This window comes from Pseudophryne corroboree, chromosome 5 (assembly GCF_028390025.1).
Source record: "Pseudophryne corroboree isolate aPseCor3 chromosome 5, aPseCor3.hap2, whole genome shotgun sequence".
NCBI classification, from domain to species: Eukaryota; Metazoa; Chordata; class Amphibia; order Anura; family Myobatrachidae; genus Pseudophryne; species Pseudophryne corroboree.
Window position 1 is genome coordinate 529,563,263 of NC_086448.1, and position 72,089 is coordinate 529,635,351.

The following is a 72,089-nucleotide window of genomic DNA, read 5'->3' on the forward strand; positions in this document are numbered from 1 at the left end:
TCAATATGGAAAATACTTTAGAGATTATTCCTCAAATAAGCATTTCATATGTAAATTAAAATGGTGCCCTTTATACATTGATCAGTTAAAATATAACTAAAACATTGATGACATCCATTGTGCTCTGTGTGCATGGGTGATAAAAGACAGGTGGGGGGGTCTAATGGTCACCGGGGAATCTGTTGCCACTGGCGAGGTGGGATGTGGTAATAATACAATGGGAACCAATGGACATGGGGGAGGTGCTATAATATACCTCTAGGCATTTTTTGTTTTAAAAAAAAGTATTGAAAAATGTTTTCAAAACTATTTTTAGACTAATTTCCTTTTTTTTAAATGAACATTTTTAAGGTGACTGATAAAACCCCCCCCCATCAGTTAATGTATTTAGGGGTATATGCAATTAGCGGCGAATCGCGGCAAATTATCGGCCGTTTTTTAATTCGACACAATTCGACCGTCCAATTTCGGCAAGTGGGTGCCGAAATTGACCATATTCAATAAAAAACGGATTCGACAGTCCCGCGGCCAAAAAACGGCCGATTTGACGGATTTTGATCCGGTTTTTTAAAAACGGGAAAAACGGGAAAAACCCGGAAAAAATGGCGTGGGGTCCCCCCTCCAAAGCATAACCAGCCTCGGGCTCTTCGAGCTGGTCCTGGTTCTAAAAATCCGGGGGGAAAATTGACAGGGGATCCCCCGTATTTTTAAAACCAGCACCGGGCTCTGCGCCTGGTGCTGGTGCAAAAAATACGGGGGACAAAAAGAGTAGGGGTCCCCCGTATTTTATACACCAGCATCGGGCTCCACTAGCTGGACAGATAATGCCACAGCCGGGGGTCACTTTTATACAGTGCCCTGCGGCCGTGGCATTAAATATCCATCTAGTCACCACTGGCCGGGGTACCCTGTGGGAGTGGGGACCCCTTCAATCAAGGGGTCCCCCCCCAGCCACCCAAGGGCCAGGGGTGAAGCCCGAGGCTGTCCCCCCCATCCAAGGGCTGCGGATGGGAGGCTGATAGCCTTGAGAAATGTGAAAGAATATTGTTTTTTCCAGTAGTACTACAAGTCCCAGCAAGCCTCCCCCGCAAGCTGGTACTTGGAGAACCACAAGTACCAGCATGCGGGAGAAAAACGGGCCCGCTGGTACCTGTAGTACTACTGGAAAAAAAATACCCAAATAAAAACAGGAGACACACACCTTGATAGTAAAACTTTATTACACAACTGCCGACACACACATACTTACCTATGTTGACCCGCCGACTGCCACAGTCTCCGACGATCCGGGGTACCTGTGAAAAAAATTAGACTCACCTGATCCAGTATCCGGGAGATAATCCACGTACTTGGTAAAAAAAGAAAACGCATACCCGACCATGCCGGACTGAAAGGGGTCCCATGTTGACACATGGGACCCCTTTCCCCGAATGTGCCGGGACCCCACGTGACTCCTGTCACTGAGGTCCCTTCAGCCAATCAGGAAGCGCTACTTCCGTGGCGCTCACCTGATTGGCTGTGCGCGTCTGAGGTCAGACAGCGCATCGCACAGCTCCCTCCATTACTTTCAATGGTGGGAACTTTGCCGTCAGCGGTGGGGTTACCCGCGTCAGCCGCTGACCGCGGGTGACCCCACCACTAACCGCAAAGTTCCCACCATTGAATATAATGGAGAGGCTTTGCGATGCGCTGTCTGACAGCTCAGAAGCGCAGCCAATCAGCAGAGTGCCAGGACGTTGCGCTCGCTGATTGGCTTAAGAGACCTTTCAGTGACAGCAGTCACGAAGGGGTCTCTCTGCATTCGGGGAAAGGGGTCCCATGTGTCAACATGGGACCCCTTTCAGTCCGCTGGCACGGGTTTGTCGTTTTATTTTTTTGCCAAGTACGTGGATTATACTCTGGACCCTGGGTCAGGTGAGTCTAATTTTTTTCACAGGTACCCCGGATCGTCGTAGACGAGACGTGCCAGTCGGCGGGTCAACATAGGTAAGTATGTATGTGTGTCGACATGTGTGAAATAAAGTTTTACTGTCACGGTGTGTGTCTCCTGTTTTTATTTGGGTATTTTTTCCCCAGTAGAACTACAGGTACCAGCGGGCCCGTTTTTCTCCCGCATGCTGGTACTTGTGGTTCTCCAAGTACCAGCTTGCGGGGGAGGCTTGCTGGGACTTGTAGTACTACTGGAAAAAACAATATTCTGTCATTTTTCTCAAGGCTATCAGCCTCCCATCCGCAGCCCATGGATGGGGGGGACAGCCTCGGGCTTCACCCTGGCCCTTGGGTGGCTGGGGGGGGACCCCTTGATAGAAGGGGTCCCCACTCCCACAGGGTACCCCGGCCAGGGGTGACTAGTTGGATATTTAATGCCACGGCCGCAGGGCACTGTATAAAAGTGACCCCCGGCTGTGGCATTATCTGTCCAGCTAGTGGAGCCCGATGCTGGTGTATAAAATACGGGGGACCCCTACTCTTTTTGTCCCCCATATTTTTTGCACCAGCACCAGGCGCAGAGCCCGGTGCTGGTTTTAAAAATACGGGGGATCCCCTGTCATTCCCCCCCCCCGGATTTTTAGAACCAGTACCGGCTCGAAGAGCCCGAGGCTGGTTATGCCTTGGAGGGGGGACCCCACGCCATTTTTTTTCCGGGATTTTACCATTCCATCTAAACAAAATAAAAAAAATTAAAAAATATTATTTTTAAAAATATATAAAAAATACTTGTGCTTCCAAAAAAGACAAACCAAGTACCTAATCCCTTCTAATATAAATAGATATGCTATTACCAATAAAAAAAACACCAAAAAAAACATGTTTTAAATTTTTTTTATTAGTTTCACCCACCAAAGTGTGGCGGATTGAAAATGACGAATTTACTGTCTAAAAGCACTGTTGTCGAATTTCCAAACTTCAATTAAATATACTTTGGTCGAATTGCAGCACTTGTATCATTGCAGAAAAGTCGAATTTGACAAAAGTCGAATTTCAAAAAGTCGAATTTTGAAAGTCCGTTTTTTTGACGGAAAGTACTGAATTGCATTGACGATTTTTTTTTTTTTTTGGCGAAAAAGTCCCGTTTTTCGCCAATTTCGGGAATTCGACCGCAATTGCATATACCCCTTAATATTTTCAGTAAAAATTCCAACACTTCACTCTGATCCTTAATCAATAAGTTTCAAAGAGAAAAATGTTGCATTGCTATATGAACTGATAAATTTGGAACCGTGATTGGGTTAATAGGCCGCTGGGTCTCTTCATTTATTTATTACTATGGTACTATGTAATGTTTGGATGAGTTAAACAACTTGTTTGCACAGTTGCCATTTGTAGGAGCAAATTACTGTTTCTCTTCTTTTTTTTGTGATACAGTTACACTCATCTTCTCCACAAAGATTCCTAACACCTGATGCTTCTTCTATGGTAATTGGATTGAAATGGATGTGCGGTGTCCCATTGTAGTGTATGGTTGAACAGTTGCTGGAGTGCAATTCTGTATTTGTTACCTACTTACATTCTGATAATGCACAACACTGATATTCACAAGGGTTTTATTTTCCAGAATTTTCCTCAATGCAGGGAGAAGCGCAGAAGAGTGTCATATACTGGGAAACAAAAATACCTAAACCTAGTGATATAAAAACATTAAATAAATCACTGAAAAAGTCAAATAAAAGTTGTCTGAAGGTGTACAACCCTAAATTGCTACATTTACTGTAATTACTTTTAATACAATCAATATATCACATCTACCTATTCTCATAAGTACACATATTATTAAAATTTTTAAAAATGAAAATAAACAATAAAGCAAAAACCAGGTATTGCATGTTGGTAATAAATGTGTTTTCATTCCATCCTTTATCTTAGAGTATTTTACATTCAAGATGAAAAAATTCTTGAGATACAGATATGAATAACACGTAAGTGACTTATTTTGACTACGGCACTGCATTCATGTAATAGTTACGAAAATGCTTTTATCATTAGTAGAAATAATCTCAGCAGGGAAATATGTAGATAAGAGGAAGAGTCAAACATAGATACAGAACACAAGAAACCAAGCTGAAAGGTGAAAAATCGGGCACATCAGAAATACACCTGTGCAGACATATCAGAGACGCCAAGACAGAAGCCAGTTTATAAACATTTTCTGTACGCATCCTGTAACCTGCTAACCTGAAAGTATATTTAAATTGTGCTGACAGACTAATTGACTCCGTATCAAGTCAACCATGAAAATATTAGGCCAAGTTGTTTTTCCTCTGGAATTCAGTATTGTGGACTAGCTGTTCAAAGTCACCTATATGGCATTTCTTTGAAAAATACTTTAAACTGTGGTAACTGGAGAACATCCATCGCCCCTGGTTTTAACAGGTTCACAGCCTATATAAAAAGTGACAGTTATGTAAAAAGTTTTTTTTATGACTTTATTAATAGTTGTATTGATTTTTTATTTTCATTTACATATTTAATATTTTGATTTTTAATTTTTTTTAATCATTTTGATTGAAGTTATTTTCTGAATAAAGTTGATGGTGATTTAGGAAACATTTAAAAATGAGCAGTGTAAACTAGAGACGTGCGGTGGACACATTTCAGGTTTTGTGTTTTGGTTTTGGATCTGGATCTCCGTTCATGTTTTGGGTCTGGATTGGTTTTGCCAAAACCACCTTTTCGAGTTTTGGTGTTGGATCTGGATTTTTTTTTTTTAAATCACAGAATTTTTTTTTTTTTTTTGGTACTACAGTATTATTGACCTCAGTAACATTTATTCTACTCATTTCCAGTCTATTCTGAACACCTCACAATATTGTTTTTAGGCCAAAAGGTTGCACAGAGGTCGCTGGATGACTAAGCTAAGCGACACAAGTGGGCGGCACAAACACGTGGCCCATCTAGGAGTGGCACTGCAGTGGCAGACAGGTTCGCAGTTTTTTTAAAACTAGACCCCAAAGAGCACGTAATGCAAAGAAAAAAAGAGGCGTAAGATGGAATTGTCCTTGGGCCCTTCCACCCACTCTTATTTTGTTTAAACAGGACATGCACAGTTTAATAAACCCATCATTTCAGCGACAGGTAGCCCCCCTGGGAAAAGTTCGCCAAGTTCTCAGAATCGTAGCTAGCTACAAACAAACCACCTCCATATTTGCTGACTTTTCACATTATGAGAAGAGGTAAGCGGTAGAGGACAGTGTCAAGAAGGTGATTAAAAATTAGAGAGGCACACACAATCAGATACTACACGCAGGCTTTCACCTCCACTCCTATATTGGTGTGGAACAGAAAAGACTTTAACCAAGCAAATATATAATTACCACATGACTGGACAAACTGAAAACTAGGGGCCAAAGCCTCCGAATTTGTACCCTCTTCTTCATTTTCAGGGATTAAGATATCTCGTATTTAATGCTGGGATGCAAATAAATTGGTGTATACCACAGGATCAAGACTGGATATTTTCCCCTCCACGGAGTCTGGGGACTTATTTAGTGAAAATCTTGTGGGTTTCTTTTTTTCCATTTTTTATTGCATTTTTATTTACATATTTTGTGACAGATGCCTTATTTTGGTTTTTCACAGCTCCCAGTTACACGCATGTGAGCATACCTGTGTGTCCCAGTTACACGCATGTGAGCATACCTGTGTGTCTTGTTTATTTTATTCATATTTTATTTTTAAATAAAGAAGCCCCTTAGATGTTTTAGCAGCCCCTCGTGAGCCCCCACAGCAGCCCTGGATGGGGCAAGTTGAGTTCGGGTGGGTTCGGTACAGTACTAAGCAGGACTGTGCAGTGATTTTTTTGTTATTGAGCCCCTGCCCTAGTGGAGCTTACTACTCTACAGGCGAAACTCATTTCATACTATAAGTAGGACTGTGGGAGGAAGCAATGCTAACCTCTGTGCCAACAGCATGCCTCAGCCTGGAAAGCCAGACATCTTCCTGGCTGTAAGCCACCATGATACTCCATACTGGGCCTTATTCAGTAACTGTGCCTCACAGGAGCTCCTGGCCCATCTAGTGCTGCAGTGCAATGGAAAGCTGATGCAATGCAAGATCACTGAAACTCTGTTCTTATAACACCACAAGGTCTTGCGATAACCCTACGCAGCCATTACATTGTACAATTATTAAGGAGAAAACATTTACAAAATAAAGGAAAAGAACCCTGTACAACAAATGTGCATCTTGTAAATAATCCCAAAATGTGGAACATTAATAATAAATCAAAATTAAGGTTGACTAATTGGAGCCAATAATTTGAGTCCCTAACATGAAATAATTGAGAAGAACCTCTCTCTAATGCTGGGTACACAGGGCACACTAGAAGATGTAGATGAGCGGGTTCAGACAGTGCACCCCTGGAATTATGTCAGACATATAGACATAGGTGTATTTGGAAAATCTAGTTTTCTCCAGCAGTTGAGCTGGATTATGATTCTGTCTCTTCTGAGTCTGACTGACTTTGGCCAAAAATGTGGTCTCTCCCCACTTTATTAAAAAACGCTTTGTCAAAATTGCAAATTCCATTTCCATCTTTGCGGCTATATGTTTTAATAAATCTGGTTGTGATGTTGAAGCTTGTTTCATATTCTGCTCTAGGCTTTAATTTGAATCTAGGATCAAGTGCAGCAGCACCCCTGGAATTATATGGCAGCGCATCTGGACTTATACAGCATAGGCAGCACCACTGGAGAATACACAGCACATCAGACAGGTAACAGCACCCCTGGACTTAAACAGCAGTGGTGCAGCACCCCTGGACTGATAGGGCAGAGGGGCAGCACCCCATATAGGGTAGCACCCTTGGAATGATGTGGCAGACAAAGAAAAGCCATGCAAGATGGAATTGTCCTTGGGCCCTCCTACGCACCCTTATGTTGTACAAACAGGACATGCACACTTTAACAAACCAATCATTTCAGCGACAAGGTCTGACACATAGTACAAACACACAGAGAAAGAAGCATTTTTTGGGGTGCACCAAGATTCAAATAAATAATGAATTAATATATAACTTTTATTGTTATCATTAAAATACATTTTTAGGGGGGCGTGGCCTGGCTGTAGATCTGGGCAGACGTTTGTCACTGGAGCTCCTGCCTTGCGCCCTTGTGGAGTGAACTTCTGCTGCTCCCTGGTGGTCTTGGGGACCCCCCTTTGCCAGCTGGGGTCTTCCTGTGTCGGGCGGTGGGGTCCGCGGAGCCGGCGGGTGTCTCCTACACCCGTGCGGGTTGCGGCCTTCTGGCCCAGGTGAAGCCGGGACCTCCATTTTGCTGCTGCCCCGGAGGAGGAGGCCTTGGGTGGCTGGGGTTCGCCGCAGGGGGTGCCCCCGCCACATCGGGACTCTTCTCCCTGCAGGGCGCCTCACCCTGTTGCTGGGTGGGAGGTGAGTGGTCCCCGCTGCTCCCTTGCCTCTGACGGGGGTCCGCCGGACACCGCGGGTGCGCTGCGGAGACCCGAGGGCGGGCGGGCTTTGTTGCTCTCTCCCACCGCGGCTGCTTCCCCGCTCGCCGACACCCGGACTGGGGGATCCCGGCCTGGGCACCGCACGGCGCCAGCCGCTGCGCCCGTCTCGGATGCTCATTTGGTGATCTCCGGAGGCCTGGAGGGCCGGAGGCTTCCACGGAGGTCTGGCGGCGCCATTTTGTCTACTGGCATTGCGCCCTCACATGAACCCCTTGCAGCGTGTACTGCGGAGGCAGCTCGGATTTGCTTCTGCCACTGCTTGGGGAGACTCTATTAGTGCCTTTGCCCCCCCGGGCACTCTCTGGGGCCGCACCAGTTGCTGTTTAAAATAAATAAATAATAATAAATAATTTAAAAAAAATAAAAAAAATAAAATATTATTGTTGATTAGTACATAAATAAAAAGAAGGAGGCGTGGCTTAGCAGTTGAGCGGGTCACAGCTACAGCACCTGCCCCCCTTGCAGCCCCTATAACCCTACTGCTGCTGCACGCGGAGCTGGGAGGCCCACGGCACTCGCCCCGGGAGGTTGCGGCCATCTTCATACCACAGTCTACAGTGCATGGGGAGAGCCCGGCCCTCTGTTCCCGCAGCTGCTTCCACATTCTCCACTAGGTCCACTGGGCCCCCTCTGTTGAGAAATTGATGACGTTTACCCACAGGAGTCCGGCATGCTGCTGTACCTATAAGATGTAGGCATTTTTCCAATGTATCTCCCCCGAAACTCCCCGCAGTCATTCTAGCTGATACAATCACGTGCGTGGTGTAGGGGATACCTGCCGTTCTGGGCCTTAGACAACATCCTCCTATCTACTGGGGTTCTTCTACTCTCTTAAGGTGATACAAGATGGCTCCAAAAAGAATAAGGCCTCCAAGTCAATCTCTCAAGTTGCCTTTTTCAAGCCCTCCCCATATCGTAATAAGTCGCAAGGGCCTGGAGCTTCTGCCACTGGATCGGATCACCCACCTACGACTTCCTCACCTATGATGACCTTACCCTCAGCTCAAGATTCCCCCTCCTCCCCTCGCTTGGAGGACAGTGAAGCCTTAACGGTGGGCGCCATGAAGCTTTTGTTACACCAGTTTAAAGATGAGGTGGCGTCTGAATTCCGTACTATGCTGCAATCCTGTCAGCGTTCCGTTGAAGACTTGGGCGAAAGGACCGGACATTTGGAAACAAAGATGGGTGAGGTGGTGGGCTCTCATAATACCCTTATCGACTCTCATGATACTCTTGAGGGGGAAGTGGCGGCTTTGCGGGATAAAGTAGCAGACTTGGAGGACCGCTCACGCAGAAATAATCTCAAGCTAAGAGGGGTTCCTGAATCCGTATCTAATAGCAGCCTACATGACTATACAATCTAAGTATTCAAGAAGCTGCTACCCTCAGCCACATCTGCGGACTTATTATTGGACCGTATTCATAGAGTTCCGAAGGCCCGCAGCGCTCCTGAAGGTGCGTCGAGGGATGTCTTAATGAGAGTACATTTTTTCCATATTAAAGTATCCCTGCTTAAAGCGGCTAGACCTACCTCTGACACAGTGAAAGCTTTGGGCCAGCTTCAACTTTTTGGAGATTTATCACAATATACCCTAATCAGGAGGCGTTCCTTTCAGCCCGTCACCACGGCCCTTCGGAAAGCTGGAATCATATATAGATGGGGTTTCCCTACGCGTTTACTGATTTCTAGAGAAGGTTCAACTATTGTGGTGTCTTCGGTCGAGGACGGTATGAGACTTCTTCACAAATGGAATATAGCTGGAGATCAAGGGGCCGGCTCTCCTGACCGCCGACTTCAGCCGGACTGGTCGACGGCTGGGAAGTAGGCCCTTCCCACTGCGGTACTTTCCCTGTCAGGAATGGCCATCTATAGGACTTGCGTTGTTTCTATAAGATAGTACTAGTATTAGTGTTAACTATAAGTCAATTGCCTTATTACTTCATGTTTCATATTTTTGATATCACTGTAAGGCGGGACTTTTTTATTTCCTTTAAAGATAGTTGTTGTGTCACGGGTCTCGGGTCTGGTTTGTAAGCTTCCCTTTGGGCCGTCTCATTGCCGTAATTACAGTATTACTCTTTGCCGGTCCCGGGACCCTGTGACTCATTACAAATTAGCCTATCATTCCATTCTTGACGACATTTCTTTGTTATGCCATGTGCGATTGTTTGTCTGTTTATAATGTTTACAAAAATTTTGGTTATTTGATTGCGGGGAGGTTGGCCACTAACCCACCAACCTCGTTGGGTGAGGCGCTGTATGTTTTGGCGTCTTACTATGACTTCGTCTCTACACGGAGTCGGCTTTCTTTGTTTTATGTACTGTATTTCTCTCCTCTCTCTCTTTGTCCTCCTCTGTGTGTCTCCTTTTGTGTCTCGCCCCCCCCATGTTTTTTTTTTCTTTCACTATGTGTCCAGGGTACTGTATCTCTTTAATGGTATTTTTTGGCTTAAGCGGATGCTCTTCCTCCTGGTTGGTTTGTCATGGTTAATTTGGTATCACTGAATGTAAAGGGATTGAATTCCCCACAGAAGCGTAAATTGGCCTTATCTTCCTTCTACAAACTGAAGGCAAATGTGGTCGCTATCCAGGAAACTCATTTTAGGAAATTAGACCCCCCCAGACTCTGCGATAACCATTTCCCTACCTGCTACATGGCTAATGGTCCCGTAAAAAAGGCCGGAGTGGCTATACTGATCTCTCGTGACTGCCCATTCACTCTCGAATCCCAACTAGTAGACCCCGAAGGCAGGTACTTAATATTAATTGGACAGCTTGAGGATACTACTGTTACCTCGGCATCCTGCTACGCACCTAACTCTGGTCAACTCTCATTTTGTAGGAAACTATTCTCCCTGATACAGAAGCATGCTAAAGGTGCCGTCATGCTTCTGGGGGACTTCAACTTAGTTGTGGACCCTTCTGTAGACAGATCTCTCCCCACTAGAAGCCCCTTAGCTAAACCCAGAACCTCCCCTGTTTATGCCCTTGGGCTTCGACAATTGCTAGGAGAGTACGATCTCTACGATACGTGGAGAACTAAACATCCTACACTTAGGGATTACTCCTTTTATTCGCATGTCCACTCCTCATATTCTAGAATCGATCTAGTTTTGACTGACAGAATGTCACTGCCGGCCATCACGAAAATTGATCTATTACCAATGACATGGTCTGACCATTCTCCACTGAGGGTGGTTTGGAAACTTGGGGACCGTACAGCCTCACCAGGCCCTTGGAGACTAGGAAAGTTCCTGTTATGTCATCAGGAAGCTTCACTTGCCATGCAGCAAACCTTAAAGGTATATTTAGAAACTAACAAACCCGAAGATACTTCGGTCTTTAATAACTGGTGCTCTTGTAAGGCTGTAATGCGGGGGGCTGCCATTCAGGCCGCTTCACGATTAAAACGTTCTCAAAATCCTGAACGTCTTTCGGCAGAAAGAGAAGTTGCAAAATTAGAATTAGCTCATAAAGCTGACCCGCAGAATAGAACGGCCTTTAAACTTTTGCTTGCCGCAAGGGAAAGGGTGAACATTTTTTCGCTTCGGGAAGTACAACGCAATCTTGCCCGATTAAATCAGAGATTTTACGTATTTGGAAATAAGGCAGGGCGTCTCCTGGCACGGAAACTGCAAGGCCAGCGAGCTAAGGCAAGACTTCATTTTGTCTATTCCCCTACGGGCTCAAGGGTCTCTGACCCTTATACTATAGCAAGACACCTTTGCAGAGTATTACTCCCAACTCTACAACCTACAGGCAGATACTAATACTCCCCAACCCATTGAAGCTGAAATCCAGTCCTTCCTAAAAGACCTGTCCCTTCCGACACTGAACTCCGAGGCCTGCCTGTCCCTCAGCTCTCCCTGGACTATCCCTGAACTTGAGGCAGCTATTGACGGTCTTCCACGTGATAAAGCGCCAGGGCCAGATGGATTTCCGTCTAATTTCTACAAAACCTATAAAGCAGAATTGGCACCAGTGTTATTGGCAGTTTTCAACGAGGCGTCGGAGTCTGGGAGGTTCCCGAGAGAGATGCTTGAAGCGCGGATAGTTGCTATCCCCAAGCCGGGTAAATCTCCCACATCCGTCCAAAATTACCGACCGATAGCTCTGTTGAACACAGACGTAAAGCTTTTTGCTAAGGTAATCGCTAACCGTCTATGCCCCCTCTTACCCTCCCTTATAGCTGCTGATCAGGTTGGCTTCGTCCCCGGCAGACAGGCCCCGGACAACACTCGGAGAGTTTATAATGTCATGGAGTATTGTGATGCTAATAGGACGCCCCTTCTCGTCCTATCGCTGGACGCTGAGAAGAAGGCGTTTGATAGGTTACACTGGGGATACCTGAGATCGGTCCTGGGTAAGTTTGGCTTCCAGGGAAGGTTTCTGGATTCCATTTTTGCTTTATATTCTGCCCCCTCTGCTAGGGTGTATGTTAATGGGTGCCTATCCAGGGGTTTTGATATTTTCAATGGCACCAGACAGGGGTGCCCTTTGTCTCCCCTGATTTTTGCCCTGGCTATTGAACCCCTGGCTGAGACTATTAGGTCTGATGTGGAGGTCTCGGGGCCCGAGATAGGAGGATTGAGTCATAAAGTCAACCTATTCGCAGATGATATTCTACTCTGTTTGACCAACCCTGGATCCTCCCTTATCGGTCTCCACGCCATATTAGATGGGTATTCTAAAATATCATACTACAAACTGAATACATCCAAGACGGAGGCACTACCGCTCCACATCCCACCACATATCCTGGCTTTACTTAAGAATAAATACAGGTATGCTTGGCAAGCGAAAACTATTAAATATTTAGGTATACATCTATCGCTTGACAGAGATCTGTATGACTGTAACTACTCACCTTTGTTTAGCGCCTTCGATAAATTGATTAAAGAATGGTCTTTACATGAAATCTCTTGGCTGGGGCGTATCTCTGCAATTAAGATGGTACTGCTTCCTAAACTCCTTTACCTGTTTCGGGCCATCCCCCGCAACTTCCCTAAACCGCTTAGTGTTAGGGCTAATAAAATTCTATCACACTTCATTTGGAAGGGATCTAGACCGCGTATCTCGAGGCAGGTTCTGTCATTGCCCAAGGGCTTAGGCGGGGTTGCTTACCCCAACTTAGAAGCATATCACTCCGCCTGCCTTCTTAGTCAGGCCCGCGACTGGTATGCCACCCATTCCCCCAAACCATGGGTAGTCATTGAGAAATCCTTTTTAGGGTCGATTAACATTACAGATCTATTTCTACTGCCGATATATAATGCTCCGAAATGGACTGGCCCTGGGGACGTGATTAGATGTACTTTGAAGTCATGGCACTCAGTGGCTATATCGGACCCAACTATTGCATTACCGGCAGCGGATCTCTCTATCAGAACCGTTGCTCGCACTATCCCTGGTCTCATATTAGACTCCTGGATTGACGCTGGAGTTGTGATATTGAAGGATCTTTTCTTGAATGATGGTTTGATTCCCTTCTCTCAGCTTCAGTCCCGGTTTGGGATATCAAAGCATGATTTTTTCAAATACTTACAATTGCGCCATTGGCTCCAGACTAATGTTGACGGGTCTGGTGGCCCCCTTCCCCTTCCTCTGCCTGCTAATATGCTCTCTAGATTGTCTACCTCGGGTCATAGGGGTGGGGTGTCCAGATGGTATCAGTATATTGTTCTTCTGAATAAAACCGGTAAACTTCCTGCGCAGGTTAGGTGGGAGAGGGATCTTTCTATCGTACTCCAAGAGGAAGAGTGGGATACAATTTCCTCACAGTGTTTTAAGATCTCTAAATGTCTCCAACATTCAGAAATGTTCTATAAACTATGCAATAGGGCATACCTCACTCCGCAGAGGCTCCACCGTATCTGGCCCTCGACATCCCGGCTATGTTGGCGAAAGTGTGGAGATGTTGGTACTATCCTACATATTTTCTGGGAATGCCCAGTTTTGAGGCCTCTGTGGACGGAGGTGTTCTCTCTTTTGGGGGAAGTGGTGGGAGCGACTGTGCCACTAGATCCACTATTTGCCCTGTTCCACTACTCTCCTCACGCTCTCCTCAGCTGCGACAATTATATTGTAGGTCACATTCTAATACAGGTTGAGTATCCCTTATCCAAAATGCTTGGGACCAGAGGTATTTTGGATATCGGATTTTTCCGTATTTTGGAATAATTGCATACCATAATGAGATATCATGGTGTTGGGACCTAAATCTAAGCACAGAATGCATTTATGTTACATATACACCTTATACACACAGCCTGAAGGTCATTTTAGCCAATATTTTTTGTAACTTTGTGCATTAAACAAAGTGTGTGTATATTCACACAATTCATTTATGTTTCATATACACCTTATACACACAGCCTGAAGGTAATTTAATACAATATTTTTAATAACTTTGTGTATTAAACAAAGTTTGTGTACATTGAGCCACCAAAAAACAAAGATTTCACTATCTCACTTTCACTAAAAAAAGTCCGTATTTCGGAATATTCCATATTTCGGAATATTTGGATATGGGATACTCAACCTGTATCAGCTAAGGCGGCGATAGGCCAAATGTGGAAATCACAGTCCATACCACACATTCAGACGATTATTAATAATACCCATAAGCACTTCCTTTTTGAAACAGCGGGAAGTGTGTACTCTTCCTCTCCTTCTTCTATCTTTATGAGATGGTTTAAATGGAGTGAATTTCGGGAGAGACGGGGTCACTCAGTTATTTTTAGTGATCCCATTGATCTGGCAATTTTAAACTCTCCATTATCTGATAACACTCATTCATAACAGATGCCCTCTATCTATTTATCTACATACCTCTATGTTACAATATCTGAGTAAGGTATTCCCCTGACATTTAGGGTTTTTCTTCTTTTTTTATTTCTCCCCCTCGTGTGTCGCTGTCTTGTTTTGTCTTTCTCACCTTTCCTCTCTACTGAGCTCTCTATCCTATTACTTTTAAAGTTATAGTTATGATTGATAGTTAAAAGGGAACTATGTACACTATTAGTGAACTGAGCCTTTGAATCCAGATTTGCTGTTTATGATCGAGCTCTTTGTAGTAGCTCAATGTAACACTTTCTATATGACATATGTTCGTGTACATCTATTTGTTATTTGTTTTTTCCTCTATATTTGGAAATTAATAAAAAAAAAACATCATTATTGAAAAAAAAAATTAAGGTCAATGTAGCAGGCAAAAAAAAATTTTTTTTTTAGCCACATGAAATATAAAAAAGATAGGTGAGAATAAAGTTAGAAATAGTGAAATTAAAAATCTATTATTTTCCACAGAGACTGCTGCTGCTGTGACAGAGATTTCTCTTCCAATAAAGGCTCAATGGCCCCTGCTGCTGTTATAGAGTTTATTTTTCGTAACCCTGCTGATTTTCAATATTTCCATTCAGCAGTCACCAGTAATTCTCCAGTCAATTTATATCAAATATTTATTGTTGGAAATGAATTATAACTGATGTTTTATTTCAATAAAACTAAATTGTTTATGAAGATATATGTCTTTACTGTAGTCCTTGTTTTTACAATAGAAAGCACTCACTTATTCCACACACATTCATTAACACTGTTATTTTTGTTTCATCAGTGTATCTGCGTGGTTGGTTCCACTTGTGACAACAGTTAGTATGTGAGAATATTTATTTATTATATTGATATCAGATGCCTGCAGTATTTCCACTCATATATATCCCGGGTGCTGGATTTTGTACCTGTGCCTTACTGTATAATTAATTACCAATCTTTGTATCTTGTATTGTAACAAATCTTCCATACACGTTGTACATATGTCTAAAGCCGACCAATACTAATACAACGTTTAATTGGTATCTGCAAGTTCATATAGTGGCTTCTGGTATAGGCCACTTGCGGCCATCCAGTTATCTTAGCCTGCACGTCTAGGCACCTCTTTCTGACCCAACAGCTGTTTTCCAATCAGTTATTCCCAATCACTTTTAATACTACAGCTGGCTTTAATTCAACACCGAGTAAGATAAACATGCATATTCTTCACATATAGTGTTATTATTCCTCTGACTCGATCAGTGTGTTCATATGATTAATTAAATGAGTTCTGCTGTGCTCACAATGTGTTTCAATACACCCCCTATTAGGAACAAGCAGTGCTTTCTATCTCTTGGAGCCGGGTGCTATACAGTGTTAATACCGCCTGGCTATATTATAGATTCTGCACATTACCACATTCATTTTCCTATACTTTAATATCTGCAGTGTGTGGTGCACAAGTTATATAACCAGGCTGGCACTTAACCGTAGTATGCCGTGTTTCATGTAAGCCGCGTGCTGCGGCTCCGAGTAGCCGCCGCGTGTGGCTAACTCGTTCTCCCAGTCTGCACGTCCCTGCACCCACTCCTAGTCCTGCCACAGTGTGTCGGGTATTGTTAGCTGTTCGGAGAATTTGCTTAAATTATATAACTCATGATAGTCTTAGATCGCTAATGTTTTTAACATACATTATTATTAAATTATATTAATTAATTAGCTCACATGTATTTTTTATTTTTGATATATATTTTTTATATATTTACAGGGAATTCAGAGATATAAAGGTTAGGGTATAACTGTAAATATATAAAAAAATATATATAAAAAATAAAAAATACATGTGAGCTAATTAATTAATATAATTTAATAATAATATATGTTAAAAACATTAGCGATCTAAGACTATCATGAGTTATATAATTTAAGCAAAATCTCCTACAAGATATATAATAAACTAAGTTAAATTCATGAATAAACAGCTATGAGGGAATAGGCTTTAATATGCTTTCACTGACAAATGCAACTTCAGATATATGGTGACCAATAGAAAGGGAGGGAGGAGTATATAAACCTATTAGGAATAACAATCAGGTTGATGCCCTGACAAAGCAGCCTCTGTGAAACGTGCGTTGGCGTTTTTCAGAGACTGCTGTAATGCTGTGACAATCTGCTGCTGAATTATTGATATATTATGTCATCTAATGAATATATACTGTAGAAAGTGTGTCCATGCTAGATAAAGTGTAGTTGAGGGTAGGGAGAGCGTACAGCTAACAATACCCGACACACTGTGGTGGGACTAGGAGCGGGTGCAGGGACGTGCAGACTGGGAGAACGAGTTAGTCACACGCGGTGGCTACTCGGAGCCGCAGCACGCGGCTTACATGAAAGACGGCATACTACGGTTAAGTGCCAGCCTGGTTATATAACTTGTACACCACACACTGCAGATATTAAAGTATAGGAAAATGAATGTGGTAATGTGCAGAATCTATAATATAGCCAGGCGGTATTAGCACTGTATAGCACCCGGCTCCAAGAGATAGAAAGCACTGCTTGTTCCTATTAGGGTGTATTGAAACACATTGTGAGCACAGCAGAACTCATTTAATTAATCATATGAACACACTGATCGAGTCAGAGGAATGATAACACTATGTGAAGAATATGCATGTTTATCTTACTCGGTGTTGAATTAAAGCCAGCTGTAGTATTAAAAGTGATTGGGAATAACTGATTGGAAAACAGCTGTTGGGTCAGAAAGAGGTGCCTAGACGTGCAGGCTAAGATAACTGGATGGCCGCAAGTGGCCTATACCAGAAGCCACTATATGAACTTGCAGATACCAATTAAACGTTGTATTAGTATTGGTCGGCTTTAGACATATGTACAACGTGTATGGAAGATTTGTTACAATACAAGATACAAAGATTGGTAATTAATTATACAGTAAGGCACAGGTACAAAATCCAGCACCCGGGATATATATGAGTGGAAATACTGCAGGCATCTGATATCAATATAATAAATAAATATTCTCACATACTAACTGTTGTCACAAGTGGAACCAACCACGCAGATACACTGATGAAACAAAAATAACAGTGTTAATGAATGTGTGTGGAATAAGTGAGTGCTTTCTATTGTAAAAACAAGGACTACAGTAAAGACATATATCTTCATAAACAATTTAGTTTTATTGAAATAAAACATCAGTTATAATTCATTTCCAACAATAAATATTTGATATAAATTGACTGGAGAATTACTGGTGACTGCTGAATGGAAATATTGAAAATCAGTAGGGTTACGAACAATAAACTCTATAACAGCAGCAGGGGCCATTGAGCCTTTATTGGAAGAGAAATCTCTGTCACAGCAGCAGCAGTCTCTGTGGAAAATAATAGATTTTTAATTTCACTATTTCTAACTTTATTCTCACCTATCTTTTTTATATTTCATGTGGCTAAAAATTTATTTTAATGATAACAATAAAAGTTATATATTAATTCATTATTTATTTGAATCTCGGTGCACCCCAAAAAAGGCTTCTTTCTCTGTGTGTTTGTACTATAGTCTTCTAAGCCAGGGGTAGCACTCCAGGACAAGAATAAAGTGTGTAGCCCACACTATAAATTAGTCTTAAGGGAAAGAGATTAACTGTCTGGAAAAATCTTGGCTGGTGCAGAAATACCCTTTTGCTTTATACAAGGTCTGACACATGACTGTGGCTGAAATGATTGGTTTGTGTGGGGCCCCCACCAAAAAAGAAGCAATTAATCTCTCCTTGCACAAACTGGCTCTACAGAGGTAAGATGTCTTCCTCATTCTCAGCCTCATCCTCCAATTCCTCACCCCCTTCAGTGTTTACATCCTCACAGAGAAATAATTCCACACTGAAGAGGTGAATTTTCGGTATTTTGCCCAGGCATGACAATGGGCTTTTTCATCCCATGGCCTAGAACTGTCTCCACTGAACCACATCACCATCAGAATCCTCCTCAGTGCCAGCTACACCAATATCCTCCTCATCCTGGTGTACTTCTACAGTGACATCCTCAATCTCAATATCAGCAACTGGACTGGCTGTGCTCCCCCCAGCACTTGCATAGGGCATGCAAATGGTGGTAGGAGCCTCCTCTTCACATACAGTCTTGGGAAGGTCAGGCCTAGACATTGCAACCGCTGACACATTTGGACTCTCCTTAAGGATTTGTGATATCTCTGAATGCACAGTTGTTGTTTTCCTGTGCTTTAAAAAGCTTTATTTTTTTATTTTTTTGAGAGGGAGGAGGGCTTCCATCTTCATGGGAAGCTGAACCACCAGTCATGAACATAGGCCAAGGCCTTAGCCTTTCCTTGCCACTTCGTGTCATGAATGACATATTGCCAATTTTACGTTTCTCATCAGGCAGTTTCTTTTTTCTTTTTAATTAATTTTTGCTTCTTGGATTTTACATGCCCTCTATGACATTGGGCATTGGCCTTAGCAGACCACGTTAATGGAATTGCATCATTAATGTCATCACTGGTGGCAGCAGCAGCTTCAGCACTAGTATTGGGAACTGGAAGTGGTTCCTGATCATTCACTATTTTTTCCTCCAAATTTTTGTTCTCCATTTCACAGGACAGCACCCCTTTATTATTAAAGCACACAGAACAGTGCCCCTTTATTTCCACAGCACCCCTGTATTTTTCCAGCATACAGGACAGGGCTAGTGTACATTTATTTTCAAAGCACCCCTGTATTTGTACAGCATACAAGACAGGGCCAGTGTACATTTATTTTCACAGCACCCCTGTTTTTTTTTACAGCATACAGGACAGGGCCAGTTTAAATTTATTTTCACAGCACCCCTGTATTTTTACAGCATACAAGACAGGGTCTGTGTACATTTATTTTCACAGCACCCCTGAATTTTTATGTCCTGCGGGCAGTAGGGGGTGTTCTATATTTTAGTATGTAAGACCTGGAGCAGTAATTTCTGCTAATTACTTCTTTACTGCATAGATGGTGGGATATGGGGTGGGAGGGAGAACACTAAACTGTAGAAAGGGGCATTGGGCTGAATTAAGGGGCCCCAGTACATGACTTCCAGGGTGGACTGGGCTTAATATTCATAATTTTCCAGTGGGAGAGCAGCTTGCTTGACTGCAGATATCTCCAGTTCCTAGACAATAGAATTTTGGTACTTACCGATAAATCCCTTTCTCCAATTCCATAGGGGACACTGGAGCATGTAGCCAATGGGGTATAGATGAGTGGATAATTGGAGCCTGGCACTTTAAATTTTTTCAGGAAGTGTAGCTGGCTCCTCCCCCTCTATATATACCTCCAAGCCCAGTTTAGATAAACTGAGCTAAGAGGAGACGGAGAGCAGAGACCACAAGGAGAGAAAGGAAGGAGGAACCAACTAAGCAAAAAGTCCAAAGACTGAACAATGAGAAAAGCTGCAATGACCAAGATGCAGCAGACAATCAACAAGCAACTGCAATGACTAGGAAATACGGCTGTAAGGAACGGTGCCGGGAGGGCGTCCAGTGTCCCCTATGGAATCAGAGAAAGGAATTTATTGGTAAGTACCAAAAATCTCTTTTCTCCTATATCGACACAGGAATGTATAGCCAATGGGTACATCCCACAGTTGACCTTCCAGGTGGGAAGGTGCTTAGAAATCACAGAACCTTATGACCAAACTAAACAGTGGTCGCAAGGAAATATATGCTAGACCCTGTTCAATAGATAGGGAAGTATCCAACACCCCTGAGAACAGGGCGAGTCGAACCTGGGATCTGCATTAATCAAGAAAGTAAAGGAAAAACCCTGGCCACCTGTCCAATTAAGAACCGTGGACCAAAAAAGAAACAGAGAAAAATTGAGAAGCTGAAGTATTCCACATGGCAGCCCACCAGGGCCACCCTGGAATGCCCAGAACGAGTAGAGTCAGAACATAGGAAAACAGACCAGCAAAGAACCATCCAAAGGGGTACCACTGAGGAGACGACCAGCTTCGGCTGGGGGAATGAGAAAGCACAACCAAGGAATCTGATGTGCACATAGAAACAGTATGAGAGCATGTGAAGAGGGTTAACCATGTCCAGAGACTGTAAAAATGCATACAGTAGTCAGCCGACAAACAGAAAACTCACTGGTTGAGAAGAGTGGTAGGCAGAAGCCAGTAGTGGCCAACTGCCATAAGCCTGTGAATCTCAGTACGACCCTTGAGGAAGGGATAGCGACAAGACAGAGCACCAAACCTTGACACCTAACTCTCACAAAATACCTGTCTATCAGGACCATCATGGAGATTCATGAAGACAAGGGAGTCCAACACAAATAAGCATTGTGTACCTGTCCTGGAAGTACTGCAATACCAGGTCAAGGCGTGGAGTGGAAAGACAATGCTTTTCTTCCATCTCCCTATTCTAAAATTCCCTTTAATAAATAGGCCCCAGAGAGGGTAAGAACAGATACTACACCTGATCACAGCCAAAGGACCAAGAAGTGATGGGCTGGTACTAAGTGTATGAGCAAACCTAGTCAAAGACCAGCATATTACTGCCTCCCAGACTGACCTGAATCAGAAGGAAGAACAAGCCACTGAAAAACACTGTGCTGCAGGAAACATGGCCTCAACAGGCATCCTGGAACGAAAATGCTTCAGCTGTTATGGTAACAACCAAAGGCTGACTGCAAGAAGATACAGAAAGATCCAGTACCAAGCTCAGGAATCAAACTGGATCTTGAAAAAGTAATGCTATGGTTTAAAGGGATATGTTGGAAAATCAGGGACAACTGGACACCAAGGAAAGACCCAAAACCCGCATTCGCAGAGGTAATGGAGAACCCTTAGCGAGCGATTGTGGCATACAAGAGTGGACCAAGCGAAAAACACCAGCTGGAACACTAGCAAAAAAGAGCAGTCTAGAAGGAAATCCAAGCTAGAACATAGGGGTGGTCTTCAGTATGCCGACTGTCGGGATCCCGGCGCACAGTATACCAGTGCCGGAATCCCGACAGCCGACATACCAACACTTTTTCTCCCTTGTGGGGGTCCACGACCCCCCCTGGAGGGAGAATAAAATAGTGTGGTGCGCGTAGCGTGCCACCGTGCCCGCAGCATGGCGAGCGCAGCGAGCCCGCAAGGGGCTCATTTGCGCTCGCCACGCTGTCGGTATGCCGGTGGTCAGGCTCCCGGCGCAGGTATGCTGGTCGCCGAGAGCCCGGCCGCCGGCATACCATACTACACCCGAACAAAGGGCTAGACGTAAAAACCCTCGCAGGGGATCACAACCTCCTGATAGGAGAAATAAGGAGGTAACAAAGAGGTGAGGGGACTGCAACCCTCACCCATACACCAGTAAACCCTGTCTTGGACACCTGTCCTACAAGTGAGGCAAGAGTAGAGGAAAGAATCCTGGAAGACCAACCTCCAACAATGACAAGTGGCAAAATGACATGCCAAGAATAACATGTAGAGTCGTAGAAACCACGATCTGCAGATCAAAAACCCTGTTACATAGCAGCGAGACAACAGAGGGAACACAGAAGAGCCCCTTTATTGTTATTTTTGTCTCTTCTACCCTTGGTGTGTCATTTCTCACTCTAATGCAGAGTCCTAGTAATCCAACTTCTCTACATCATACCGGAGAATAGAGAAAAACAAGGGAGCTGACCAACACTGTTACCATAATCAGCTTCTATGGTGAGGCTAAAGATAATGGTATTAAAGTATCAACAACCCATAGCTATATGTACACTGTGACGGCCACTTAGTGAATCACCAGTAGAGTTCTGTCCACTTCCCTTCAGGAAAAATACTAAAGACTGAAGCACCTTCATAGAGTCTAAAGTTTTGGCACAGTTGTTCAAGACCCAACACTTCACATCCTGATCACTGGCCTGGAACTACTGTAGTAAAAAGGGTGTCCTGCGTAGACAGAACTGCCAATAGTGTTAGTGCATCATAATAGAGTTGTCAGCAGAGAGGTATATGGTTATAGAATAGACCACCTTCTATGCAATAGCCCACAGAGCTAGCTAGAATAATTTCACCTACGCACATGAGAGGAGTAAAGGAACTCTCAGTCTAAACATAACTGGATTACAGAACAAACCCAGGGATACAGCTCTGTAATCAGAATTACCACTAGTGTATATTGAGTCTGAATATATGTAGATATATAGGACCAATGCAGTGTACAGCCAATGCTAAGGGCCTGTATACCACTTCCCTATGAACGTGCATATGTGAAGCTATTATATTCTCGTGAATGGTCCCATACCACCATATAATTACTAATATTGGAATTAATATAAGAAGATAGTGACTCTCCTCTGAGGAGGGACAGAGTAATAGAAGCATCAAAAACAGTGTATGACAGATTGGTAATCATACCTGATAGGCCAAACCTACGGAAATTTTGAGAAAGACAAAAAACCTCTTGAATAATCTACCACATATTAACATATAACTACCCCCAGTAAGTGTGAATGTAAGCATCTCTATTATATTATGCCACACCCTACCTGTGGTTAAGTGTTCCCGTAATACACCTTGGATAATATCCTTGATAGATGCTATTGGAGTGGGACGTTTACCTATATTTCTCAAAGCCCATAGTGTCCCTGAGGATCTTCAACTAAGACACTGAGGATCCCAGATATAGCTGAGGTCCTGTTCCGGTCTCAAGTACTGTAGAATGTCACAGTAATAAGCAGGAAGAGATACTGGCAATGTCTGGCATCTCCGTAGGAAGGGTGCGGAGGTAGATTTAGTATAACTATTGTGCAGTGGTTCCCAAACTTTTTTGAATTATGGTGGCTAGTGTATCAGATTTTTTTTTTTCACAGCACCCCTAGGTCAAATGTTTCTTATTGAGAAATTTATAAAGAAATATTAAATTCATTTAAATTGTTCTAAGATGCCACTATGTGGTTAGGGACAAGATTTGCTTCTGTTTGTCCACATATTTCTATGATTGGCAGCCACTGGTTTTGTCTATTACATTGACCATATATAATTTTAATTGGTCCTGGACCACCAGTCCAAGCACCCCTGCAAGTGCCCTGAGGCACCATAGTTTGAGAATCACTGCTATAGTGAATATTCACAGTGCATACACTAATAGGAGTAGTAGAATAGACTCTTAGAAGGGTAGAATACCCCTTTGCTGATAGTGTCTATAACTCCAAAAGGAATAGAACAATTACAGTTATACAAGTTATAAGGCTATAGTATACTAGATGTCAAAGATGCTGTACCATAGTAGGCACAGGCACATAGCCAGATTAAGGGGGGGTTGCAGGGCATACTGTACCCCAGGCCCCCCTTTGTTAGGGGGCCACCCAGCCAGAGTACACAGACATCGCTAGCTTGCCCTCTCATGCAGTAGCAGAACCAGACAGCCAGAATGCGTGTAGGACAGTATGCATTGCAAGCAGAGTATCAGGTTTTATGAGCTACCGATTGAGCCTTACGACCAGAGGAAAGATAGGAGGGTGGAGAGAGCTGTAAGTGACACAGGCATCCCAGCATCTCCTGCCTGACTGGATGTCGGAGTCCTGTGTAATCTGTTATCTAATGAGGGTCTAGAGAGAGACACACACATACAGAGTCTTCCTGAGTCCTGTACCAGTGTGTAAGTAGTAGAGAGGCTGCTGCTGCTATTCTTGCATGTGATAATATAAATTATAGATTTTTTTCTATGTGTATTCTAAGGTTGTTTAAGTTGTCTTTGTTCCACTGCATGAAAATGTTATAAAATAGTTGTCATTCAATTAGGTGGAGCTATAAACAGTACCCAGGCATTATTAAACTATTAGTTTTAATCTAATATACCCCATTGGGTTAAATTTAATATACACAATCCATATATCCTAACATGACCCAGTCCTGGAGGGATAACATGCTGTCTTAAGTTATGACTGCAATCACCAGTGTTGAAACACCTTTCTTATCTACTAAATAGTTCAACACAGGTGACACAATTCATATATTAAGAGGGAAGTCAAGATAGAGAGCATTTTGTCCATCCTGGAATGGGAGGTATGCACAATTTAAAATACACTTCCCCGCCTTCCACCGGGGGGTACCTTGTCTTAATTCTTCCCGGGCATCCCAGAGGCTTAATCCGGCCCTGTACAGGCAAACATGGGCATGAGATGGTGGATACTCCAACACGGACCGACAGACACACATACAGCCACGCCTAAAAGTGGAGTGCATTACCAAGATATCAGACACAAGGCTGCACTACCAGTTTATATAGTCTAGTCAGGGGTGTATTTAGGGGTCCAAGCACCCCTGGCAAAGGACTGGCGCCCTCCCCCGCATATTTGAAACAGGGAAGGCACGTGTGCCAAAAAAGGGACATGGCCACTCAATAGTACCCCAATTCAAATGACACCACATTAGTGTGCCTTACTCACATTACACAGCACAGTAATGTACATTATTCACGTTATGCTACACAGTAGTACCCCTTATACACATTATGCCACACAGTAGTGCCCATATATATATATGGGAAGGCGTGCATGCTCCTGGGAAAGTGGGCATGGCCTCACAATTTTATATTATATACAACTATAAATATATAATCACACCCCCTACACATGCGAACACACACAATTAGCAGCCTTACACACAATACCCACAGCAGTTCTCATTACACATAATGGGGGTCATTCCGAGTTGATCACTAGCTGCATTAGTTCGCTGTGCAGCGATGAGGCAAAAAACGGCACTTCTGCGCATGCGTATGCGGCTCACTGCGCACGCGCGTCGTACAGCTGCAACGAACGAAGTAGTTTCACACAAGGTATAGCAAAGGTTTTCAGTCACACTACTGGCCGCAGAGTGATTGAAAGTAAGAGGTCGTTTCTGGGTGTCAACTGACTGTTTTAAGGGAGTGTTCGGAAAAACGCAGGCGTGCCAGGAAAAACGCAGGTGTGGCTGGGCGAACGCAGGGCGTGTTCGTGATGTCAAAACAGGAACTGAACAGTCTGAAGTAGGTATTGAACTACTCTAAAACTGCACAAAAAAAATTTGCTGCCGCTCTGCGATCCTTTCGTTCGCACTTCTGCTAAGCTAAAATACACTCCCAGTGGGACGCGGCATAGCGTTTGCACGGCTGCTAAAAACTGCTAGCGAGCGAACAACTCGGAATGACCACTATTATGTCCCCAGTATAGTGTCAGATGCACCTTTTGTCCCCCGGTATAATGCCAGTTACACATAATGACCCCAGTAGTGCAGTGCCAGATACACATAATGCCTCCGAGTATAGTGCCAGATACACATATGCCCCCTCAGTGCCAGATACAAATATGCCCCCACAGTGCCAGATACACATGCCCCCACTGAGCCAGACACTCGTATGCCTCTACAGTGCCAGACACTCAAATGCCCCCACAGTGCCAGATACACGTATGCCCCCACAGCGCCAGATACACGTATGCCCCCACAGTGCCAGATACACGTATGCCCCCACAGTGTCAGATACACGTATGCCCCCACAGTGCCAGAGACACGTATGCCCCCACAGTGCCAGACACACATATGCCCCCATGTTGATTTTACTATTAAAGGCAGCACTTTTAGGTAGATTCACTTTTAGAGGCAACAGCTATCCCCCCACAGCCGTGTAGTTCCTCAACAGCAGGGATGCCCATTAATGATCAAAGAATGCAGCAGCAGCAGCCACTGTAATTGGCGCCGGGGTCCAGCACCGCACCACAATACAGACAAGAAACTCTACATAAACTACACCCCCAGCAGCCGCTGCTGCATACCGTGATCATTACTGGGCATCCCTGCTGGGGAGGAACTACACAGGGTTGGGGGGATAGCTGCTGCCTCTAAAAGTGAATCTACCTACTGCCCGCGGGTGGCACCTCTGGATGGCGCCCCTCCTCGGCTGGCGCCCCTGGCGAGTGCCATCCTGGCCAATAAGAAGATACACCCCTGAGTCTAGTATACATACAGAGACCTTCTCTTAGCATAAACCTGCTACAGTACGTGTCACTCTAGTACCCTGAATCATACAGGCCTATGGCCCTAACTGCTATCATAGGGAACCTATATTGTCAAACAAAGCAAAAGCTAACCACTGAGTAGCAGCTCGCAGCATACAGTGTACCTGCTTGACAGAAAGTTGTACAAATAAGCAGAATAATGAGACTGTTTGCTTCCAGGCATTACAATTTAAAAACTACACACGATAGCCTTATCAGTGTATAGAATATATTAGCTCCAGTCTGCATGAGAGAGAGAGAGAGAGAGAGAGAGAGCTACAGCAGGGATGGCCATCGACCACTGATGATTCAAAATCATTGATGGTCTATAGCCAATGTTGAATACTGGTAGCTTTATGCATGGTTTTTACCCCCACCTTTAGATGGGTGGTCTTCAGTATGCCGACTGTCGGGATCCCGGCGCACAGTATACACAGTAGACCCCTACATCTTTTGTCCCCCGTATTTTTTGCACCAGGACCAGGCGCAGAACCCGGTGCTGGTTGTTAAAATATGGGGGAACCCCTGTCAATTTTGTCCCCATATTTTTACAACCAGGACCGGCTCAAATAGCCCGAGGCTGGTTATGCTTTGGAGGGGGGACCCCACGCAATTTTTATCAGAATTTTGAACCCTTTAAACACTTTTTTTTTAAGGTACACAATGAAGCCCTGCACGGATCTCACAGATCCGGCCAGGATTCATTGTGTTAAGTTCGGCAGTGTTTTACTAATCACTCCCGTAAAGCACTGGCCGAAATTACGAATTAAATCGACACCGGAAAACACGAAAATGCAGAATACGACAGCATAGTAAATGAGGCGTAAAAAATTCAAAAAGTTGCAAATTCACACATTCGATGTCATTCATGTTTAATCTCCCTCCAAATCCCGACAATTACGAATCTTAGTAAATATACCCCAGCGTGTCTGTTAAAGTCTTCAGTGAAGTTCAAGCAAAATAAATAAAGTAAAATGTAAAAGGGGCTGGAGACAGACCTTGTAGCACCTGGCTCCTTGAGACACTAATCTAAACTTGACTTGGAGGGCTATTGAGGGGGAGGAGCCAGCTACACTTCCTGAAAACATTAAAGTGCCAGGCTCCATTTATCCACTAGTCTATACCCCATTGTCTATATGCTCCAGTGACCCCTAGTGGATGATGAAGAAATAGCTTTATTAGCTTTCCATCAAAAAACCTTTCAGGAGGTACCGGGGACTTGGGGATCAGAGTTCAGGAGCCAGAGCAATCCATTGATGAAAATATAAAACTTGCAAACCAAGCGTGTGGAGCTGGAGCAGGTACAAGCTGCTGGATGGCTGTTCACGGAAAGGGGTGAGTCCCAGCTTTTGGAGTATACCCTCAGAAAAACTCTGACTCAAACAAAACCTGAGATATCTGGCTGGGAAAAGCAATTAATAGGCTCGGATGGGGACCACTGCTTTGAAGTCGGATACCTCCAGTTCCCCAGGGCCAGTTTTAAAAAAAGCTGGTACCCCTGGGAAAAGGGCACCCTCAGCTATCAGTCTAGGCCCCTTATACTCTAGGGGGCCCTTGGGCAACTGCCCAATGATCCCATACGAAAAGACGTCCCTGACCATAGACAAGACAAAAAATGTTAAACACTCTTTTTTGGAGTTTTAATTTTTTATCAGATTGTGGTATGGATATTTAATTTATCTGTCAGTTATGGAGTCAAGGCATGATGGTGAGTGAGGGGTATTTTAGTGGTCAGGGAGTGGTTGTGAGTGAAGGTTATTTCAGTAGCTAAGGTATGGAGTCGGAAAGTGAGGGTAAGTGAGGGGTACATCAGTGTTTGAAGAATGGTATCTGTAAATAGGGGTGGGTAAGATTGAAGTATGGGTAAGAGGTATTTCAGTGGGTGGTGGGTTTGGTAGTGTAGTGCAGATACAAGCATCACAAGGGGTGTGTGGGCCTATCTGTGATATCACCTTCAGAGGGGGCTACACCAAAATGCCAGCTACTCCGCAGCGACAGGAGCTTGGTTCTACAGTGTGACATTTTCCTGAAGCAACTGGCTCCGAGAATGAGCCAGCATTGCAGGCACAATTCTCTGGGGACAGCCCAGCATCTCCAGGGAGTGATGTAAGTGGTGGACTTCTTTATAGGCCATGCCCCCGGAGTGACGGCAGCAGGAGATTCCCACGAGGCCACATCCTTTATCTGAGGTCACTTACCTTTTTCATCCGTGTGAGCTAGGGGCATTGCCAGATTAAGGTCCACATGGGCCTTGAGCTGATATGTATGAAGGGCCTATTGTGTGACTTGGCAGGAGGTGTGACAAGCGCTGTGGTGGGGTGGTCAAAATAGGGGGTGTGGCCTGTGCCATGGGTGTGACTATCTCTATGGAGGTCATAGCTAGTGCCTACCTTCAACCATTTAATAGAGGAGCAGAACAACAGACCCATACATACAGTGGTCATTTAAGTGGGAATTTTGAAGTGGGGGTATGGGAAATGAAATGGGATTACAGTTGCGTGCACCTTAAAAGGGGACATGGGCACTGAAATAGAGTGTGTCTTTAAAAGCAGGGGCGGATTGGGACGCCGGGACACCATGCCAGTTCCTGGTAGGCTGGCCCCGTTGTCCCCTCAGTGGGCTGACTTTCTCCTCCACCAGGCCGGCTACCGCAATCGGAGCTTAGCTCCGATCAGGTAGCGCTGAGAAACAGCCCCCTTTCACAGTCTGTATAGCTGCAGGCTGTGTAGAGCTGCTCGTGCTCGGTGGGCTGTCAGTGTGCAGCACTTCCTCACACTGTAAGCCCCGCCCTCTTCATGATGTCGGCAGGGGGCGGGATCAGCAATCCTGCACAGCACTGTCTGCTTCCATTTAACAAACTACACAGTACACGCTACAGAGACTTGGAGAATGATAGGAAAACGTGAGGCAGAAGAAGAGACTAGTAGTGAGTACAGTAAGCTGCAGTGCAGAAAGGTATAAGGATAAGTGAGAGTGAAGAGAGGAATGTGACTTAGGAATGACAGTGGAGGTAAAGAAAAGACTAGAGCACCTGAGGCAGCAAAGAAAAGTAGGTGATAGAGAAAAGAAAGCTAGTGAGATGCTCTGTGTATAGTGACATGCTCTGTGTATAGGTCGTCATTCCGAGTTGTTCGCGCGTTGCCGATTTTTGCTATGCTGCGATTTGTTGCTAAATGCGCATGCGCATGGTACGCAGAGCGCATGCGCTAAGTTATTTAACACAAAACTTATTAGATTTGGTGGTGTTCGTGCAACGCTTTTCAGTCGCACTGCTGATCGGCGAATGATTGACAGGAAAGGGGCGTTTCTGGGTGGTAACTGAGTGTTTTCCGGGAGTGTGCTAAAAAACGCAGGCGTGTCAGGGAAAAACGTGGGAGTGTCTGGAGAAACGGGGGAGTGGCTGGCCGAACGCAGGGTGTGTCTGTGACGTCAAACCAGGAACTAAACGGAATGAGCTTATCGCAATCTAGGAGTAGGTCTGGAGCTACTCAGAAACTGCAAAGAATTATTTAGTAGCAGTTCTGCTAATCTTTCGTTCGCTATTCTGCAAAGCTAAAATACACTCCCAGAGGTGGCGGCCTAGGGCGTGCAATGCTGCTAAAAGCAGCTAGTGAGCGAACAACTCGGAATGAGGGCCATAGTGAGATGCTCTGTGTATAGTGAGATGCTCTGTGTATTGTGAGATGCTCTGTGTATAGTGAGATGCTCTGTGTATAGTGAGATGCTTTGTGTATTGTGAGATGCTCTGTGTGTAGTGAGATGCTCTGTGTGTAGTGAGATGCTCTGTGTTTAGTTAGATGCTCTGTGTAAGAGGTTAGAAAAGAGTCAAGGTATGTTATGTGAGAGATGAGAAAGGAAGAAAAGTGAGTGAGAGATGATCTAGAAAAGAAAGGGAGATTAAATGAGAATAAAGACTAAAGGGAAAGGTGAGGCTTCAAAGAGCGTACTGAGTAAAGGAAAGATTTGTCTTAATAACAAGTTGTGCAAAAAATTGCTATGCACATATAAATGTTAAGAGACATAGGCATTTGAATGAAAAAAGAAAAAGGAAAAAATGGGTGGTCTGCGGCAATCTAAGAAAGGGTCATAATTATCACTTTAGCAAACAAAGAGAAAAAAATTATTTTTTTGAAATTTAAACGGTAGTAATGCAGAAAGTCCCAGTGGACACATACAATACCAGGGGATACCAGGGAGTGATCTGAACTACAAAAGGTTCAGCATCACTGAGCCGTTTCACCAGGGTGGCTTGTTCACTGTGTTGTTTAAATTAAAAAAAAAAAATTTTTTTCTCTTTGTTTGCTAAAGTGATAATTATGACCCTTTCTTAGATTGCCGCAGACCACCCCTTTTTTCCTTTTTCTTTTTTCATTCAAATGCCTATGTCTCTTAACATTTATATGTGCATAGCAATTTTTTGCACAACTTGTTATTAAGACTACTTATTTGTAATCTACGCGTGTTATTTACCAGCACTATATCAATGGCGGTTTTTGTTACTTAGTTATTTTATATCTATTACTTTGTAACTCAATCTAGGCTCCTCCTCCCTTTTTTTGTCTATTTTTGAATACATTTCTTTATACTGCTCTGTCGACCAAGCAAGGTAGCCTGCTATAAATTGACTTTTTTGAGTACTTCATATTATCTATAAACCTCTATTTTTCGATAGGCGAGTCTAACCTACCTCTCTCATCCACTGTCCGCTATAATATATAAGACAGTGGACAGCAGAAGGTGGGGTCCCCTTCCTATCCTTTACTTATCTCACTTATATCGCGGTACCCTCTCATCCAGATGTGAGACCACTCTCTGCAATGCTAGTAGTAACAGAGAATCTGCGCTATTAACTGGACAGTAGAAGTACTCTTGTTGCTCATTTTCTATTACACTCTCTCATTTGTGTCCTAGTGTTTCAATTACTGCCATATTTCAGCGGAAACGCCCAATCTAATCCGATCTTGGAAGCTAAGCGTTGTCAAGCCTGATTAGTACCTTGCTGGGTGACCTCTTGGGAATATCAGGTGCAGTAAAGTTTTAACCTCTGATCACAAACAGCAGAAGTGTTAGAGCAACTTTCTGAATTTTCAAAGTCTTTTTCTATATCTTGGTTACTTCCCTATTATCCTAGAATTATTATATTTTTTTGGCAATCTTGATTCTGTTTTCTCATGTATGTTGTATTGGAACCTATTCCTACTAGGATATTCACAATAGCAAACATAACCTTGACCAGGGGATTACCATCAACTAATTTTTAGTTAATTATACTTACAATCACACCCATCTGTGCCCTGTTTTTCGATCAATTAGACTAATGGATCCCCAATAACCTATTGTTATTATAATTGTAAATGCATTTCATTTTCATCCATTTGTGTCCTTTATCTTGATCAACCAAGCATATACGTGTTTTTCATATATTTTTCACCTAAGGTGCTCTTATCTTACCATCAGGCTTATCCTGATCTTTGTTAATTCTGAATTAGATTCTTCTTTCCCTGTGTGGGATTTATCAATTATATTTTGTTCATTTATATACTTTATACATTTGAACATTTTTTCTGTGAAGATTTATCAATATATGTACATTTTGTGTATTTGAACATTTTCCTGTATCAAAACCTCCACCCTTTTTCTACGTGGAACTAAATTAAAAGTTAAGTTTTAATAAATTTACAAATTTCAAAGCGTGCCCCAACACAGAGTCTTTCTTTTTTCTCCTTCCTATTTACACTCTGCTATCACCCTGCATCCTCTCCCACCCTGCACACCCCCCGCTCACCCTGTGTCCTCTCCCACCCTGCACACCCCCTCTCACCCTGTGTCCTATCCCCCCCTGCACACCCCCTCTCTCCCCCTGCGTCCTCTCTCACCCTGCACACCCCCTCTCTCCCCCTGCGTCCTCTCCCACCCTGCACATCCCCCTCTCACGCAGTGTCTTCTCCCACCCCTCTATCACCCTGCGTCCTCTCCCACCCTGCACACCCCCCTCTCACCCTGTGTCCTCTCCCACCCTGCACACCCCCCTCTCACCCTGTGTCCTCTCTCACCCTGCACAACCCCCTCTCACCTGGTGCCCCTCTCCCATTCTCTTCCTCTTTCCCTCTCCCCAATATGTCCTATTCACACCCTGCATCCCCCTCTCACCTGGTGCCCCTCTCCCACCCTGCACCCTCTCCCACCCAGTGTCCCTATCCCCAATATGTTCCTCTCCCACCCAGTGTCCCTATCCCCAATATGTTCCTCTCCCACCCAGTGTCCCTATCCCCAATATGTTCCTCTCCCACCCAGTGTCCCTATCCCCAATATGTTCCTCTCCCACTCAGTGTCCCAATCCCCCACAATATGTCCCTCTCCCAACCAGTGTCCCTCTCCCCATTATGTCCTCCTCCCACCCTGTATCCCCCATCTCAGCCAATGCCCCCTTCCCCCTCAGTCCTTCCTCCGCCATGTGTCCTCCCTGTCATCCAGAGGCCTCTTAAGGACACGCCCCTTTTCCAGAGCGCACGCCTTTGATGTGCGCAACAGTACACCCTGGAGAGGACACTATACCCCAAACTTTTTCCATACCCTCACTTCAAAATTCCCTCTTCGACCACTGTATATGTGTGTGTATTATATATATGTATGTGTATATATATATAATTTATCTGCCTGCCTCTTTATTAGGGGCCCCATTGTCTGAAGTGCCCCGGGCCCCCCATAGCCTTAATCCGGCTCTGCATATATATATATATATAGATATATATAGATGTGAATTATCCGGCACTCAGGATGAATAAAGATTATTATGCCAAGGTGCCCTCCTCTATTAGCATATAGAAAAGAATACTTCCCAAGTCCTATGCAGAGCCTTGCAGAAGAAAACACAGGCGGCACTCCATGGTCTTGTCAAATAAGTCTGTATTAGAAATTACAGCATGGTGCAAAAGCAGCAACGTTTCAAGACCATTACGGTCTTTTCATCAGGCTGTGCATCATAAATGGTGATACAAATAACTAAACAGTGTTAAAGTGTGCTTACCTGTGTTAAATACCTGTGTATGTGCCACGTGCGGTGTCCCTCGGAGTCCCGGGCCGTCGGCTTCCGGGTGCGTCAGCAGGTCGCTCCGTTCGTGACGTCATGGTTGCTGGGCAACCCGATCAAGCCTCGGGTCCCGTGGCGCCGGGGGAACCTGAATGTAAAAATAAAGATCAAGCCTCAATTTTTTCAAAGAATTATAAATGAGCTTGAATGTTGATAAGTGATATGTTGAAATAAAGATGGTGTAAAGTGAACATAAAAATACATTAAAAACTGAATATACAGGTGCTCTGCCATGTTAGACTATAAGCTCTTAGCTAATTCAAAATATATATTCTAAAGTATTTGCATAATTAATAGCAATCTGCATGTCCTTATAATTGCATATATCCTAATAACGTACATTTCCAAGAGCATAAGCTTAATTTATATGGTGAGTTGTTTCAAGTTAAAAACGTATTTCAGGTGAATTTTTCATTCAAACCATTGGGTGCTAACGCTCCCAACAGGAATATCCATTTCGATTCACATTTGGCCAAAAGTTTTTGACGATCCCCCCCTCTTGTCAAGGCTGGGATATGATCTATGATCTTGCAGCGAAGGTCTGACAGGCGATGTCCATGTGATCTGTTGTGTCTCGCTACTGGCTGGTCTATATTTTTACCTTCCAGCGCTGCTTTAACTGCTGATCTATGTAGGGCCATACGGTCACGTAGATTACGTATAGTCTGTCCCACGTAAGTGAAGCCACAAGGGCATGTGATGGTATACACAATATACGATGTAGTGCAGGTCACTACATGTTTTATTTTATATTTATGTCCGGTTTGTTGATTGACAAAGAAATGTCCTGGGTCCATGTATTTACAAGTGGTGCATGATATGCACCTGTAACATCCCGGTTTTTTGGTGGTAGCATATAGTGATGTTTCATTCATTTGTGAGGTGATGTTAGTTTTCACTAGTCGATCTCTGATGCTTCAGCCTCTTTTGTAGCTGGGCATAATGCTGGTGTTTTTAAATACAGGTAAATCTTTATCACCTGAGATAATTGGCCAAAGGGCCTTAGTTGCTTGTGGAATAACTGCACTAGCTGTGTTGAATGTTGTCACGAAGGGTATTTTAATTCTGTCATCCTTTTTCTTTTTCTGTGTAGGTTGTAACAGTTGTTCACGTGGCATGTGCAACACTGAGCTTTTCATTTTTAACAGCTCTCTGTAGTGATATCCTCTAGAGGCAAATTTTTCCACCATATATGCTTGTTCCAAATCTTCTGGGTTACTTGAAATTCGTGCTGCCCTAATCATTTGTGATCGTGGCAGCCCTTTGATAAGGGCAGGTGGATGACAGCTGCTATGTAATAACATGGTGTTCCGGTCCGTGTTTTTGGTGTATAAAGTTGTTGTAAGTTTACCTTGATGGATGCCTATAGTGACATCTAGGTAATTGATGCTCGAGGTGCTTAATTGGTGGGTAAATTTTATAGGATTGTCCATGTTATTGATTTTAGAGATCAGTGAAGTTAAAGTTGATGACGGGCCCGTCCACATGATTAGAAGATCATCAATATATCTTGTATATAATGAAATAAATTGTGTAACCTCTGGATCCGAAAAGAAAAGAATTTGTTCTTGTTGGAACATGTATTTATTTGCAAAAGAAGGGACCACGTTTGACCCCATTGCACAGCCCATGGTTTGGACATAGTACTGACCATTGTGTATAAAATAATTATTGACCAAAGTGCTTTTTAACAACTGTAAAAATAACGGAATAGGAATATCCAGCTCCATAGGTTTAAGGCCTCCATCATGGGGAATAACTGTATATAAATTTTTACATCCAGTGTGCACAGTATGGTATTATTTGGCAATTCAGGTAAAGACTGTAATTTAAGTAAAAGTTGTGTAGTATCCTTTAAAAAGGTAGGCTGTTGTGAAATAAACGGTTGAATAAGTCCATCCAAAAATTTGGACACTGGTTGCAACAGTGACCCTCTTGCTGAGATGATAGGGCGAGGGGGTGGATTAAGGACATCTTTGTCTAATTTAGGTAATGTATATATTACAGGAGTGATGGGATATTCTGTGCTTAATGCTTTAAATGTCCTGTTGTTAATTTGTTGTGTGTCATGGGCATGCTCCATGAAGGAGGCCTTAAAGCTATGGAGCTGTTTTTACATAAACACAAATTCTCAGATATTCCTATTCTGTTATTTTTACAGTTGTTAAAAAGCACTTTGGTCAATAATTATTTTATACACAATGGTCAGTACTATGTCCAAACCATAGGCTGTGCAATGGGGTCAAACGTGGCCCCTTCTTTTGCAAATATATACATGTCCCAACAAGAACAAATTCTTTTCTTTTCGGATCCAGAGGTTACAACAACTTTACACACCAAAAACACGGACCGGAACACCATGTTATTACATAGCAGCTGTCATCCACCAGCCCTTATCAAAGGGCTGCCACGATCACAAATGATTAGGGCAGCACGAATTTCAAGTAACCCAGAAGATTTGGAACAAGCATATATGGTGGAAAAATTTGCCTCTAGAGGATATCACTACAGAGAGCTGTTAAAAATGAAAAGCTCAGTGTTGCACATGCCACGTGAACAACTGTTACAACCTACACAGAAAAAGAAAAAGGATGACAGAATTAAAATACCCTTCGTGACAACATTCAACACAGCTAGTGCAGTGATTCCACAAGCAACTAAGGCCCTTTGGCCAATTATCTCAGGTGATAAAGATTTACCTGTATTTAAAAACACCAGTATTATGCCTAGCTACAAAAGAGGCCGAAGCATCAGAGATCGACTAGTGAAAACGAACATCACCTCACAAATGAATGAAACATCACTATATGCTACCACCAAAAAACCGGGATGTTACAGGTGCATATCATGCACCACTTGTAAATACATGGACCCAGGACATTTCTTTGTCAATCAACAAACCGGACATAAATATAAAATAAAACATGTAGTGACCTGCACTACATCGTATATTGTGTATACCATCACATGCCCTTGTGGCTTCACTTACGTGGGACAGACTATACGTAATCTACGTGACCGTATGGCCCTACATAGATCAGCAGTTAAAGCAGCGCTGGAAGGTAAAAATATAGACCAGCCAGTAGCGAGACACAACAGATCACATGGACATCGCCTGTCAGACCTTCGCTGCAAGATCATAGATCATATCCCAGCCTTGACAAGAGGGGGGGATCGTCAAAAACTTTTGGCCAAATGTGAATCGAAATGGATATTCCTGTTGGGAGCGTTAGCACGCAATGATTTGAAGGAAAAATTCACCTGGAATACGTTTTTAACTTGAAACAGCTCACCATATAAATTAAGCTTATGCTCTTGGAAATGTACGTTATTAGGATATATGCAATTATAAGGACATGCAGATTGCTATTAATTATGCAAATACTTTAGAATATATATTTTGAATTAGCTAAGAGCTTATAGTCTAACATGGCAGAGCACCTGTATATTCAGTTTTTAATGTATTTTTATGTTCACTTTACACCATCTTTATTTCAACATATCACTTATCAACATTCAAGCTCATTTATAATTATTTGAAAAAATTGAGGCTTGATCTTTATTTTTACATTCAGGTTCCCCCGGCGCCACGGGACCCGAGGCTTGATCGGGTTGCCCAGCAACCATGACGTCACGAACGGAGCGACCTGCTGACGCACCCGGAAGCCGACGGCCCGGGACTCCGAGGGACACAGCACGCTGCACATACACAGGTATTTAACACAGGTAAGCACACTTTAACACTGTTTAGTTATTTGTATCACCATTTATGATGCACAGCCTGATGAAAAGACCGTAATGGTCTCGAAACGTTGCTGCTTTTGCACCATGCTGTAATTTCTAATACAGACTTATTTGACAAGACCATGGAGTGCCGCCTGTGTTTTCTTCTGCAAGGCTCAGCATAGGACTTGGGAAGGATTCTTTTATATATATATATATATATATATAATATATATATATATATATATATATATAACTCCAGAAGCCTGGCACTCCATATGTCACCATTACTTAGCTGGTTTCCCGCAGTAGAAGGATATATAGTATGCGACAGACAGCGACACTCCACGCAATAATGAACACCGCACAGGAGGTATGTTTTAACGTTTCATTCCCTAAACATATATGACGTCCTGATGAAAATGCCGTATATTATGTTTAGGCAATGAAACGTTGAAACATACCTCCTGTGTGGTGTTCATTATTGCGGTGTGGAGTATCGCTGTCTGTCACATACTATATATATACTATATATATTTTATTATCAACGTTTCAAGCCCGAAAATAATGTGCTTTACCTGGGGCAATGTGTATAATGTGCTCTGCATGGCGTGAAATGTATACCGTGCTCTACCTGGCGCAAAGTGTAGAATGTGCTCTATCTGGCGGAATATGTATAACGTGCTCTACCTGGCGCAGTGTGTATAGGAGGTTCTATCTGGTGCAATGTGTATAAGTGGCACTACTGTGTGGTATAATGTGAATTGGCGGTAATATGTGACCACGCCCCTTTCCCCCACGAAGTCACACCCCTAAAATTTTGTAGCGTGCCTACGACGCGCACTCTCCGACCTTTCTTTACTCAGGCTTTCTGAGCAGTAATCCCTCCCACTTGACAGACTCCACCCCCTCAACAGCCCACCCCCCCAGCCCCCTTCATGAGGGCTGCTTCCATAAATTTTCCCCGCTGGTTTGCGATCCCAATCCTCCCCTGTTAGTATATGCATTAGTGTGCCCCCTCCCCTCCTAGTCTGTATATGCATTAGTGTGGGTAGAATCTATATCCCCAGCGCCTTAAGGGCCCAGATGTGACATCAGCTGGGGGCGGAAGTTGTCTTATTCCATTACAGCATTGAATTTTTTCTCCAATCTAGGTTAGTTGTAAGTTATTTTCTTGGGGGGGGGGTTTGACTCCATTGTACCATCGTAGGCTCGCGTCACTCGCCACACTTTGGGCCTGGAGTCTCACTTCACTCAGCACAGGTTACTATTCCAATAGACGGTGACGTTGACCCAGTGTATTATGGCAAAGATCCTTTCAGCAAAGGGGATCTAGGCACTACCAATTAATGTGCCCCCTTCCCCTCCTAGTCTGTATATGCGTCAGTCTGCCCCCCCCCCCTCCCCTCCTAGTCTATTGTTGAATTCTTCTGGATTAACTAAATTAACCATCTTGTTGCTGTTTGGGTTGTTAGGTAAAAGAATGAATTGAAAATGGATTTATAAAAATCAATTATTATTTATTCAAAGGGCCACGCCCGTATACAGGGGAGAGGTAGCATTCTCTCGTCCTGTGTCAAATCATTTAACAACAACATACACGTATCAACAATGAGTTTTATATAGTACACAGTTACGCCCCTTTTGTATATTCCTCCCATATGATTTCATACCTCAGGAATACAATGTTAGGCAATAGAGTTATGCAATATTGGGACAATTGTCAAGAATACTAAAAAGATACTCGTGAGCTTCAACTGTGTCCATATTAGGAATTACATCTGTACTCTATGAGCTTTTAGAAAGTGCGTAGTTGGAAACAATACTCAGCCAACAAAGTTGTTTTTCTCTCAGGGTGTGTATAAAGTTCAAGATGAATTTGCTATATCATCTAGCTAGAATCAAAATGGATTCTGTTATGCTTTCATATTATACTAGTGAATATGAGAACCCTTTGCTTATTGGATGTATACATAATATACGTACTATCCCGTAGTGCACACACATAACTGTTAGGCCGTCAGCAGGTTGCCTCAGTCACAGTATTCGACAGCTCCACCCTTTGATCAGGGACATTATCCATGTGCCCTGTCATCTCAGGAGAATTTCTGGGAACGTATAGTTCACTGATAATCATTTCATGTAGTATTGCTATTTTGCGTTTGACAGTAGCCTTCTAAATACAACATAGGCCGCACCTGTAGACAGTGAACATCAAATGAATGTCTATAATCACATCGGGGTTGCCAAAGAATAAACCTCATCACAGAATACATCATCACATACAATCACCTACAATATACTTAAAAAACATTTTCCTAATCCTGAAAATTGACTACTAGGATTTAAACATTTATCTTTTCCAGTCCATATCATAATGCCTTGGTTAAAGTTCTTTTATATCATGGACCTCCTTTATATACTTGGCATTACACGTATCAGGATCCGTAATGTCTTTGGTCAAATAAGCACAGCAGTGAGCTCAAAGTGCTGTTTCCTGAAATCAACAATATCCTCCAATTTGTGGTATTAAAGAATGTAGAACAATATGGTATCGTAATAGTTCATGTCCAATGTCCTGGAATCATCATAAATGTCCACAGTTCTGGAATATCCTATCATAAAGACCAATCATGTTATCAATAATTTAATTGAAATAAAACGTCAACTTCCAGTTGATTAATCATACGACTAATACGACCATAGGAGAACTTATTAGCCACCTTTACCACTTCGAGGTTTTATTGATACTCTGGTGGCAGGAACATGTTTCCTGATTACTGAGTCAATTACTCTTTTTAGGAATAGTTCATCCTGAAAGAAAACTTTTCTCAAGTTAATATATGTTTTTGTATAAAATTGCTAAATCAATCTTCTTAAATAACAAACATTTTTAGAATTAATAGGTAACCAATTATATATCATATCCTAAGGACATGGTGACAACTACCATTCCCCGTTATGTATGATATCTTCTTTTAACCTTTGAATCTACTACTGGTAAAATACATATTACATCATAAACTTTAATGAACATCATATGTAACCATTACTATATATATACCTAACTCATTATATCTAGCACATCTAGAAACCTTAGGTTAGTATATTGTAACAATCCTTTCACATTCCCTTAAATCAACCTTTTCTATCTACATAAGATCATTTTTTTTTGTGTATTATTGACCTATTTTATTTCCACTAACTGAAATACACCCGATATGTGTAGCTAATATTATCACCAGTGGTGGTTCTTTCTTGAGATACTATTGTATCTATACACATGTACCGTGTTTCACTATTATCACGACTCTATAAAGTTTTGGTAATCACATCAAATGTAAATTGCATACAGAACTTTGGCCTGCTAGTGTCTATGTATACATATCTAACAATTATAATAGTCTTAAATAATGATTAGCAATACAATTTATATAGCTGCAGTACTTAAAATCTTTCCAACAATTAATGGTATTGCTGGACTGGATACTCCTCAGAATAATATCCTAAATTATTTAAATTATCCATGCATTAATCTATACATCTGTCTTCAAGTGGAGTATAATACTCACAACCACGTTTTTCAAAGTGTGTGTTCGTTACACCGGTCATAAATCCCTCTGGATTTCCTGCTTAGAAAAGAAAAGAGGAAGGAAGGGTCTTATTGAAATAATTCCCATCCACAATAATGGATGAGTACTCATACCTACACCACACGTTTGCTCGCTCTCTCTTCAAAGAAAAATAAATAAATTAAGTCCTAATGCTGTTATAAATAACGTCGCTCCCGTATACTTTCAGAAAAGTTAAAAGTTCTGTAGGATATTAGCTTATAAGCACATAGTCTATTATCAATGATCATAATCATCTCTATATTGATTGAAGGGTTCATTCAAATACAACTCTGTGGTAGTAACAGTAGTAACAGTCTCTGTATTGTATCTCCATACAATAGTTTTTTTTTTTTTTAGCTTTAGGTTCCTTTAAGCTCTGGTCTCTGACCTTTTCATTTCATTGCAAGCTCATGGATCTAGGTGTCCTTCTTCTGCAGCCTTTGCAACGGCTGTATCAGTAGTCAGCGGTACTTGCCCAGGACCATCCTATGCGATCTGTAATGGAACCAAAACATAAGCAACTTCTCACCATAACACCGTCTTCACTCTCTTTAGTGATTGTCCTGTGCCGGACAGTGTGTTTTCGTGTTGGTTAAATATCTTTCCAAGGTTCTTGCAGCTTTTGATATTCTTGTAACTGTTTAAATAATTTGTGTGACACATTTGAATCGTCAAATCATTTTGTAGTTTTGAATCAGTCTCTGGATAATATATCTTTGCTGGATAACATATCTTTGCTGGATTCCAAAAAGAATAACAAAAAATGATATAGAAGAGAGACAAAGCAGAGGCTTAGGTGTAATTCTACCACTATTGAACCAACGATTGGACCATGCATGATTCAAATTCTGCCTTTCCTGTCTCTTTTGTAGATTAATAATGCTTAATTCTTAAAACTTTCCTTGTCACATTATGACTTTTTATTCTCAACATTACACATATTAAACACAAAATATTTTTCAAACTCCTATAAACTCTTTCTATCAGTAAAGAAACTTTACTGTCTTTGAAACAATAGCTCACACCTCAGGCCTTATTATTAATTTCTCAAATAACCCCTTAACACCTGTTACACATACTATAGTTCCTTTTTTTTGCATTAAACTATGTTGTATTAAAACAATGTTGTTTTTAATCAACCCAATCATCTGCAGTAAACATGCTATAGCTTTCTTTATCACCATCACGATCCCTCTTATTATCACATAAATTATTTTGGTCCCATGCCAAAACACAATGTACACTTCTCCATTAAACTTCATCCCACCATAGAAAGCTTGTGAATCTATTTCATGTTAATTACCCTTAGATTTGCATAACTCATGACATTTCCCCTTAATGAAAATTGGCAACAACACTTTATTATTAATAATACTAATTCACTAATTCACCATCCCATTATCCCCTATGGATGCTCAAGAAATTATTCTCCTGTTAATCAGTTTTTTTTTTTCAATTCCTTTAAATGCAATGTAACATGCGATGTAATCATTATAATTGTCTTACTCATCCACATTATATTCCTTATACTCCCCACTTTTGGGGGTGAGGAAGACAAGTATGCAGTAGAGATGAGCGGGTTCGGTTTCTCTGAATCCGAACCCGCCCGAACTTCATGTTTTTTCTCACGGGTCCGAGCGACTCGGATCTTCCCGCCTTGCTCGGTTAACCCGAGCGCGCCCGAACGTCATCATGACGCTGTCGGATTCTCGCGAGGCTCGGATTCTATCGCGAGACTCGGATTCTATATAAGGAGCCGCGCGTCGCCGCCATTTTCACACGTGCATTGAGATTGATAGGGAGAGGACGTGGCTGGCGTCCTCTCCATTTAGATTATAAGAGAGAGAGATTTACTGGAGCTTAGGACTAGGAGGAGTACTGTAGAAGTGTAGAGAGTGCAGAGAGTTTACTAGTGAGTGACCACCAGACAGTGCAGTTTATTTAATATATCCGTTCTCTGCCTGAAAAAAGCGATACACACAGTGACTCAGTCACATACCATATCTGTGTGCACTGCTCAGGCTCAGCCCAGTGTGCTGCATCATCTATATATATTATATATCTGTCTGACTGCTCAGCTCACACAGCTTATAATTGTGGGGGAGACTGGGGAGCACTGCAGTGCCAGTTATAGGTTATAGCAGGAGCCAGGAGTACATAATATTATATAGTGAGTGACCACCAGACAGTGCAGTTTATTTAATATATCCGTTCTCTGCCTGAAAAAAGCGATACACACAGTGACTCAGTCACATACCATATCTGTGTGCACTGCTCAGGCTCAGCCCAGTGTGCTGCATCATCTATATATATTATATATCTGTCTGACTGCTCAGCTCACACAGCTTATAATTGTGGGGGAGACTGGGGAGCACTGCAGTGCCAGTTATAGGTTATAGCAGGAGCCAGGAGTACATAATATTATATTAAAATTAAACAGTGCACACTTTTGCTGCAGGAGTGCCACTGCCAGTGTGACTGACCAGTGACCTGACCACACTGACCACCAGTATAGTTAGTAGTATACTTATATTGTGATTGCCTGAAAAAGTTAAACACTCGTCGTGTGACTTCACTTGTGTGTTGTTGTTTTTTTTATTCTATAAAAATAAAACTCATTCTGCTGACAGACAGTGTCCAGCAGGTCCGTCATTATATAATATATAATATATACCTGTCCGGCTGCAGTAGTGATATATATATATTTTTTATATCATTTATCATCCAGTCGCAGCAGACACAGTACGGTAGTTCACGGCTGTGGCTACCTCTGTGTCTGCACTCGGCAGGCAGTCCGTCCATAATTGTATACCACCTAACCGTGGTTTTTTTTTCTTCTTTATACATACATACTACTACGACATCTCTTTATCAACCAGTCTATATTAGCAGCAGACACAGTACAGTACGGTAGTTCACGGCTGTGGCTACCTCTGTGTCTGCACTCGGCAGGCAGTCCGTCCATAATTGTATACCACCTAACCGTGGTTTTTTTTTCTTTCTTCTTTATACATACATAGTTACATAGACATCTCTTTATCAACCAGTCTATATTAGCAGCAGACACAGTACAGTACGGTAGTTCACGGCTGTGGCTACCTCTGTGTCTGCACTCGGCAGGCAGTCCGTCCATAATTGTATACCACCTAACCGTGGTTTTTTTTTCTTTCTTCTTTATACATACATAGTTACATAGACATCTCTTTATCAACCAGTCTATATTAGCAGCAGACACAGTACAGTACGGTAGTTCACGGCTGTGGCTACCTCTGTGTCTGCACTCGGCAGACAGTCCGTCCATAATTGTATACCACCTAACCGTGGTTTTTTTTTCTTTCTTCTTTATACATACATAGTTACATAGACATCTCTTTATCAACCAGTCTATATTAGCAGCAGACACAGTACAGTACGGTAGTTCACGGCTGTGGCTACCTCTGTGTCTGCACTCGGCAGGCAGTCCGTCCATAATTGTATACCACCTAACCGTGGTTTTTTTTTCTTTCTTCTTTATACATACATAGTTACATAGACATCTCTTTATCAACCAGTCTATATTAGCAGCAGACACAGTACAGTACGGTAGTTCACGGCTGTGGCTACCTCTGTGTCTGCACTCGGCAGGCAGTCCGTCCATAATTGTATACCACCTAACCGTGGTTTTTTTTTCTTTCTTCTTTATACATACATACTACTACGACATCTCTTTATCAACCAGTCTATATTATTAGCAGCAGACACAGTACAGTACGGTAGTTCACGGCTGTGGCTACCTCTGTGTCTGCACTCGGCAGGCAGTCCGTCCATAATTGTATACCACCTAACCATGGTTTTTTTTTCTTTCTTCTTTATACATACATAGTTACATAGACATCTCTTTATCAACCAGTCTATATTAGCAGCAGACACAGTACAGTACGGTAGTTCACGGCTGTGGCTACCTCTGTGTCTGCACTCGGCAGGCAGTCCATAATTGTATACTAGTATCCATCTCCATTGTTTACCTGAGGTGCCTTTTAGTTGTGCCTATTAAAATATGGAGAACAAAAATGTTGAGGTTCCAAAATTAGGGAAAGATCAAGATCCACTTCCACCTCGTGCTGAAGCTGCTGCCACTAGTCATGGCCGAGACGATGAAATGCCAGCAACGTCGTCTGCCAAGGCCGATGCCCAATGTCATAGTACAGAGCATGTCAAATCCAAAACACCAAATATCAGTAAAAAAAGGACTCCGAAACCTAAAATAAAATTGTCGGAGGAGAAGCGTAAACTTGCCAATATGCCATTTACCACACGGAGTGGCAAGGAACGGCTGAGGCCCTGGCCTATGTTCATGGCTAGTGGTTCAGCTTCACATGAGGATGGAAGCACTCAGCCTCTCGCTAGAAAAATGAAAAGACTCAAGCTGGCAAAAGCAGCACAGCAAAGAACTGTGCATTCTTCGAAATCCCAAATCCACAAGGAGAGTCCAATTGTGTCGGTTGCGATGCCTGACCTTCCCAACACTGGACGTGAAGAGCATGCGCCTTCCACCATTTGCACGCCCCCTGCAAGTGCTGGAAGGAGCACCCGCAGTCCAGTTCCTGATAGTCAGATTGAAGATGTCAGTGTTGAAGTACACCAGGATGAGGAGGATATGGGTGTTGCTGGCGCTGGGGAGGAAATTGACCAGGAGGATTCTGATGGTGAGGTGGTTTGTTTAAGTCAGGCACCCGGGGAGACACCTGTTGTCCGTGGGAGGAATATGGCCGTTGACATGCCAGGTGAAAATACCAAAAAAATCAGCTCTTCGGTGTGGAGGTATTTCACCAGAAATGCGGACAACAGGTGTCAAGCCGTGTGTTCCCTTTGTCAAGCTGTAATAAGTAGGGGTAAGGACGTTAACCACCTCGGAACATCCTCCCTTATACGTCACCTGCAGCGCATTCATAATAAGTCAGTGACAAGTTCAAAAACTTTGGGTGACAGCGGAAGCAGTCCACTGACCAGTAAATCCCTTCCTCTTGTAACCAAGCTCACGCAAACCACCCCACCAACTCCCTCAGTGTCAATTTCCTCCTTCCCCAGGAATGCCAATAGTCCTGCAGGCCATGTCACTGGCAATTCTGACGATTCCTCTCCTGCCTGGGATTCCTCCGATGCATCCTTGCGTGTAACGCCTACTGCTGCTGGCGCTGCTGTTGTTGCTGCTGGGAGTCGATGGTCATCCCAGAGGGGAAGTCGTAAGACCACTTTTACTACTTCCACCAAGCAATTGACTGTCCAACAGTCCTTTGCGAGGAAGATGAAATATCACAGCAGTCATCCTACTGCAAAGCGGATAACTGAGGCCTTGGCATCCTGGGTGGTGAGAAACGTGGTTCCGGTATCCATCATTACTGCAGAGCCAACTAGAGACTTGTTGGAGGTACTGTGTCCCCGGTACCAAATACCATCTAGGTTCCATTTCTCTAGGCAGGTGATACCGAAAATGTACACAGACCTCAGAAAAAGAGTCACCAGTGTCCTAAAAAATGCAGCTGTACCCAATGTCCACTTAACCACGGACATGTGGACAAGTGGAGCAGGGCAGGGTCAGGACTATATGACTGTGACAGCCCACTGGGTAGATGTATGGACTCCCGCCGCAAGAACAGCAGCGGCGGCACCAGTAGCAGCATCTCGCAAACGCCAACTCTTTCCTAGGCAGGCTACGCTTTGTATCACCGCTTTCCAGAATACGCACACAGCTGAAAACCTCTTACGGCAACTGAGGAAGATCATCGCGGAATGGCTTACCCCAATTGGACTCTCCTGTGGATTTGTGGCATCGGACAACGCCAGCAATATTGTGTGTGCATTAAATATGGGCAAATTCCAGCACGTCCCATGTTTTGCACATACCTTGAATTTGGTGGTGCAGAATTTTTTAAAAAACGACAGGGGCATGCAAGAGATGCTGTCGGTGGCCAGAAGAATTGCGGGACACTTTCGGCGTACAGGCACCACGTACAGAAGACTGGAGCACCACCAAAAACTACTGAACCTGCCCTGCCATCATCTGAAGCAAGAAGTGGTAACGAGGTGGAATTCAACCCTCTATATGCTTCAGAGGTTGGAGGAGCAGCAAAAGGCCATTCAAGCCTATACAATTGAGCACGATATAGTAGGTGGAATGCACCTGTCTCAAGCGCAGTGGAGAATGATTTCAACGTTGTGCAAGGTTCTGATGCCCTTTGAACTTGCCACACGTGAAGTCAGTTCAGACACTGCCAGCCTGAGTCAGGTCATTCCCCTCATCAGGCTTTTGCAGAAGAAGCTGGAGACATTGAAGGAGGAGCTAACACGGAGCGATTCCGCTAGGCATGTGGGACTTGTGGATGGAGCCCTTAATTCGCTTAACAAGGATTCACGGGTGGTCAATCTGTTGAAATCAGAGCACTACATTTTGGCCACCGTGCTCGATCCTAGATTTAAAGCCTACCTTGGATCTCTCTTTCCGGCAGACACAAGTCTGCTGGGGTTGAAAGACCTGCTGGTGACAAAATTGTCAAGTCAAGCGGAACGCGACCTGTCAACATCTCCTCCTTCACATTCTCCCGCAACTGGGGGTGCGAGGAAAAGGCTCAGAATTCCGAGCCCACCCGCTGGCGGTGATGCAGGGCAGTCTGGAGCGACTGCTGATGCTGACATCTGGTCCGGACTGAAGGACCTGACAACGATTACGGACATGTCGTCTACTGTCACTGCATATGATTCTCTCAACATTGATAGAATGGTGGAGGATTATATGAGTGACCGCATCCAAGTAGGCACGTCACACAGTCCGTACTTATACTGGCAGGAAAAAGAGGCAATTTGGAGGCCCTTGCACAAACTGGCTTTATTCTACCTAAGTTGCCCTCCCACAAGTGTGTACTCCGAAAGAGTGTTTAGTGCCGCCGCTCACCTTGTCAGCAATCGGCGTACGAGGTTACATCCAGAAAATGTGGAGAAGATGATGTTCATTAAAATGAATTATAATCAATTCCTCCGCGGAGACATTGACCAGCAGCAATTGCCTCCACAAAGTACACAGGGAGCTGAGATGGTGGATTCCAGTGGGGACGAATTGATAATCTGTGAGGAGGGGGATGTACACGGTGATATATCGGAGGGTGATGATGAGGTGGACATCTTGCCTCTGTAGAGCCAGTTTGTGCAAGGAGAGATTAATTGCTTCTTTTTTGGGGGGGGTCCAAACCAACCCGTCATATCAGTCACAGTCGTGTGGCAGACCCTGTCACTGAAATGATGGGTTGGTTAAAGTGTGCATGTCCTGTTTTGTTTATACAACATAAGGGTGGGTGGGAGGGCCCTAGGACAATTCCATCTTGCACCTCTTTTTTCTTTTCTTTTTCTTTGCATCATGTGCTGATTGGGGAGGGTTTTTTGGAAGGGACATCCTGCGTGACACTGCAGTGCCACTCCTAAATGGGCCCGGTGTTTGTGTCGGCCACTAGGGTCGCTAATCTTACTCACACAGTCAGCTACCTCATTGCGCCTCTTTTTTTCTTTGCGTCATGTGCTGTTTGGGGAGGGTTTTTTGGAAGGGACATCCTGCGTGACACTGCAGTGCCACTCCTAGATGGGCCCGGTGTTTGTGTCGGCCACTAGGGTCGCTAATCTTACTCACACAGCTACCTCATTGCGCCTCTTTTTTTCTTTGCGTCATGTGCTGTTTGGGGAGGGTTTTTTGGAAGGGACATCCTGCGTGACACTGCAGTGCCACTCCTAGATGGGCCCGGTGTTTGTGTCGGCCACTAGGGTCGCTAATCTTACTCACACAGCTACCTCATTGCGCCTCTTTTTTTCTTTGCGTCATGTGCTGTTTGGGGAGGGTTTTTTGGAAGGGCCATCCTGCGTGACACTGCAGTGCCACTCCTAGATGGGCCCGGTGTTTGTGTCGGCCACTAGGGTCGCTAATCTTACTCACACAGCGACCTCGGTGCAAATTTTAGGACTAAAAATAATATTGTGAGGTGTGAGGTATTCAGAATAGACTGAAAATGAGTGTAAATTATGGTTTTTGAGGTTAATAATACTTTGGGATCAAAATGACCCCCAAATTCTATGATTTAAGCTGTTTTTTAGTGTTTTTTGAAAAAAACACCCGAATCCAAAACACACCCGAATCCGACAAAAAAAATTCGGTGAGGTTTTGCCAAAACGCGTTCGAACCCAAAACACGGCCGCGGAACCGAACCCAAAACCAAAACACAAAACCCGAAAAATTTCAGGCGCTCATCTCTAGTATGCAGCTGTATCTAAGTTGTGGTGGATCCTGTGAATCATTAGCAGGAAACACTCTGAGCTGGGCATCACTGTGCCACCAGAGGAAACCCTACCAGGATAGGTTCTTGGACAGGGGAATCGGGTGACGAGGGTCAGTGAAGCAAGTAAAAGGACTGATACGCTGAATAAACCATCTGCGGTGGTGCCTAGGCTATTTTCAGCCTCGGACCCTTGTTGCTTCTTTAAGCTAGCCCACCGCAATCCCATTATATGGTGAGAGATTTACATCTATTGCACGGTCACTTTAACTGGTCCAGATTCACCCATGCACTTTATGTATGTAGTATGTCAGTGAGTTTATGTGTCCTAATAAACACATTTTTCATGGAACAAATCATTTGTTACAATTTCCCTGTTGGTTCATATATCCCCTATTGAATGAAGGGATATATCTTTAAATCTGAAATCCTTCCGTAAGCTACACTATTGCTATATTATATCTAAGTTGTATACTGTCAGAGGTAAAATGTACACATCATATAAAATCTACTGCTTAACCTCAGTATTAAACCTATATACTCAGTATTAAACATATTTGTTCTTGCTTATGCATAAGTGGATGGTTTGGCTCTGACTGTGTATCTATAATGTTTTATTCATGATAAAGTGTAATATTGTATTACCTTCTATAATTTCTTTGGTTATGAACTTGAATGTATGCATATAGCATTTCCAAAAAAAATTACTGTATCTAGAGATTTATCATCTGGTCATACATATCTATCTATCAATAAATGTATACCAAGGCTCCACCCTCTAAGGGTTTTAACTATCTTTGGCCTAGCGCCAAATAATGATCTAGGTAGTTAACTATGTCAGCACACCGTTGACTTTTGTCTTGCGACACCTTGTGGTCTTTTCTGTAAGAAAACACAACTGTTTAGTATCTGACACCAATACTTCAAATAATTTATAACACAAAGGTATATCATCCACATACTGGTTACATTTCTTTACTTATCTCAACATATCATTCAGACTGGCCAGTCCACACAAACTCTAAGTTTTTTTTTTTTTTTCATGCACACTCTTATTTGCTTCCAAGCAAACTTTCCTTGGACCGTATCCATTTTATGGATTGTCTTGGCACATATACGTATTCACAGAAAACTTACAAACTTAACAACGCTCCTGCTCACATTTCTATCTGTATAACTATTCTATACAATCATATCCCCACACTTCCTGGCTACGGAACCTGGTTCATCACTGCATATTGTGCAGTCCACTAAGAACTTTTGCTATGTATTATATCGATGCCTATACAATGAGATGGATTTTAGCAAGCATATTTTTTTACCTCACGAACCCAGGGTAAGTGATATATAGATATGCTATGCATCCAACTTAATCTGTTCCTACTTTATTCTTCCTGGAATCTTTAGAAATACCTCATCCGTGATGTAGTATATTTTACACTGTAACTTTTACATTAGGTTTCTTCCAAATAACTGAAGAATTGTCTAAAAGTATGTTAATACTGAAATCGTAGTGTTTAATTGCTTGTCGCAATGTTTGATTTACAGCATATACATTAAAGAATACGTATTCCTTTATCTTTCCCTATGATTTTAGCTGCTGCTTCGAAAACTCTTTTTTTTCCCGTCTAGCCCATCAGAGAGAGGGCGTTGTCTTCTTGACTGTCTGCCAGATGCAAATCTGTTAGCTTTAACACTGTTAGCGCATCTCTAGCCCATATCTGTTGCTGGGATTTTTATTTTTATTTTTTTTTCTGATTACAGTTATGCTGTAGAAAGAAATTGGCAGCATTTTCTACAGGTTATCTGGTAAAGATATTAATTTTTATATTAAAACGGGAGTAGATAGTTTGTATAACAAACATTTCTAGAGTATTGCTTATGCAGAGGTTCCCAAACTGTGTACCGTAGCTCCCCGGGGTGCCTAGGACACTTGCAGGGGTTTCCTGGGTTGGTGATACAGGACCAATTCAAATTATCCAGTGCTGGTGGCTGCCAGTCATAAAATATGTGGCCAAACAGAAGCAAATCTTGTCCCTCACCACACAACTGACTCTAAGGATGACATATAAACGCCATCTACTTAATGTAATATCTATTTTTACATTTCTCAATAATACATTTTTTTTCCTAGGGGTGCCGTGAAAAAAATTCTGATATTCTAGGGCCACATGATTAAAAAAAAATTTGGAAACCACTGACTTATGCTTATTATGATCCATCTTGTTAGATGAAAAAAATTAAAGCTCACTGAACACTTTTTTTTTCTTTACTGCGTCATGGCTTACACTGCTGCTGGAAAGGAGGGGGCACGTTTCTGCGCTAGCCCCCTAGCTCTCTGTGTTTTTACACAGCATTGGAAACTGAAGGGGTTTTCTTTTTTTTTTTTTTTTTCTGCTGGCAGACCTTCTCACAATATATTGCATTAAAGAATATTTGCGTATTAAACAATACCATATGGAAACTTCACTTCATAGTTAGATAGTAACATTAGATAAACACATATTTTTAACTACAGATCTGCCAAAAGCCATTTGAACACGGACATCAACTTTTGTTTCCTCCGTTCACAAATATATATATATATATATATATATATAAACTTTATTTCAAAACTTGTAACCATGCCAATCACAGACAGAAGGTTTCCATTAGACACAGATCTGAGAATATACTTAACTGAACATTATGTTCCACACACAAAAAACCGTAACACACAAATTTAAATACAGTTTGCAAACTTCAATTACCTGCAGATTTCAACAGTTTTGCCGATTTCAAAATACGCTTAGTATTGGTTGATCAGGCCAATATTATACAGCATGATTGAAATGCAAAACATAGACTGTACCCTTTGTCACAGTACTATACAAAATTAGTGCTTCTATGGAATATTTCTTCCATACATGATATGCACACTTAGGGTTAATCCTCCCTGCCCTTCCCATACGCTGGAAAAATTCGCAATCCCTGCAATTTTTCACACACGCGACACGTCTGTCAACTGGGAGCTGCAGTAGATCCTCTTATCACAGACTACTATCACAAAGCAACATGCCATGTTATGCTTAAAACAACCAGCAGCTCTTAGTAGCTCAGTATTGCAATATATTATTACACTCAATTACATATAATCCCTATAACCTCGGGTTGTTCACTCTATTTATTTAAAGTACCCTTCTTACACGTATGTAGCTGACTAACAAGGGGAGGTGGTCTATGTGCTTTTTACTTTATTTGGCTCTTGGTCCAAAGCACTTATTCACGCATTCATTCATAGAGTGAAAAACACAGGTCACTGTTTCTTTGCTCAAATCTTTGAATTAATTTTGGTATTCTTATTTACATGCAACAGCATCTGTCAATCATCATTTCCGAGTTACTTGGTCCTTCAACCGATTTGGACATAATTTTGGTATTAATTTTACAAACAAGCAACAACAAACAGGTCCCTGAGTTATTTTACTAGTTTTTTGTCAATCTCTCCACTAATTCTCATATTATAAAAAATACAGTCACACAGACAGCTGGCAGGTATAGAAACAGCATGTACTGGAATACAGCACATACCATGGTATTCTATACTTACCAGTGCTGTAATGATTTGGGATGTTCCTTCCATCATCAGCTGCTGGCTGGCTGGCACACCCCTTTGAGAATTTGATGAAGAGATCGAGATCTATAGTTCCAACGATTACGAGCCCCCATCTGTTGAATTCTTCTGGATTAACTAAATTAACCATCTTGTTGCTGTTTGGGTTGTTAGGTAAAAGAATGAATTGAAAATGGATTTATAAAAATCAATTATTATTTATTCAAAGGGCCACGCCCGTATACAGGGGAGAGGTAGCATTCTCTCGTCCTGTGTCAAATCATTTAACAACAACATACACGTATCAACAATGAGTTTTATATAGTACACAGTTACGCCCCTTTTGTATATTCCTCCCATATGATTTCATACCTCAGGAATACAATGTTAGGCAATAGAGTTATGCAATATTGGGACAATTGTCAAGAATACTAAAAAGATACTCGTGAGCTTCAACTGTGTCCATATTAGGAATTACATCTGTACTCTATGAGCTTTTAGAAAGTGCGTAGTTGGAAACAATACTCAGCCAACAAAGTTGTTTTTCTCTCAGGGTGTGTATAAAGTTCAAGATGAATTTGCTATATCATCTAGCTAGAATCAAAATGGATTCTGTTATGCTTTCATATTATACTAGTGAATATGAGAACCCTTTGCTTATTGGATGTATACATAATATACGTACTATCCCGTAGTGCACACACATAACTGTTAGGCCGTCAGCAGGTTGCCTCAGTCACAGTATTCGACACTATGTATTAGTGTGCCGCCGTCAATACACATTGCGCCAGGTACAGCTCCTTATACACATTGCGCCAGGCAGAGACCCTTTTTATACACATTGCGCCAGGCAGAGCCCCTTTTTATACACATTGCACCAGGCAGAGCCCCTTTTTATACATATTGCACCAGGCAGAGACCCTTTTATACACATTGCGCCAGACAGAGCCCCTTTTATACACATTGCACCAGTCAGAGCACCTTTCATACACATTGTGCCAGGTAGCCCCTTACACACTTTGCGTCAAGTAGCCCCTTATACACTTTGTGACAGGTAGCGCCTTACACACATTGCGACAGGTAGCCCCTTATATACATTGAGACAGGTAGCCCCTTATATACACTGAACCAGATAGCCCCTTATTTACATTGCACCATGCAGCCCCTTATATACATTGCACCAGATAGCCCCTTATACAAATTGTGACAGGTAGCCCCTTATCTACATTGTGACCGGTAGCCCCTTATCTACATTGCGACAGGTAGCCCCTTATATACATTGCGACAGGTAGCCCCTTATATACATTGTGACAGGCAGCCCCTTATATACATTGCGACAGGTAGCCCCTTACACACATTGCAACAGGTAGCCCTTTATACACATTGCGACAGGTAGCGCTTTATACACATAGCGACAGGCCTTACACACATTAAGACAGGTACCCCCTTATATACATTGAGACAGGTAGCCCCTTATATACATTGAGACAGGTTGCCCCTTATATACACTGAACCAGATAGCCCCTTATATACATTGCACCATGTAGCCCCTGATATACATTGCACAAGGTAGTCCCTTATACACATTGCGACAGGTAGCCCCTTATCTACATTGTGACAGGTAGCCCCTTATATACATTGCGACAGGAACCCCCTTTTTTTTACATTGAACCAGGTAGCCTCTTTTATACATTGTGACAGGTAGCTCCTTTAATACATTGCGACAGGTAGCTCCGAGAGAGGGAGGGAGAGAGAGAGAGAGAGAGAGAGAGAGAGAGAGGAGAGATAGAGAGATAGTGGAGGAGAGGAGAGAGGGAGAGGAGAGAGAGAGAGGGAGGGAGAGAGAGGGAGAGGGAGGGAGAGAGAGAGAGAGAGAGGGAGAGGGAGAGGGAGAGTTTGTGCTCGTCACTTACCAGCATCAGCACCGGCTCCAGTTTGTCCCCCTGGCTTCATGTTGCGCAGTGCTCTTTGACTTTACTTCTGCCCAGCGTGAAGCAGGGCAGAAGTGAGTAGCAGCAGGGGTGCGGAAGACAGCCGGCGGCAGCTGGGGAGGTGCTGGCCAAAGCAGTCTGCGGTGCGGGAGGTGGCCAGCGAGGGTGCGGCGTGGGAGACGGTGTGCGGTACGGGAGGCGGTCAGCACAGGTGCGGCGTGGAAGACGGTGTGCGGTGCGGGAGGCGGCAAGCGCAGGTGTGGCATGGGAGATGGTGTGTGGTATGGGAGGCGGCCCGCTTGATGTGGGTGGACGGGAGGTGGCCAGTGGGGTGCGGGCAGCGAGCTCGGAGGTGGTGCGGCTGTTACGTTGCGGTGCCCCTCCTCCTCTGGCTTGGCCATCCTCCTCATCAGCAGCACTAAAGTCAGGGGGGAGGAGATGAGAGAGGAGAGCAGCTCCTCCTCCTCCCCGGCCAGGCAGTTGAATAACCTGTGGAGAGGAGAGCGGCCCCTCCTCCTGCTTTGGCCGGGATTTACACACTGTCGGCGGGGGCACTGTGTCGCGGCAGCATACAATGAGTCAATGTGACTCATTGTAATGCCATCGGTTTTGGGCCTCTTCATTGCGGCTGGCGGTGGGCCTATTTTCAATGGGGGGCCTGGAGCTGCAGCTCCAACCGCCCCATTGTTAATCCAGTCCTGGCTAGGGGGCACTATTGGCTGACCCCAGTGTCACCACTGAGCACAGACATCAATAATTACACCTGTGCCCACAAAAAAGCAGTGCGATATGTGCCTCAACTGATAGGTGACCAGTATTCGCCTACGCAACGATAACCCTGACTGGCCAGTGAAACGGTAAGTCTGTGCTTACTGCTGCCAGCCAGCATCACTGGAAAGCTGAGAAAAAAATGCCACTGAAACTATTTCTTGTTGCTTTTCTTGGAAACATGCCAGAAACATAACTGATCTGTAGATCATAGATTATAACTTTGGAAACCAGGAACAGAAAACACTATAAACACTGCACAATATTTTTTGTACATTTTACACCCAGTTGACTGCAGTCGTTTTACAATTCTAGAAATGTCTAATTTATAAACCTGGGATAAAATCATCCAATTAGCGCTTGCCCATACAGTTCAATGGGCACAGCGGTAAGGCTACAGTAAGTCCACTATTGATGTATCCAATCTGCACTGTATCCAACCTGCACTGTATCCGACCCACACTGTATCTGACCAGCACTGTAACCTGCACTGTCTCCGACCCGCACTGTATCCGACTCACACTGTATACATCCACACTGTATCTGACCCACATTATATCGGACCTGTACTGTAACCTGCACTGTATCCAACCAACACTGTATCCGACCTGCACTATACCCAACCCATACTGTATGCAAACTGCACTGTATACAACTCACACAGTATCTGACCCACACTCTATCCGATTTGCACTATATCCAACCCACACTGTATACGATCCACACTGCATCCGACCTGCACTGTAACCAGCACTGCATCTGGCCCGCATTGTGCGGCTAATTCATGTTGGATGGCATAAGTGCATAACAACTGATGCTAATAGGGACATTTCTGCCATGAGGATAGGTTAAGACAAAAGACTGAAAGTTGCCATAGAAAGCAACCATATTTAAAAATAAAAAAATCAAACACAGCTCAAAAAATAAAGGGAACACTTAACACAATGTAACTCCAAGTCAATCACACTTCTGTGAAATCAAACTGTCCACTTAGGAAGCAACACTGATTGACAATCAATTTCACATGCTGTTGTGCCAATGGAATAGACAACAGGTGGAAATTATAGGCAATTAGCAAGACACCCCCAATAAAGGAGTTGTTCTGCAGGTGGTGAACACAGACCACTTCTCAGCTCCTATGCTTTCTGGCTGATGTTTTGGTCACTTCTGAAAGCTGGCGGTGCTTTCACTCAAGTGGTAGCATGAGACGGAATCTACAACCCACACAAGTGGCTCAGGTAGGGCAGCTCATCCAGGATGGCACATCAATGCGAGCTGTTGCAAGAAGGTTTGTTGTGTCTGTCAGCGTAGTGTCCAGAGCATGGAGGCGCTACCAGGAGACAGGCCAGTACATCAGGAGACGTGGAGGAGGCCGTAGGAGGGCAACAACCCAGCAGCAGGACCGTTACCTCCGCCTTTGTGCAAGGAGGAACAGGAGGAGCACTGCCAGAGCCCTGCAAAATTACCTCCAGCAAGCCACAAATGTGCATGTGTCTACTCAAACGATCAGAAACAGACTCCATGAGGGTGGTATGAGGGCCCGACGTCCACAGGTGGGGGTTGTGCTTACAGCCCAACACCGTGCAGGACGTTTGGCATTTGCCGGAGAACACCAAGATTGGAAAATTCGCCACTGGCGCCCTGTGCCCTTCACAGATGAAATCAGGTTCTCACTGAGCACATGTGACAGACGTGACAGAGTCTGGAGACGCCAAGGAGAACGTTCTGCTGCCTGCAACATCCTCCAGCATGACCGGTTTGGCAGTGGGTCAGTAATGGTGTGGGGTGGCATTTCTTTTAATTTCTCCATGTGCTCGCCAGAGGTAGCCTGACTGCCATAAGATACCGAGATGAGATCCTCAGACCCCTTGTGAGACCGTATGCTGGTGCGGTTGGCCCTGGGTTCCTCCTAATGCAAGACAATGCTAGACCTCATGTGGCTGGAGTGTGTCAGCTGTTCCTGCAAGACGAAGGCATTGATGCTATGGACTGGCCGCCCATTCCCCAGACCTGAATCCAATTGAGCACATCTGGTACATTATGTCTCGCTCCATCCACCAACCAAGTTGCACCACAAATTGTCCAGGAGTTGGCGGATGCTTTAGTCCAGGTCTGGGAGGAGATCCCGCAGGAGACCATCCGCCACCTCATCCGGAGCATGCCCAGGCGTTGTAGGGAGGTCATACAGGCATGTGGAGGCCACACACACTACTGAGCCTCATTTTGACTTGTTTTAAGGACATTACATCAAAGTTGGATCAGCCTGTAGTGTGTTTTTCCACTTTAATTTTGAGTGTGACTCCAAATCCAGACCTCCATGGGTTAATAAATTTGATTTCCATTGATAATTTTTGTGTGATTTTGTTGTCAGCACATTCAACTATGTAAAGAAGAAAGTATTTAATAAGAATATTTCATTCATTCAGATCTAGGATGTGTTGTTTAAGTGTTCCCTTTATTTTTTTGAGCAGTGTATAAATATCCCATTGCATCCATGCTTATGTGTACTTCTAGATGCTATTTTTCCAGTGTGTTTTTAATACCAATTTCCTATAATTTATTTGCATTTTTTTAACTAAACTCATTTTTCTTACCTGACTACAATAAAGTTCAACGTTTCCAATTATGCTATTTATTTCCTACATACTCCAAAGTCTAAATAACACTGCATAAGCTCATGAAAAATAGCATATGCTGTGTTATAAAATCATTTTGCATTTATAATTCACTAAGGGGCTATTCCCCAAAAGCAGCTGTTTTCAGCGGCCACCCACAAAAATTAAGGATACCCCCAAATGTACTAAGGAGGGATTGCAGCACACATTCACTTGTTCAATTTCAGGATGGTGTAATGGTAACATTACTGCCTCAAAGCACTGAGGTCATGGGATCGATTCTCACCATGGCCCTAACTGTGTGAAGTTTGTATATTCTCTCCGTACTTGCGTGGGTTTCCTCCGGGTACTCTGATTTCCTCCCACAATCCAAAAATATACTAGTAGATTAATTGGCTCCCAACAAAATTAACCCTAGGGCAGTGGTGCAAGTAGAAAAAATGTCTTACGGGCACTGTGTGTGCGCGCCGAAGGCGCGCGCCAAAAAATGGGTGTGGTCAAATGCCACATGGGGCCTGGCCAATGAAAATGGGGGCGTGATACACGTATGGGGGGAGAGGCAGATACACATATGACCCCAATAGTGCCAGATACACGTTGCCCCACAGTGCCAGATATACATTGCCCCACAGTGCCAGATACACATTGCCTCACCGTGCCAGATACACAAATACCCCCCACAGTGCCAGATACACATTACCCCACAGTGCCAGATACACATTGCCCCACAGTGCCAGATACACATTGCCCCACAGTGCCAGATACACAAATGCCCCCAGAGTGCCAGATATACATTGCCTCACAGTGCCAGATACACATTGCCCCACAGTGCCAGATACACAAATGCCCCCAGAGTGCCAGATACACAAATGCCCCCCAGTGCCAGATACAGAAATGCACCCACAGTGCCAGATATGCCCCCAGTGCCAGATACAGAAATGCTGGGGGCAGATACACATGTCTCCCCAGTGCCAGATATACCCGCAGTGCCAGATATGCCCCCAGTGCCAGATACACATGTCCCCGCAGTGCCAGATATGGCCACAGTGCCAGATACACATGTCCCCGCAGTGCCAGATATGGCCACAGTGCCAGATACACATGTCCCCGCAGTGCCAGATTTGCCCCCAGTGCCAGATACACATGTCCCCCCATTGCCAGATATGCCCCCAGTGCCAGATATACCCCCAGTGCCAGGTATACATGCCCCCCCAGTGCCAGATACACATGTCCCCACATTGCCAGATATGCCCCCATTGGCAGATATCCCCCAGTACCAGATATGCCCCCTGTGCCAGGTGTACATGAAGCCCCCCCTTCCCACCGCTCCCCTGCTGCTCACCGTTGCTGCTGGCGCTGCTTTCCTGTGTGTGTGAGGGGAGGAGAGCGCAGCCTGCGCCTCTCCTTCCCCTCAGTGTCCGGCGGGTGCGGGCGGCTCAGTTCAATTCAGCGCCGATCCGTGAGCCAATCAAAGCTCGCGGTCCGGCAGCCTTGGCTGCCGATCCGCGAGCTCTGATTGGCTCACGGGCGGCGCTGAATTAAACAAAGACACTGATGGGCAGGAGAGGCACAGGCTGCGCTCTCCTCCCCTCACATCAGCGGCGGTGCGGCGGGAGCAGCAGAGGGAGGGAGGGACGGGGAGCGGCGAGGAGTGGCGGCCCGTCGGTGTGGGTACGGCGTACCCACGGCTAAATTCTTAAGGGTACGCCGTACCCACCTGTACCCGCACATTTGCACCACTGGTGCTGAACTACATCACTATACGCTACACTAAATCACTACAGTACACTACACATTAACGTTAGGATCATCCCTCCAGATAACTTCCCAGCTCCTCTGTCCTATGCAGCTCTAAAAAAGGGTAGAATGAGGGCGCAGGCAGGGTTGAGTGGAAGGAGGGGAGCAAATTAGAATTGCCGGTGACAGGGTGGAGGGGAAGGAACAGAAGGAATCAGGTTAGGGGATGAAAGGGCAGGCCTGGTCCTGCAGATGCTGTCACCAGCTTTTCTCCAGCCGGACTGTACTGTTCCTGCCCATGTCAGCCTTACACTGTACCTCCCCCAGCTGTCCTGCCACCTACCACTGGCATCTAACACGGCATGATCCCCGCAAACAGCTTCCTCCACACTCACAGTCCTCTGGTTCCCGGCTTTCCCCAGTAATCCCATCTTTGAAACTTAGCCGTTTCTGTATGTGCGTCTGCACAGTCCCAGTTTTGTGCAGTCTGTGCTGGCCTAAAACTACATGTACCCTAATGCATTGCTATCAACAGTATCTAGTACTCGCTGGTGACAGAATAATCAAGCTGGCTGGACCGGGATATAGTCGGCATGCCGGCATTCATTATTCCGGCAGTCAGAAAGCCGACCGCCAGGATCCCGAGCGTAAATATGCCGGGGAGGGTTAGGCTGCTGGAGGGGAGGGTTAGGGTTAGGCTGCAGGAGGGGAGGGTTAGGGTTAGTCTGCGGGAGGGGAGGGTTAGGATTAGGCTTTGGGGAGGGTTAGGGTTAGGCTGCGGGAGGGGAGGGTTAGGGTTATGCTGCGGGAGGGGAGGGTTAGGGTTAGGCTGTGGGAAGGGAGGGTTAGGGTTAGGCTGCAGGAAGGGAGGGTTAGGGTTAAGCTGCGGGAGGGGAGGGTTAGGGTTAGGCTGCGGGAGGGGAGGTTTAGGGTTAGGCTGCGGGAGGGGAGGGTTAGGATTAGGCTTTGGGGACGGTTATGGTTAGGCTGCGGGAGGGGAGGTTTAGGCTGCAAGGGGGGAGGTTAGGGTTATCCGCGGGAGGAGAGGGTTAGGGTTAGGCTGTGGGAGGGGAGGGTTGGGATTAGGCTTTGGGGAGGGTTAGGCTGCAGATGGGGAGGTTAGGGTTATCTGCGGGAGGGGAGGGTTAGGGTTAGGCTGTGGGAGGGGAGGGTTAGGATTAGGCTTTGGGGAGGGTTAGGCTGCGGGAGGGGAGGTTTAGGATTAGGCTTTGGGGAGGGTTAGGGTTAGGCTGCGGGAGGGGAGGTTTAGGATTAGGCTTTGGGGAGGGTTAGGCTGCGGGAGGGGAGGTTTAGGGTTATCTGCGGGAGGGGAGGTTAGGGTTATCTGCGGGAGGGGAGGTTAGGGTTATCTGCGGGAGGGGAGAATTAGGGAATTAGGGTTCCATACCTGTTGAGCATCTGTCAGGATTAAAAAATATCGTGATTCCGGGGTCAGTATTTAGACTTCCGGCATCTTCAGTGACTCCCGACCCCAACCCAGCTGGACCAGATATAGTCCTATCTGCATGCTACATATTATTACTCTCTGCCACTGCTAGCTCGTAATATGGTAATACAGTAATATGGCATACAGTGTCAAGTGGGGGGTGACAGATAACCACAGGGCTACACAGCCATCAATCTATTAGTACTGTATATGCACGCAAAACTGGAGGTTTGAATTAAAGGACTGTGGTGAATACAGTACCATTACATTTGCCAGAGCAGCATCTTCTCTCCCATTCTGTGCCTCCGGGTCCGCTCCGTCACCTCCTGAGTCCGCACGCCAGTATGTGGAGCTCTCCCCTGCTGTCTCTTTCCGATTACAGTGTGGTGTAGGCTAGTGAGGGATGCGGGCGCCAGTGACACTGAGCGGGAATACCTTGCTCTTGATTCAGTGGTCACTGGTGTGCGGCCCGCCTCCTGGGGGCTGGGTTGTGACCGGCCACCTCAGTCCTTCACTCAGCTTGCTCCCGTCCCTGCTGTGTGAGCCTGTCAGCTAGCTCCGGAACGCTACCGTCTCATCCCGTGCCCAGAGGTGACTTCCGCCAGCCACACACAGCAGGCTGGATGATCCGGGTACCACGCGGAGCAGAGCGTGAGGGGAGGGAGATCTCATTCTCCATGGTCTCCTCCCCTTCCTCTGCAGTTTACTGAATGAATCTGGCTTACAGCCAGGACAGCGCTGCACTGATTGCAGCGCAGTGAGCGGCAGGCCCGGCGGCGTGGGTACGGCGTACCCACGGCTAAATTCTTAAGGGTACGCCGTACCCACGCGTACCCGCCCACTTGCACCACTGCCCTAGGGTGAATGTGTGTGTGTGTGCCCCATGTGGTAGGTAATATAGAGTGTAAGCTCCATTGGGGCATGGACTCATGTGAATGGACAAATATTCTCTGTAAAGCGCTGTGGAATATGTGTGTGCTATATAAATAACTGGTAATAATAATAAATACATTTCAGACAGCAGCCACAGCCCCCATAGGTTTATATGGGCTCTGTGAAGCTGTCATATTTACCGAGCTCTAGAAAGCTTGGCACCGATATGATGACGCCATATCCAGGTGGAGTTATCATATAGTTGCCTATGGGCAGTGCCGTTACTACGTGTGTGCCAGGTGTGCCTGGCACACAGCACAGTTGCACTGAGGGCACAACGGCCAGCGGCTTGTAATGAGTCAATTTGACTAATTACAAGCCGCCTGTGCCAGAGGAGGAGAGGGAGCAGCGGCGAAGGAGGAGGAGGAGGGGGAGGAGGGAGCCTCAGCAGCGCTATGTAATTGGTAGCGGTGCCGCTGCAGCAGTCCCTCTCCTTCCGCATTGGCTGGCCCGGCGCTGCTGTGAATGCTGGGATGCGCTTCCCTCATCCCAGCATTCACAGCGGCGGCGGCCAGCCAATGCTGAGGTACAGCTGCATGCGGCGCCGACGGTAATTACAGTGCGCTGCTGCGGCTCCCTCCTCCCCCTCCCTCCTCCTCCCTCCTCCTTCTCCCCTGCCACCCGGAGCTGCCAGCACGAGGAGCCTGACTGCCTAAGAGATGGTATCATCTATTTTATTCTATCTCTCTCTCTCTCTATCTATCTATCTATCTATCTAACTATTTATTGGTCTATCTACCTAATGTGTAAAAGGGGGACTCTGTCTGCTGTAATGTGTAAAAAAGGGGACGCAGTCTGCTGTAATGTGTAAAAAGGGGGACGCTGTCTGCCTTAATGTATAAAAAGGGGATGCTGTCTGCTGTAATGTGTAAAAAAGGGGACGCTGTCTGCCATAATGTGTAAAAAGGTGGACGCTGTCTGCCGTAATGTGTAAAAAGGGGACGCTGTCTGCCATAATGTGTAAAAAGGGGACGCTGTCTGCTGTAATGTGTAAAAAGGGGGACTATCTGTCGTAATGTGTAAAAAGGGGGACTGGCTGCCATAATGTGTAAAAAGGGGACACTGGCTGCCGTAATGTGTAAAAAGGAGGACTATCTGCCGTAATGTGTAAAAAGGGGGACGCAGTCTGCCGTAATGTGTAAAAAAAGGATGCTGTCTGCCGTAATGTGTAAAAAAAAAGGACGCTGTCTGCCTTAATGTGTAAAAGGGGGACGCAGTCTGCCGTAATGTGTAAAAAGGGGACGCTGTCTGCCGTAATGTGTAAAAAGGGGAAGCTGTCTGCCGTAATGTGTAAAAAGGGGAAGCTGTCTGCCGTAATGTGTAAAAGGGGGACTGCCTGCCGTAATGTGTAAAAAAAAGGATGCTGTCTGCCGTAATGTGTAAAAAAAAAGGACGCTGTCGCCGTAATGTGTAAAAAGGGGGACGCTGTGTGCCGTAATGTGTAAAAAGGGGAAGCTGTCTGCCGTAATGTGTAAAAAGGGGAAGCTGTCCGCCATAATGTGTAAGAGGGGCTGTACCTGGTGTAGTGGCGCTACTGTGCGGCGTAATTTGAATAATGGAGACTACTATAATATGTAATGTGAATTGGTATTATTTTGTTGCCACACCCCTTCCCCATGAAGCCATGCCCCTATATTTTTTGTGCGCGCCGTAGGTGCACACTGCCCCTTTTCTACATAGAGGGGGGGCATCGATGTCCTATCTTGCACACAGCGCTAAAATGTCTAGTTACGGCACTGCCTATGGGCTACTAATTCACAATTTTTTTTCAGAGAGGGCTCCCAGCTCCCTCTCTGTTGGCCCCTGGTGCATACTTGCCTACTTTTGAAAAAGCATTTCAGGGAGATTGTGAAAGTAACACCTATCAGCGCGGACCTGTACTGCTACATCTGAGAGGTGTGTCCTAAAAATGACTTACATCCAAATGTAAATGAGCCCCACAGTTTAGTAACATCTATTTGTTGAAGACACTGATATTTTTCAGGATTTGTTTGTGTATTGTGTTTTACAAGAGGTTCCGTGTACTGTAAGTGGCCACGAGAAACCTAATGTAAAATACATGTAGCCATAGGGATCACTGTGCCTTATACCCAATGCAGGGAAATAGCGCTGATGATCCAATTTGAATGTATGTATCTCTGATTTATTTTTTTCTCCAAGAATGTAACAGCTACATAATGGGGATAAATTATAATCAGGGAGATTGCTGGATTATTCAGGGAGTCAGGGAGATTGCTGCTATTTCAAGGAGTCTCCTGCAGAATGAGGGAGAGTAGGCAAGTATGCCCTGGTGGAGCATGCAGTGGCCCTCATTCAGATGTGGTTGGAGGTGATTGACAGTCTGATGCCGTTTGGGGGCAGACAGGGAGCGATGGCAGCCTCCATTTCTCCAAACGGGTGTCGTACGGTATGCCGGCGCTCGGGATGCCGGCGGCCAGCATACCGGCGCCGGGAGCCCGTCCGCCGGCATACCGACAGCGTGGCGAGCACAAAGGAGCCCCTTGCGGGCTCGCTGTGCTCGCCACGCTGCGGGCACGGTGGCGCGCTACGCGCGTCACACTATTTTATTCTCCCTCCAGGGGGGTCGTGGACCCCCACGAGGGAGAATAGTTGTCGGTATGCCGGGTGTCGGGATTCCGGCGCTGGTATACTGTGCGCCGGGATCCCGACATTCGGCATACAGAAGACCACCCCTCCAAACGGAGGCCTGTCTCCACCATTGCAGGGGATGGACGAGGCCAAGATCTCTGTCAGAGGATGGATATTTCCTGGCCTCCTGGCCCTAAATATTTACAACAAAGAAACAAACAATTGATATGAGCTTCTTAAAAGAATTGCTCAAAGAAGAAATATATTTTCCCAGCTACTGATATGTGTTATTCCATATAAACTATCCATCTACCAAAAAGCAAATGTGGGTTCACCTTTAAAACACGGGCCCTCATTCCGAGTTGTTCGCTCGGTATTTTTCATCGCATCGCAATGAAAATCCGCTTAGTACGCATGCGCAATGTTCGCACTGCGACTGCGCCAAGTAACTTTGCTATGTAGAAAGTAATTTTACTCACGGCTTTTTCATCGCTCCGGCGATCGTAATGTGATTGACAGGAAATGGGTGTTACTGGGCGGAAACACGGCGTTTCAGGGGCGTGTGGCTGAAAACGCTACCGTTTCCGGAAAAAACGCAGGAGTGGCCGGAGAAACGGAGGAGTGTCTGGGCGAACGCTGGGTGTGTTTGTGACGTCAACCAGGAACGACAAGCACTGAACTGATCGCACAGGCAGAGTAAGTCTGAAGCTACTCTGAAACTGCTAAGTAGTTAGTAATCGCAATATTGCGAATACATCGGTCGCAATTTTAAGAAGCTAAGATTCACTCCCAGTAGGCGGCGGCTTAGCGTGTGTAACTCTGCTAAATTCGCCTTGCGACCGATCAACTCGGAATGAGGGCCACTGTTCCTATGTTTAATAAAAATGCAAACATCATAAAAATGGGAGGGGAATGGCCATTCTGCAAGTCTAAGCATGTTACAGACATCATTGTATTATAAAGAGCTGTCCAACATCAATTCAAAATGTGAAAACTTAATAATTTGTGTCCTCCAGCCCAATACAAAGGATTCACTTTGTTTCTCTCAAAAGCCAATAGGCACATGAACACTTTCTGACTCATTCATACAGACCTTTGCACGGATGCAAACAGCGAGCTTTAGCATACAGCGCATGTGCAGATGAGAATTTATGGACAGATCTTAGGACCCAATTCAGACCTGATCGCAGCAGTAAAACTGTTCTCTAATGGGCAAAACCATGTGCACTGCAGGGGAGGCAGATATAATATGTGCAGAGAGAGTTACATTTAGGTGGATTTTATTGTTTCTGTGCACAGTAAATACTGGCTACTTTATTTTTATACTGCAACTTAGATTTCAGTTTGAATACACCCCACCCAAATCTCTCTGCACATGTTATATCTGCACCACCTGCACTGCACATGGTTTTGCCCATTAGAGAACAATTTTGCTGCTGTGATCAGGTCTGAATTAGGCCCTTTGCCGGATGTGTCTTTCCATGAAATGGGTGTTTTGGGGCAGGAACGGTGTAGCAACAATGTTGTGGGAGTGTAGCTTGAAAGAACTTCCTATACTGAATTGTGCGTAAATTAAAGGGAGCCTGTTTCTGACGAATCTCTAGCTCCTAGCATGGGGCTGGCCCAGGTTCCTTTATTGCTGTATGTGGACACTTTACACCACGATCACTTAGAATGAAATTAGATTTTGTATAAAGTATGTTCACCAGAATGTACACCAGATGAAATGAATCTTGCATATGTTCAATGTATCGGGAATCAAAACACAGCACCAAAAACACCAAGAGATACAACAGTGTAGTATTCCAGGTTCGAAATAAACAAATACAGGATTGAAAACTTGTACATGATAAAATAGGATTTTAATTACCTACCAGTAAATCCTTTTCTCGTAGTCCGTAGAGGATACTGGGGACCACATTAGTACTGTGGGGTATAGACTAGAGATGAGCGGGTTCGTTTCCTCGGAATCCGAACCCCCCCGAACTTCACCCATTTTACACGGGTCCGAGGCAGACTCAGATCCTCCCGCCTTGCTCGGTTAACCCGAGCGCGCCCGAACGTCATCATCCCGCTGTCGGATTCTCGCGAGATTCGTATTCTATATAAGGAACCGCGCGTCGCCGCCATTTTCACTCGTGCATTGGAGATGATAGGGAGAGGACGTGTGCAGCGTTCTCTCAGTTGTGTTCAGTGTGCTGCAAATATCTGTGTTTAGTGTGCTGCAAATATCTGTGCTCAATGTGCTTGCAAATATCTGTGCTCAGTGTGCTGAAAATATCTACGTTCTCTGTCTGAAAAACGCTCCATATCTGTGCTGCATTGTAGTAAATAGTAGGAGGACAGTGCAGAATTTTGCTGACCAGTGACCACCAGTATTATATCAGTACGGTACAGTAGTCCACTGCTCTACCTACCTCTGTGTCGTCAAGTATACTATCCATCCATACCTGTGGTGCATTTTAGTTGTTGTGCGCAGTAGTAGGAGGACAGTGCAGAATTTTGCTGACCACCAGTATATATATATAGCAGTACGGTACAGTAGTCCACTGCTCTACCTACCTCTGTGTCGTCAAGTATACTATCCATCCATACCTGTGGTGCATTTTAGTTGTTGTGCGCACTAGTAGGAGGACAGTGCAGAATTTTGCTGTCCACCAGTATATAATATATAGCAGTACGGTACAGTAGTCCACTGCTCTACCTACCTCTGTGTCATCAAGTATACTATCCATCCATACCTGTGGTGCATTTTAGTTGTTGTGCGCAGTAGTAGGAGGACAGTGCAGAATTTTGCTGACCACCAGTATATAATATATAGCAGTACGGTACAGTAGTCCACTGCTCTACCTACCTCTGTGTCGTCAAGTATACTATCCATCCATACCTGTGGTGCATTTTAGTTGTTGTGCGCAGTAGTAGGAGGACGGTGCATAATTTTGCTGACCACCAGTATATAATATATAGCAGTACGGTACAGTAGTCCACTGCTCTACCTACCTCTGTGTCGTCAAGAATACTATCCATCCATACCTGTGGTGCATTTTAGTTGTTGTGCGCAGTAGTAGGAGGACAGTGCATAATTTTGCTGACCACCAGTATATAATATATAGCAGTACGGTACAGTAGTCCACTGCTCTACCTACCTCTGTGTCGTCAAGTATACTATCCATCCATACCTGTGGTGCATTTTAGTTGTTGTGCGCAGTAGTAGGAGGACGGTGCATAATTTTGCTGACCACCAGTATATAATATATAGCAGTACGGTACAGTAGTCCACTGCTCTACCTACCTCTGTGTCGTCAAGAATACTATCCATCCATACCTGTGGTGCATTTTAGTTGTTGTGCGCAGTAGTAGGAGGACAGTGCATAATTTTGCTGACCACCAGTATATAATATATAGCAGTACGGTACAGTAGTCCACTGCTCTACCTACCTCTGTGTCGTCAAGTATACTATCCATCCATACCTGTGATGCATTTTAGTTGTTGTGCGCAGTAGTAGGAGGACAGTGCAGAATTTTCCTGACCACCAGTATATAATATATAGCAGTACGGTACAGTATGCCATTGCTATTGATATATTACTGGCATATAATTCTACACATTAAAAAATGGAGAACAAAAATGTGGAGGGTAAAATAGGGAAAGATCAAGATCCACTTCCACCTCGTGCTGAAGCTGCTGCCACTAGTCATGGCCGAGACGTTGAAATGCCATCAACGTCGTCTGCCAAGGCCGATGCCCAATGTCATAGTAGAGAGCATGTAAAATCCAAAAAACAAAAGTTCAGTAAAATGACCCAAAAATCAAAATTAAAAGCGTCTGATGAGAAGCATAAACTTGCCAATATGCCATTTACGACACGGAGTGGCAAGGAACGGCTGAGGCCCTGGCCTATGTTCATGGCTAGTGGTTCAGATTCACATGAGGATGGAAGCACTCATCCTCTCGTTAGAAAACTGCAGTGCCACTCCTAGATGGGCCAGGTGTTTGTGTCGGCCACTTGGGTCGCTTAGCTTAGTCACACAGCTACCTCATTGCACCTCTTTTTTTCTTTGCATCATGTGCTGTTTGGGGACTATTTTTTAAATCTACCATCCTGTCTGACACTGCAGTGCCACTCCTAGATGGGCCAGGTGTTTGTGTCGGCCACTAGGGTCGCTTAGCTTAGTCACACAGCGACCTTGGTGCACCTCTTTTTTTCTTTGCATCATGTGCTGTTTGGGGACTATTTTTTGAAGTGCCATCCTGTCTGACACTGCAGTGCCACTCCTAGATGGGCCAGGTGTTTGTGTCGGCCACTTAGGTCGCTTAGCTTAGTCACACAGCGACCTTGGTGCACCTCTTTTTTTCTTTGCATCATGTGCTGTTTGGGGACTATTTTTTGAAGTGCCATCCTGTCTGACACTGCAGTGCCACTCCTAGATGGGCCAGGTATTTGTGTCGGCCACTTGGGTCACTTAGCTTAGTCATTCAGCGACCTCGGTGCAAATTTTAGGACTAAAAATAATATTGTGAGGTATGAGGTGTTCAGAATAGACTGGAAATGAGTGGAAATTATGGTTTTTGAGGTTAATAATACTATGGGATCAAAATTTCCCCCAAATTCTATGATTTAAGCTGTTTTTGAGGGTTTTTTGTAAAAAAAAACACCCGAATCCGACAAAAAAAATTCAGGGAGGTTTTGCCAAAACGCGTCTGAATCCAAAACACGGCCGCGGAACCGAATCCAAAACCAAAACACAAAACCCGAAAAATGTCCGGTGCACATCACTAGTATAGACGGGTCCACTAGGAGCCATGGGCACTTTAAGAATTTGATAGTGTGGGATGGCTACTCCCTCTATGCCCCTCCTACCAGACTCAGTCTAGGAAACTGTGCCCAAGGAGACGGACATACTTTGAGAGAAGGATATAAAAGGAAAGTGATGAGATTCCGAACCAGCACACACAAACTAGAGGAAAGCCAGGCTAACCAAACTTTAAACAGGAACAGCAACCGCTGAACCAACAATACTTAACCCAGTAACAGTGCAGGAAGTAATGAAGCACTGGGCGGGCGCCCAGTATCCTCTACGGACTACGAGAAAAGAATTTACCAGTAGGTAATTAAAATCCTATTTTCTCTTACGTCCCAGAGGATACTGGGGTCCACATTAGTACTATGGGGATGTACCAAAGCTCCCAAACCAGGTGGGAGAGTGCCGAGGATCATGCAGAACTGATTGACCAAACTGAAGGTCCTCAGAGGCCAAAGTATCGAACTTGTAGAACTTAGCAAATGTGTTCGAATCTGACCAAGTAGCTGCTCGGCAGAGCTGTAAAGCCGAGACACCCCGGGCAGCCGCCCAGGAAAAACCCACCGACCTAGTAGAGTGGGCCTGTACAGACTTTGGACACGGCAAACCTGCCGTAGAATAAGCATGCTGGATAGTAAGCCTAATCCAACGTGCAATAGTCTGCTTTGAAGCAGGACACCCAATTTTATTGGGATCATAGAGAACAAACAGCAAGTCCAATTTCCGGTGACGAGCTGTCCCACATAGATCTTCAAAGTCCTCACAACATCCAAGGATGGCGTAGCCGTGGTAAGTCTTAATAGACGAACGGCCCCTGTTGGAGAAGGTCCTCGCAAAGAGGCAGAGGCCACGGGTCCTCCAGGAGCATCTCCAATAGATCCGCATACCAGGCCCATCTTGGCCAGTCCGGAGCAATGAGAATTGTTTGATCCTTTTCCCTTTTTATTCTTTTGAGAATCTTTGGATCAAAGGGAGTGGTGGAAACATGTACACCATCTGGTAGACCCATGTAGTCACCAGAGCATCCACCGCCACTGCTTGTGGGTCCCTCGACCTGTAACAATACCACTTGAGCTTCTTGTTGAGGTGAGAGGCCATCATGTCAATCTGTGGCATTCCCCACCAACTTGTCAAGCACCCGAACACCTCCAGGTGAAGGCCCCACTCTCTCGGGTGGAAGTTGTGTCTGCTGAGGAAGTCTGCTTCCCAGTTGTCTACTCCCGGAATGAAGATCGCGGACAACACGAGAGCGTGTCTTTCTGCCCAGAGGAGAATCCTTGTTACCTCTGACATTGCTGCTCTGCTCTTCATTCCGCCTTGTCAGGTTACGTACGTTACTGCTGTCACATTGTCCGACTGAACCTGAATGGCCTAATATTGAAGAAGATGCGATGCCTGTAGAAGGGCGTTGTATATGGCCCTTAGTGCCAGAACGTTGATCGGAAAGAATGGCTTCCTAACTTGACCATTTTCCTTGGAACTGTTCTCCATGGGTGACTACTCCCCAACTTCTGAGGCTTGCGTCTGTGGTTCGCAGAATCCAATTTTGAATCATGAACCTCCGGCTTTCGGTCAGATGAGAAGTCTGAAGCCACCACAGGAGAGAAATCCTGGCTTTTGGTGACAGACGGATCCTCTGGTGCATGTGAAGATGTAATCCGGACAATTTGTCCAACAGATACAGCTGGAAGGGCCTTGCGTGGAACCTTCCGTACTGCAGCGCTTCGTAAATGGCCACCATCTTTCCCAGAAGGCGAATGCATAGATGCACTGATATCCGGGTTTTCCTTAGAATATCCTGCACCATCGACTGGATCACCAATGCCTTTTCCAATGGAAGGAATACCTTCTGTGCCTCCGTATCCAGTATCATCCCCAGGACTGGAAGTCTCCGTGTTGGTTCCAGATGAGATTTTGGTAGGTTCAAAATCCAACCGTGATCCTGGAGTAGACGGGTTGAGAGGGCAATATTGTCTAACAACCTCTCCCTGGAAGGTGATTTTATCAGCAGATCGTCCAGATACGGAATTATGTTCACTTCCGGTTTGTGGAGTAGAAACATCATCTCTGCCATCACCTTGGTGAACACCCTCGGCACCGTGAAGAGACCAAAGGGCAGGACCTGGAACTGGTAGTAAAAGTCCTGCAGTGCAAACCGTAGAGCCTGGTGAGGCGGCCAGATCAAAATGTGAAGGTACGCATCCTCGATATCCAGAGATACTAGGAATTCCCCCTCCTCCAGACCTGAGATTACCGCTCTCAGAGACTCCATCTTGAATTTGAACACTCGTAAGTACTGTTTCAACGACTTGAGATTTAAAATGGGCCTTACCGAACCGTCCAGCTTCGGAACCACAAACAGGTTGGACTAATACCCTTGGCTTTGCAGCTGAAGTGGAACTGGAACAATGACCTGAGTTCATACCAGTTTTTGAATTGCTTACTGTAAAGCCATACTTGCTTTTTGAGAAGCTGGTAAGCCTGATTTGAAGAATCTGTGAGGTGGGTGTTCCTGAAAGTCTAGTCTGTAGCCCTGGGTTATAAGATTTATGATCCAGGGATCCTGGCAAGACATTGCCCATCTGTGACTGAAGAATCTTAAACGGGCTCCCACCTGCCTGTCTTCCAGGCAGTGCTGTCCACTGTCATGTTGAAGGCT

General features: G+C 44.5%; 2 pseudogenes; one reads left to right on the top strand and one right to left on the bottom strand.

Moving 5' to 3' along the window:
• Positions 1 to 20,621: 20,621 nt before the first annotated feature.
• Positions 20,622 to 20,788, bottom strand: LOC134931195 (U2 spliceosomal RNA; annotated as a pseudogene).
• A 10,426-nt stretch (positions 20,789 to 31,214) lies between these two features.
• LOC134930188 (5S ribosomal RNA) lies at positions 31,215 to 31,333 on the top strand (annotated as a pseudogene).
• Positions 31,334 to 72,089: the final 40,756 nt, after the last annotated feature.